The sequence below is a fragment of the Netta rufina genome (assembly GCF_964035555.1).
Source record: "Netta rufina genome assembly, chromosome: 1".
Taxonomy (NCBI): domain Eukaryota; kingdom Metazoa; phylum Chordata; class Aves; order Anseriformes; family Anatidae; genus Netta; species Netta rufina.
In genome coordinates this window covers 17466243-17523897 of record NC_140123.1, presented here as the reverse complement: position 1 = coordinate 17523897, position 57655 = coordinate 17466243, and the positions used below count along the sequence as shown (strand labels likewise).

The window sequence follows — 57655 nt, the reverse complement described above, 5'->3', positions numbered from 1 at the left end:
TTTAGGAATAATGGCAACATGCTATGAAAGCTCTACCTACACAAACTGCCAGCTGGAAAATTACCCTGTGCGCTTGGTCACTCAGAACTACTACTTACTCCACACAAATAATTCTGGTATTTGCATACACCAGAAAGCACAAAACATTACGTTTAACTGGTTCACTTAAAGAAAAAAGGAGTTGAAACGTAAGAAAAAAAATTCCCATTAGAAGACAAAGACAATTGGAGAAGAAAAGCCATTGCAGTAAAAGCACTCCCATGGGCAATCAGCGGTTCCCCCACCTGTTTGCTTTGTGCAGAATCGGGCACCTGCTGGTCCCACAGATCTGGCAACGACAGCAGTAACTTAAAATGAGCATCTCAGAAAGTAACTGCAGAGACCCAAGAACCAAAATATTCGGCAATCCAATTACATCCCAGCAACTTACACAGAGACGTAACCAGTTTTAAAAATGCCCTAAAGTCAGGCACCCCAAGCCCCTTTTGGCAGGGCAGGTGTTGATAAATGTGAATTGCAAGACTTACAGCTCACCTCGAAATAGAATTTGGAAAACTGAAATAACTCTATGCATATCCTCAAGTACTTGAAAATCACAACAAGAAAGGAACCAAGTCTTTAGCCCCCCCCCCCCCCATTTTTTGTTGTTTTAAATTTTAATTTTACTCCGATCAAGACTTTGGGACTTGCAATCTGATTCATTTCATACAACACTATTTTTCAGGAGCAGTATCCGAACTAGACTTAAAAAATTTTGCAGGGGAAAGAGACCAAAATATCTTGCTAAAAGGAGTAGTCTTTTATATTACATTTTTTATTTTGCAAGAAAATAAATTATACAACTTAAAAAATAAAATTCAAAAATTAAGCAGTACATCAAAATAGTTCAGCTGGACTGCCATACAGAAACTACCACCATTCAAAATTGTACAGCATTATTATCTTGGTAGTGGCACACATTCAAAATTGTAAATACCATACGTAGATAGATATTACAACTCAGGAACTCAAGTTTGCTCAACACTCCAGACTACATATAGTGTATATGACAGGAAAGCTTTCATGTATTGTTTATTTCACAAATATGACCTCAAAGAATTACAAAGATAGCATCCCAGTCATTTAGATGAAAATAGAAAACAGTTTGAGTTTAAGATAGCAAATCTTTCTGTAAAACTATCAAATCTTTTTGCCAATTGTATTTTTAAAATTTGCACTTTACAGGACAATGGCATCCCAATGCAAATCAATGCAACATGTGAACATTCAGAACACTTATATCAAGTTTAAAAAGGTGAAAACAAGAAAGTCACATTTTCTCTTGGAAATGTAATTGCATTACAGTCAGAACAAATGAAAGATGAACAAAAATAGGAGCTAGGGACACCAACTGTGGAAAGAGGAAAATGGAAGACTTCAGAATTGAAACTGAGATACTCATCACGTTGTTGGGACAGAGAAAGTGTTAACAGTATTTTTTAATTAAACCCATTAAGAGTGATTTTTCCCCCCTCTCCTACAACAGATTTTTTTTCCCGTAGCTATTCACCGTGGCAGTGTGTGTGGCAACATGTTTTTCAGATGCAGCACCTCTTTAAGCAAGGTCTTTGGACATGTATATTCATAGCTAAAAACTGCAGCCTTAAAAGTGCGTTGTTGCCATATTGCAAGTGAAGAATAGTTCATTTTCATTGAGATCTGAACTCTGCCCTCCCCAAAGAACAGTTTACCCCAGGTATCTCCCTGTGCCCCAGGTGATCCTAGTTTTAAGTGCATATTGGTGAACGTGACCTGATGAAGGATGCTAAATGAGATTCTGCATCTTTAACAAATTTGCTGGTGTGATTCTCAGATTTAATAAAAAAAACCTGACATCCATCTTCGGTATATATTTGAAGAAAAATGACCATGTTATAGGCACATTACCAATTGTATTTCCACATTCCAGGAGTTGAGAAGTATATAGATAGCATTTAGGTTATACTATTCCGTATTTATTAGTTGAGGGAAGATGTAGCTCATTAGCTTTCAGCAACCTGTTGCTTTCTGCATACTCTCTGCCTTCCTGAACAGTTGTATCTGAGATGGAGCCTACCAAATCTTAATCAATGGCTTCTGATTTAGCATTATCCCCTTTGCAGCTCCTTCTGTGTGACAATTTCATACCTGTTCTTCAACGGTTAAGGGCTGGAGTTCCTTATGTTGAAAACAACGTGCTCAGACTGTCATGCTTTAGGGCTCTGGGTTGCCAGTTTCCCTCCAACAATCCCAAGTGAGCGTTTATTACTTGTAATTTAAGTTACAAATACTGAAAGTCTTGCAGCACAAGGTTTTTATTAGAATTTCGTTTTCTAATATTCCAAGAGTTTAAGTGGTTAACTACACAGAGCACCACTTGCTTCTGATTCTCAATAGCAACACCACAGGGGAACATAAGAGATGCAGTATTTTTAAACAGCATCTACTTGGGAGTATCGGTAAAAACATGTAACATAAGCGGTGGCATTTCAATCAATTGCAATTTACCAGGTCTTGATTTCTCCCCATCTCTTCTTGTTCATGAAACCCTCACTACTGCAAACTTCTTAGGCAAACAGATGTCCAAGTACACACTGTTCTCAGGCAGTCCCATTGGCATTTCCACTACTAACAGCACGCAGCCTCTTTCAGGGGGCAAACAGCCATTCTTGTAGTGAGTTCACTTTCAAACCACTCTTATTTTATCCTTTACTGCAACCATGTTAAATAAATCTCTTCCTCTATCTTATTAGAAGGCTTTCCTTTTTGACTAAATTATATCCTCTACCCCCTTTCAACCATCAGAGAAGACAAGACCTTTAGATGTTGTACTTGAACTGGTAAAAAAAAATAAATTGCACACTTGCAATTTGTATAAGAATATTCATACATAACTGAGTAAAGCTCAACTTACCTTTTGTCCCAAGACAGGCACTCTGCTCCAGTGATTCTTATAAATTACAAGTCCAGTACATGCTGGGACATTTCAGAGTAGCAGAGAGGCAGGCATTGCCAAACAACTACTTAAGATGATTGAAAATAGAAGAGGTAACATTACAAAGTTGAAGATCCTGATGTGTATTTGGCACTCTCTCTGCATACGCGAAACAAGGTATTTTTCCTTATTTTTTTTGCCATTTTCACTAGAATTGTATTTCCCATCCTGCCAGTTTCAAAATAAAAAGCAGAGGGTTTGTTTTTTATATAAAGGCCTTGACTTTCAAGGAACAAAACCAGTCAAATTCGATTACATATGTATGTAAGGTTAGAGTTACCAATGAGGAATTAATACAGGGATCTTTGAGTGTTATCCTTTTTCTGGGGGATTTGTGCATCAATTACTATTTAATGCATTCAGATATATGTAGTCATACTTAAACATTTGGAATACAAATATTAAATGTACAAGGAAATACACTTAATATTTCTGTTCACTATAACAGAACCACCCGTGAAAACTGTTTGTAGAGTGAAGTATCATTCAAAAACACTTTGCCTTCTCAAAAAGGATTGTACCAAATCACCTGTCCAAATAATGTAAAGTAACAAATAATGTGTATCCACTTCTTTACAGCAATTTAAAAACAACGATCTCTTGCTTAAGGAAAAATATCACCCATGAGTTGGAATTAGTTTTGTGTCACTAATGTGTCAAATATTAAAATCCAGTTACTAGATTGAAGCACTGCTCTAGCCAACAGATTTTAACTGTAACAAATACATATCAGTTTGTGAGGCATGTGTGTCTCTCAAATGTTATTACATAAAAAGGATCAAAGGTGGACAGTACATTACTCTGTTGATCCAAAACACAAAAGTGAAAGTGCTACTTCTAGTCCTAATCGCATTTAAAAAAAAAAAAAACACAACAAAAACCAAAACAAAACTAATAGCAGTTCCTCAGTGCATGAATATTTGAATATTTTTTCCTTGTGCAAGTACTGGTCATCTAAAAACCCAAACCTGTATTCTTCCCAGTGGGTGTAAATCAAATCTACTTTTAAAAGTTCACAATGGGCTCTTCATGAATGCAAGTTTCCCACAAAACAGCATGCTGTTAAAAGTGTGCAACATGAAGGGAATGCCATCATGCTAGCTGAATGAGATTGGCAAAATATAGTCCTCTTTAAGGTAAGGCAGGGATTTTAATATGTAATGAAAGTCAAAACAAGTCCTTCTGCAGCACAAACTGTTGCAGCTGTCTGTCCAAGCACCCTTCCATTTATGTTTTCAGCATCTCACAGAGTCCTTAAATTATGCCATATATATGAAGGTGTTGATATCCGACTCGTCTCTTCTGATATATTTGTGCTCTATAAGCCATTCAATTTGCTCTTTTATCATTTTCTTTTGTGGCAAGAACATGTTTTTCAATATTTCTACCAGTTCAGTCTGAAGCTGGGCATTAGTAATTTTCTTCCGCATTTTCATTATTTGGATGATAGCCTCCTGGTGGGGAACAAGAGGAAAAAAATTGAAGTATCTGGTGGAAGTGACAAAGTGACCACAGTATTAATAATTAGCTCCTGGTTAAGGCAAGGCAGCAAAGAAATCTATATTCTTCCTAAGACATCAAATATAAAAGTTACTTTGCCATCATAAATACTGCACTCAAGACATGCCTCAGTTAAAACAAGACAGTGCCAACATCTGTTCTGGCTTATATATTTCTTAAGTGAGGGCCAAATCTTAACATACTTGAAAAGAGAGACTCCAAACACAGTGTTTCACCTTAGTGAATTATAACCAGTTGTCCAAGTGGGCCATCATGATTAGACTTTAAACACTAGAATAAAACAGTAGAAAGATCTCCTGGAAGTTTCTATTCCCCTAGTCTTATAAGAGGGAACAAAGTAAAATAAATCCAAGAATGTTGAGAAAAGAATGTAAGAACACTCTTTACTCGCAAGGTCAAACAACAGAGTTCATTACCTTCTAAGTTGTGGCCAAGAACTTGACAAAACTCAAACCAAAGAAGTACACAAAAGGCTCATTTAGGATATATTAAAAACATGTTTAAAGTTACAAATCCCTGAGGCATACAGCTTTGAATTTGCCAGTAATCAAGCACTAAGTGTAAGTCACATACTGCTGTATTCCTTAGCCTAAGTAGATACCAAGCTGTCTTTACAAAGAAGTTGATAGTGTAACAGAATGCAGCACTCAAGATGCATGAGAAGTATGAAAACTCCAATCAAAGGTGAATCTACTGTTACTTTTTATATCTAGAGTGTTAGTCACTAAAACCTGATGTTCATTCACCTGTCCTTCTTTCTCTGAGCAGAAGTCATATTTCCAGGGTGAATACCTTGTGAATACTTTGTGAAATGCACTTTTTGTGTCAAAGTGACATTCACAAGGAGTTCTTATTTGATAAGCACCACTAAGCATTAATCCTCTGGCTGAAAGAACATCCAGGATGTTAGGTCAGGTGACACAGTTTACAACTTGGCTGGTTTGGAGTCTAATCTGCCTGATCAGGAGAAACCTGCAGTTTGGCGGTAAAAGGGGATTTTGAGACTCCATAACAAGTAACGATGGGATGCTCCCCCAAATTAATTGTTGAGAATTGTCAGCTAAAAAGGTTTGATATGATACCTGACTGAGAAAGGACAATCCACCACAAAGCAGGCTGTACAGCCAAGATGCAATTACAAACTTTCCCTCTAGGTCTCTCAGAAACCTATACTACTGTCACAGGAGAGCGATCCCCATCTCTGAGATTATTCTCTCTCTTCACACAGAGTAGCCAAAAAGATCTGAATATCCTTTTCATGTTGCTGGCTCAGTAAGTCAACTTTACCCACCACTACACAGTTACGCCTTTACTGCTTGCTTAATAGCTGCTCTGTCCTGATTAATATCATAATCTGTTACGTTAGAACAGGAGGCCAATAACTACAAGTACACAAGCACACACACACAAACAAGATCTGCTATTCACAAAGTAATAAAACCATACAGCAGAAGTAAGAGCTCGTAGGATCCAGAAGCATTCCTTTCATACATCAAAATTCAAATGTGGACAACATGCAGTAGCAGCAATACAACAAATGAAATAAGATAATTTTATATTCCTCTGACATTTACTAACCTGGGTTCTTAATATTCTTAGCTGGACGATTCCTTCATTTTCCTCTTCTCGCATTCTCTCTGTAGTAAGTTGCAATCGACCGATCAAATTTATCTTGCCCCTTTTCTGAACTTTAGCGTTTTTTCTGAAAAAGTTGTATTGTATAAAAAATAAGGCAAAAATACATTTTCAGTTAAGGAATTCCTATTAAACTTGTATTACAGCAGCAAGGAGTACCATCATATATCAGATATTTATAGGCTATTAGCATTGCAGGAGTGAGATAGCCAGCTGCCATATCAGAATTCAATGCCAACTCCATGAAAAAAAAAGGAAAAAACTAACATGAAAATACTATCATTACCAAAAAAATCATCAGCTGAAACTGACAGAGTCCAAAACTGAAAAGTTACCAGCACTATTTTAAAGAATAGATTTCCAGAGAAATATATTTCATTTTAATTATATAAAACTAGGGTTCTTCAAAGGAGATTTTACAACAGAGTTCAGAAAACGGGACCAGCTCATTTATATCACAAGAACTGTCTGTATGGCATTTAAAAAAAAAAAAAAAAAAAGAAAGAACAGACCATAACAAACATAGCAAAAAAGCTCCTGGTATTCTTCAGCAGTCACCCCCAAAATTTCTGTGCAGCCTGACTCTTCTGTCATGTGCTTGCATCATTTCCCAAAGCTTGTGATCCTGACGACATGAACAAACCATCGTGGCCCTGGGCAAAATGGCAAGAAACTAAGCCCCAAGAGCAGCAGATTTGTCACCTCTCTCTCTTTCCACAGATCCAGATGTCCAGCTGCTACTGAGTACGAGGACCAGAATCTCAAGTTTCTAGCACGGAGCTGGTTCCAATTGTAGTTATTGACAATAAAGAGAAGCAAAAATCAATATAAAAGAGGCTGTATATATTCTCTCTATGCTACTATGTGCTTTGAAGCATTTCAAAGCACCAGTAGAAGAGCACTGCAGTTCTCACTGAAATGAAGACACTCCTCTCCGATGGAAGTCACACCAAAAAGCCCAGCTTTGGACAGCATAGCAGAATATTAAGCAGCCTCCTTTCCTTTAAATTAAAAATATGCTTTTGGAACTGCGTGTGTTTGGGGGTGTTCTGCTTACATGGTGTTCTTTCCATATGAAATCTCGTGGGTTCATTAGTAACAGAAAGGTAGAGCCTCACATTTTGCATCTCTTCCCTAGGTGTTTAAGAAGTTTAACTTCACAGAAATCAGAACCATACAACCGCTTGTCTGGAGGAGCTGCTGGAAGTCATCTGGTTCAACCACCTGTTTGAAGCACGACTACCACTAAAACTGAAGTGAGGACAGGATAGCAAAGCCTGTGCCTAGCTGAATCTTGAAAACTTCCAAGGATGAAGGTTAAGGCGAATTCCCTTAATCATAACATAGCACATTGTTATTTTCATTTTCAAACATCATCTTACATTAAACTGAACTCCTGGTTCACCGAGAAGAGGGTTCCTTCTGTAAAGTCTTTGGGTGAATTGACTTGAGGTTCATACAATAAAACCTGACGTTTCAGCTTTGGAAATGCTACAAGAGACTACAGAGAAAAAGGGGGGAAAAAAAGAATGAAAATAAAACACCAGACTTTCTAAATGGAAACAGTTACTATTTAAGAACATTGTTCACCACTGTGCAGACTGTAATGGAGGAACCACGTAGCCTGGTTTGGAACTGCCAGGGGGGCAACAGGGAGATACCAGTAAAACCAGAAAGGGGCCATACTTCAGAAAGAGATTTGGTAAACTGAGTTAGCATGAGTAAAATAACACCAAGTAAAATGCACAAATTCATGGCTACAGAGTAGCTTGTGGTATTAAGTCTCATTTACATGATTTCTCATTTTATTTGTGAGCTAAATTGTTAAAAGGCTGATAAAGCAAACACTGAAGTTATTTTTAAGTAACATACAGTTATTGAGTGATAGTGAGTTCCTAGAATTAAACCAGTCCTGCTCCATAAACCACAATCATAACTGTGTGCTTTAGGCAGGATACGGTCAGAAAGGTTTTGCTGTTTCCAAAAGCTTAAATTATCTAACTCTGAGAATAGAGAACATGTTAATGTAAAGGCTGTGTGTGCTCAACAGTAGTGCAAGGAGCCAGCATTACAACAGATTAATTAGCAAGGAAGGCGTCCACATTTCAAAGTGTTATCTGATAGCGCTTTAAAAATACTTATCCAGTACTCCAGAGTACAAAAATCAGGAAGAAATCTGTTTCAAGAGAAAGGGAAATACCCATAAAGTCCTCCTAAGTTCTGCATCGGGGAGTTCAGTTGCCAGTTTAAGATTTTCAAAGCTGATCTTCTCTCTGGGTCTTTGGTTCCATGCAAACAGCACAGCTAGCTGAAATGTTGTTACCTCCAAGTCATACTGGCCAACCTCATTCTTAAAAGTTATCTGTGAACAGAATGGCAATTGTGTTTTAATCCTTTCTGAATACCAAGCTTTCCTGCTCTTATAAACACACAGAACATGCAGTCGTTGAGACTGAAGCAACAAAAACTGGACACTTACAATTCCATTGGACATGAGGTGGTGCCAGTGCAGTTTCCTACCACTGTGATTCTTTTTATAGAACTCTTCAACTTCTGGGATGAGATCTTCTAATTCAGTGGGCAGCGAGACAAATACTTTTTCAGAACTACGGGACCAGGCACCAGCATTTAAAATTTTAATATTCACAGAGTCAGCTGTAAGACAATACTGGGTTAGATGAATCTGCAGGTGTAACAGACAAACAGAATGCATTTTTGTCTACTCTTAATACAATTATGAAGGAGTAAATTTTCATAAACTAGCAGGGTCCCTAACTATTTAAACATTAATGTTCTCTATTTATGGACCACTGGCTTTCTGCCAGCAACACTGACTGAAACCTCTGCTTTTCTGGCTTGCCTCTGCAGAGCTCCTTATGCACTGATACAGCTTTATAGCTGATGTTCGTAAGCACTACTTAAGGGTTTTCAGCAGTGACAGGTCCAAACCTGGATGTTCCCCAGCCTCTCATCAGTGAAATTTAATCTCAGAAACATCATCTGAACTCTTAGCAGCGTGCATCCAGCTCTCCTGCCAGCAGGTAAAGGAAGAGCACAGCATGAAGCACTCATGAAGAATGATGAGGACACGAAAGAAGGATGTAGTTAAGGCATTCAGCTGGTTGAAACTGATTCAAATCTTGCTTGGAATTCAGCTACAATTAGCTAGGGAGTCTATATCTGCAAAACTGCTAATAGTGAGAAAACACAGAAACTACCAGAATAACATAGCTCAAGTGTCAACTGTAAGAGAAAGCAGAGCCTACACAGAGTACAGACATTCCAGTCTAGGGGGTAGCAGTGCCCCAAAGGCTATGTGCAACCTGCAGTTGATGCAATTTTTAACTCAAGATTCAACAGAATTATTTTTCCACAAGAGAAATTAAAAACAGCAAATCATTTGAAAAACAATACCTGGTAAAGCAAGTTTATTATTTTTGTGCATTTCTTTGAAGGCCTGGTTCAAGTCTTCAGATACTTTGATATCTTGAAACATTCTAGCCAACTTGTTTACATAGTCTGCTGGCATACCTACTTCCTGTACAAACAAACAGAACACTAAACTATGACATAGACAGCTAAGAACAAAAAGCTTCACTTTTAAAATAACAAACTAAAAGAAATGAATAGCAGTAAAGTACACTGATAGCATCACCTTATTACAACAAGCAGCGATGTAGTATAAAGGTCTTTTTTTGTATGGACTGCAAGCAGTTACCCCTTACAGGCATATGATGAGTCTTTTAAAGAAATCCAGGTGCTTAAGAACATATGCATGCATCGAGGAATCAGTTAATTAAAGCATGCAAATAATATTCAAGTGTACATAAAGTTTCACAATTAGGCCACCAGTCTCAAATAATTTCCATACCTAAACTAGTACACTGCATTTTGCTCATTTACATATGGAAATTACAAATATAATCATATGTGAAATATTTTAAAATCTGTCTTCATCACTATTAGGATCAACATTTCTCTTAGGAAAAAAACTTAAACTGCTTTAATCCCACAAAGTATCAAAATAAAATTGAAGCAGAAGACCAAAGTGACCTGTGATTTAAAATATAACTCACCTAAGCAAGAATGGTATCTCAGTTTAAGAGTAGGAATTAATACAAGCAACAGGAACAACCAAATAAAAGGAAGATATCAGGCTACTTACTCGGAGCCACTCCACCATATTCTCCTCAATTTCACTGTCAGCTGATATATCTAATATCAGGCGGCGTGTTAAGTGAGCTTTGTGATATCGCATGAAAACATCTTTATTCTGTACATATTTAAGTACCAAAAGCTGCCAAGAAAGATTGTAATACACTTATTTGCACTGTCAATCTGAAGACTTTAAAGGCCCACCTAATGCCTTTGTGGACTAAGAAGTAGAAAAAGGCTACCTGAGATTGCCTCAAGAGGACCTGTACTATACTGTATCATATCATAGCCATTGTCTACGAATCTTTTATAACATCACACATCTGATTTCTTCATTTGTCTGCTATCAAGGAACTTCTCTTAAATCAGAGAAGACATTAACAACTGGCATGAAAACCTATCCTGTATTATTTTCTATATTAACATTCGTTACCATAACACTAGTTGGATATGGGCAATAATTTAGCATATTCAATTTTGTGACCTGACAACACAGAGACACAAAACACTGCATGGTTAACAAGTTATAAACACACACACTTCATGATATAAGAACCTCCTTTCCCAACTGTTACACTTCACATAGCTTTTTGAAGATCAAGACCTCCACCCACATGAGGAAATAAAACAACTAAATACATTCAAGACTAATCAAGCAGAAGAAAGCAAGAACGTACCACTTCTTTTAGCTTTGCTTCAATTTCTTCAGAGGTTAGTTTTTTGCTTAGTGGTGTTTTTCTTAGCAACATGTCACAGTAATTAGCAAGAAGCTCGGGGCATTTGGATTCCGGCTGTGTTTTCAATCCAACACTAAATAAAAGAACAACACGTCTTCAGACTGAAGAGAATCCTGCTATTCTGGAGTAGTTGCACTGTTAACAAGACAGACCACTCTTTCCTGATCCCCTTGGCAGGGGACTTGGTGGAGAATTCATACCCTTGTTATGCTAATGAAAAATTCAGGCCAACTCCCTTTTCTTCTTGAAAGAATAAATATTGTTTAACATTTTCAGACAGCTTCTACAGCTTGATCACACCAACTGCTTTTAATTTTAGAACTCTGTCTATGACTACATTCAAACTGTAGTTTTAAACAACTAAATATCGCACAGCAGTGAGTATTCCAGTAAAGAACCAACAAACACCACAGTGAAATGTCTCACTCATCTTGCCCATGTGGTGTGATCTCTTGACAAGTCTCAAGAACAACCTCCTGCACTGCATTTCTCAGGAGGCAAAGCCTGACACACCTAGCACCTAGTAACACGGTCAGACTACACCAGGGAGAAACAACAGGCTAATGACTGGGAGATTAAAAAAGCTGAAGAAGCAGATGCTACAGTAGCAGACTCTCTAGTAGTAGTAGATAGTAGTAGACAGTTCTTCAAAAGGCCTGCAAGCACAAGGTTGCACTCTGAACCCGCATCTAGGCTGTTGACTAAAATAGTGCCAGTGACCAATCCTACTCCCGAAGCCGGGTGGCACCATCTGGTTGCCAGTCTCAAATTGTTAGGGCCAGCACTCTGTAAAAGGTTCTCTAGGAGAAACAAAGGCAGTGAGCAAGATTACAGGTAAGATGCTGTGGGGATGCTCATGAATCCAGTGCTCTTCCTCATTCTCTAACCCTTGCTTATCACCTAGTGTAGATGGCTGTGAAAACTCTTCAGAGAACTCATCCTTTTTAGTTCATACAGCAGCTTGCAGGCTGGTGTCTGCTACTTAAGACCACCTGCAGTAAAAGCAGATCTCTAATCTTTCTTTATTACAAGGCAGAGCCTTACTTAAATCAATGGGTTCTGACATTTTTCTGAATCTTCAAGATTCTGACAACACAAAAAAACCCACAACTAAATACTTAAACTGAATTTAATGGCACAAATTAAGCAGAATGGAATTTAATTTAATTAAAACACGCTGTGTATGTGGACTACTTGAAGGAGCTTGCAAGGAAGAATACTGGACAGAAGACCATTGCCATCATGGTGGTCTTTAAGAGATCGCTAGGCAGGTTTATTTTTAGCAGTGAAAAGCAGTTTTAATGTGGTATTGATTTGCATATTCCCATGGGAAATTTAAACATTAGCAGAGACATAAGCTCCTTTGTCTTGCCTACATCTGTGCAAAGTATGCAAAGCAGGAATCCAGTCCTTTGTAAAGGTGTTCCTCCAGTAACAAAAACAGCAAGGCTAGTCCCTGTCCAGGCATACCATCAGTCCAAAAGCAAACAGTGTAAGAACCGGGTCACCTAGACTTGGTCCTGGGCAAGATACTGCTCTGCGTGTCCCTGCTTGAGCAGGGGTTGGACCAACCGACCTCCAGAGGGCCCTTCTGACCTCAGCCATTCTGTGCTGCTGTGAACACAAACACTGAACAGGTATCTAGCACCTGTGAGCCGAGGGAGGGTGGCTGTAAAATAATTAATTCTCACAGATATAGTTTAATTGTGCCTTTTCCCCAGGAAAAACATAAACTAGGAACTTGTAAGTAAGTTGAATTGATAACAACTTATCCTGGAAAGAGTAATGTGATCAACTGGAATTAAGAAAAATACAGGCTTTACCCATAACTGTAAAAATGTAGAGAATCATTTCAACTGGTATGACTGTCTTGTGATAAAGCAGACTTACTTTATCTATGGCTCTTACAGAACTTAGCTCAGCTTGCCATCGAACATGTCATGTTGTGCACTGTGTTACTATTTCATAAAATAGAGAATGCACCCAGTTTCTAACAGAATCCTAGCAAAAAAAAAATTAAAAGCACCTCTGAATTTCAAAGTGATGTTTCTATTTATTCATTTTCCAGTAAGTGCTCTCTAAACTAGAAACTATATGAAATTATGTCCTAACTAACATCAGAACAATCTGGATCCATGTCTCCTGTTGTCTGGCTTTTCCCAAGTTAAGCACTTCCTCTTTCAGTCTTCTGCTTTCTTTCACATGCTGTGCTCCTACTTTTATGTAATGTACAGAAACTGGAAATGTGCACCCTTCATTCACTTTTCAACGCACCCTAATTTCAACACGATTGGACAAACTAGTTTAGAAGTTAACAGAAAGGGAAGCTGGCAGCCCAGCTACACAAGCTTTGTTTCTGCAGTAAACTGGACTACAAACTATACATACGGAAGCCCAAACACATAACGTATAGATTCCTACGCAGGTGGCACACCACGCGTTAAGTGTTAACATCAATTGACTGACTTCTGCCTCCACTGGGCTGGGTTTGCAGAGTAGCTATCGTAAGCACGCTTCTCAAGTGAAGAGTTACATAGGTCAGCTTAATCTTCTACTGGAAGTTGTTTCAACTAACCTGGTTAACCCTGCGCTCAAACCAAAAAGGAGCAGCTGCACAGGTCCCAGTCCCAGCTGGCACCAGAGAAGGCCATCCAGCTGGCTGCTGGATGGTCACATCTTAACCAGCTACAGTTCTCAAAGATTACAGCCTCAGTTTTCCCCACGACTTTTACTGAAATTTGGGTAGTTATGTAGCTCATTTTTTTGGAAGAAAGAATCCATGAAAGCGTCATTAAATTCAACCACTGAAACAACTCATTACTCTGCTACAAAACAACAGATCCATAATTACAAGAAATAAAGCTCAGTTTAAATCAACTGCTATTCACTGATCTGCCTCCACGTGAGGAGCATCTTAACAGTTTGATAATCAATCTGAAATTCTGTAACACAAAGAATACACAGCACTTTTAAATGCAGCCCTACCTCATAAGGACATTTAAAAAGAGAAGCCCAGTCTTCAACAACTTAAAAACCTTGACTCACATTAAAATTTATATAACTTACCCCTTTTGCTTCAATGGCAATTCAAGTTTAAATATTGTAGCATCATTCACAACTGCTTTGTATGCCTAAGATAAATAATTAGAGATGATTAGCATGTTACTCAGTTTCTCTCTTTAGTGTATGAATCATAAAGATTTTATCTCCCTTTTTAAATTACTGCAAAAAAACAAATTCATCTAATTCTTTTATTAGCTCAAAGTTTACAGATTTGATTTTCAATATGAGTTCAAATCCCATGACTCAGTTTTCCATTAATTGATGTTTTACGTTTTCCTCTTTTCTGTTAACGCACTACCTTAAGCAGCAGCTTAGGAAGGGATTGCATGGAATGGGTTGCATATCTGAAGTCATGGGACTACACCCAGATACAGATTTTAGGTAATTCCTAAACATATCGCTGAGTCAGACGTTAACATTTAATTTGCTCAACACAAAGATCATCTTCTGATCTACAACATTACAAAGCTATACACAAATGCATTATTACACTACAAATTAAAAACTACTCAATTGTCATGTTTCAGTGTTTTAGTGCACATACTTACCAGAATAAGCAAGGGATTTGAGAGGCATAATATGATTTTCAACAATTCTTAAAAAACTGAAAACAAGTGGTGAGTAGAAACACATACCTTATCTCTTGCAGTAAGAAATCTTGGATCATCTTGAAAAGCTTCTTTAACCAACTTACTAAATCGATTAAATAGTGTAAGCAATTGCTCTACGTACTTCTCAGAATCCTAAAGTTAAAGAGGCAAAAATCAAACAAAAAAAAAAAACAGGCTCCACAGAAGTTAGTGTGAGCTTATATATAACACTCTGATCTGCAATAACACAGTATCTTCAAGTCTGAGTGATTATGACTGAACATCTTATTTTTATTCCTTGTACTGAAAGGAGTTTTACAACATGTAAGCCTCACAGATTTTCAGAATAGAGAGACCTATATACGAAAAAAATATAGAGAGAATGCATAAAATTTTTAAATATTGTGTAACAACTTGCCAATGAAAACAGGTTTTCAAGGACCAACAAAAGGCACATCCTAATTGCTGCAAATACTCAGGCCTCCTAGACCCAGAAAAAAAAGATAAAATGCTCAGAAAGAATGGTGAAAATGAAAGCTTTTTAAGTTTCCACACTGAACAACCGCTCTTAGATCAGTGGTTGAAAGTAAAATCCAAATTTTATCAGGGAGTTAGGACTTGGAGAAAAGTGATTAGGTCTTTTTAATCCTAACATGTAAGTATCCTCTGCAATTAACTTATAACATTTTCTTTACTACAAATTGGATTCATGTTTTAAAGCAACAACTGAAAATGTAAGCAATACAGACGTTATTCTAAGGGCATCGCAAATTTTCATAGAGTGAAAGATTTATGATTAAACAAAAAATCTTAAATAATCATTTCAGTTCACATTTGTGTATCTTAAAATTAGGGCATTTAACTTTTTTTTTTCATTCATTTTAAAACAACACACTTACAGTAGTAATAGTTTCAGCAGCTGCTACCATATCTGCAAGTCCAGCACTAACAATATGTTCTTCCAAGTCTTTCAACATGGGCTCTATCCCATTTGGAACTTTATCCATCAGTGAAAACATTAAATGCAACTCTGAAAGATACAAATACTGATAAAGCCACCAGTCAAAGACCTGTTAAAAAAAAAAATAAACATACCACAAAACCAAAACACAAGTGTGCTGCTTGGGATTATCTCAAGTGAGACACTGAATATGTAAGGAACAGATAATCCAATTCATCCCTTAGAAGGAAAAATGCTTTGAAGACTGTATTAGGTCTGAACCCACTAGGATATTCTTCTGAAGGCAACAAAGAAATATCTATTGTCACGTAATAACTTGCTTACACGTGTAAGATCACAAACTTGAATAAAACGCCCTGACCCCAATGGTGATTTAGATCAAATCCAGGCTCTCAGTGTAACTTGCCTTAAAATCCCTGGCAAAAATGGATCTCTTTCAGTCAGTAGTCTACAAGAGTCTGCGTAAGAAATCATATGGTCTCAACATTTCTCTTTCAAAATTAAAGCCAAACAAAGCTCTCTCTATGTGTCTTCCAATATCATCTTCAATGTTTTAAATAAAAGCATGCCAAATTCTAAAGTAACTGGAACTGATCAAGGCAAGTAGCACTTTTTCCTTTATTTTTCCCCAAAGAATTTAGTTCTTACAATTACCATTTCAAAAACTTAAAAAAAAAAAAAATACAGTGTATTTGTCTACTTCTTGTGAAGTTGTTTTTTAAAATTGCTAGAAAAGAGGACTGAAATATCAATAATCCCTTCACAAAGCCGGCAACAAAGAATCACTTGGGCTAAGACCAGCAGATCAATTTAGAGAGACCACAGAGGTTAGGTGAAAAAAAAAAAAGTGGGTGGGATATTAAAGGGTATGATGCCTGTTCATGCAAGATAGTGATGGCATGAATAATCCCCCCAAAAAATAAAAAATAAAATTCAGTGGTCTCTCCTATTAAGCAGTGGCAGAAGAATATTTCAGTCTTCGAAGACTGATTTCCAAGTTAAAAAAAAAAAAAGAAAAAGAAATAAACATTTCAATGAAATGTCTATCAGAATGCAAATGAAAGGTAAAGAAATCCATATTGTAGTTGGTGGGGACATTTAAACAAGCTCTATTTTCACTTTTCATTCACAGAAGACAAGTTTGCTTTTCATTTATGTTATGAAGTATTTCAAGAATAAAATGCAGCCTCCCTCCCCAGTACTGTAAGTAAACAAGAATTCATGAAGCTGATTCTGAAGAGCGTTTGCAAGTCATGGCATCTTTGGTAGTTTTTAGGTGGAGAACATTATGCCTTCCTTCCTTTGCAGGGCATGTAAATATTAAATACTTAACGTGACTGAGTATTTTACAGCAGTGCACAGCTCAGAGCATTAAAAATAACAGCCCTTTTATGTCAGATACTGTTCAATAAAAAAAAAAAAAAAAAAAAGAAGAAGCTGTTGGGGGCAATTAATGTCAGAGAGTCATGAGTAAGTGTAGTACAGCAGAGGATACTGTCAGATGTATATATTTCTATGTATAGCTCTGGTCTTTAAATCTTTAATCATCTGCACCTGCATCCTTCACTAAAGCTTTTTTAACAGTGTAACATAGGCCCAGGAAAGAAAAGATTTGAAAGAGATGCTTGAGTTCTTGTACACCAAATAAAAACAAAAGTATTTTGCAACCCAGCAATATCAAGAGGCAGAGGCAGCCACAAAGAATCAGAGGACAGTACTAATACTTCACCAAATTTCTAAAGGAAAGATGCTTTGGGTGCTACAGACAAGATCTTCTGCAGCTCTTCATTTAAATAAGCCTCCTGTATTCTCCCAGAGGCTGTAACCTATACTCATATAAGTTTGTTGGCTTTCTAGATTTAGCTTTGGACTACTGCCAGAAATCATGCTGCTACACAAACAGATCACTATAACATACTTCTGAGGGCAAATATTTCTAGCTTTAGAAGTATTTCCTACACTATTTTAAGTTATAAAATCCATTTTTCACATTTGCATAGAAGCAAAAACTTCATATAGATATTAATTAATAATCATTGTCTGCAGGATACTGGGCCTTCAAAAAAAGTAATCACCCTCTGATTTCAACTTGATTTATGACATTTTAGTTATTTATCTAGTTTGGTTTATCATATAGGACCAACACACAACTTTTAAACACTAACTTCTCAATTTCTGGCAGCAGAAGAGCCTTCTGAAAATTTTAGTAAGGCACACAGAGCTAACTTTCAGAATTCACAGCCACATACTGGTTATCAAACCAAATAAACAATTTGTAGAGATTTGGTTCATGAACCTATTGGTCCTGCACTAACAACCAGATGATGAGCAATAAAGTGAAACATCTTTTAAAATATCTCTTATCTTTTTTTGGGGAGGGTGGCGGGGGCAGGAGCAGCCAGAGAGGGAACAACACGACAGTATGAACTACTCAAAAAATGGCACACATGCAAAATTTATCACAGTAAAATCAACATGAGGAAAATAAGCTGTCAAAAAAAATAAGGAAAATAATAAGAAATGCTTAATAAATAAAAAGAATAATATAATATTACTTTCATTCAAATAATAAGAGAGCTATTCAGTCATTCAAGTCAGGGTACTGTACATACAGATGTCAGAAACGATATTAAAAAAACACTAACCAATCACGATAATTTTGTGGGATAAAAGTTACATACATGAAGCAACATTTTACCTACAAAACACTGCCGCTATCTATTAAAAGCAGTGATTTGATAAATCTGCCAACAAATCTATTTTTATACAGTCGACGCTGAGTTCATCCTGCACTGTTCTTGAAGCTTCACTTACTTTCTGTTTCATTTCGTTTGATCATGCCTTGGCATTCAGCTAAAATAGTCTCTTTAAAAGATGTCACCAGGGCATTGACGCAGCACTCCATTAGCTGAAACGTATTAAACACAGAATTAGCTCATTTAGTCTCCAAAGTCTGAGCTGTCTCAAGTTTGTTGTGACATAAAATCTGTTCTCAACATGTATATTGTATAAAATAATTAATAAAAATTGATTCACAGAAATAAGTATAGTTTGAAGAAAAATCCCTACATGAAACTGTATCTCCTTAAAATGTGTAGGCTAGTAAATGTAGTAAACCCTCTTCCAAACCAGGAGCCAGCTTAACATTTCTACCACCTTTTTCCTCTCAAGGGAGCCATCACTTCTGGAACACCGACTACCCTACTTAGTTTCCAAGTATACATCCAAGAGCTAAGAATAGTTCTCATTCCAGCATACCCTATTTGGACCAGCCTGGTTGGCTTAAACGAGACACTACAGCCGGATCTAGCACAGAAGCTGTTTGTACAAGTTCGGACCATTTCTCTTTTGTCAGCCTCTTCATACAGGTTACAGTTTATAGCTATGCAAATTGAGTGATTTACAACTTAACACAAGACATAAAATAAATTTTGATCAACTGCAGTAAGTTCAGATTTAAAGGGTACTTATTTAAAATAACCTATTTCCTGAACTGATTCCAACATAGACAATTATGAGCTATTCACTGCAGTTAAATCTTTCTCCTGAGTCTGAACTGTGTAAAATATTGCTCAGCTGGGGGGAAAGAGAGCAGGACAGGAACATACTAAATGGCCATATTTCAGCCTAAGAGGAAATCTAGAACAGATTTAATGAAACTTTCATTTTTCTTTCTGATTGCAATGAACAGTAACACTTTCAGGTGCTCTAAATGAGCATGGAGAAACTGTTCACCTACTACATCGGTGCACTTATTTTCAACCTCATCCACTGTTAAGCATAGGGGGAAAAAAACTGACTCAAAATGAAAGAATAAAAATCAACTTAAATGAAAATCTGCCCTTCCATCTGAACTTTAATCTAGATTTACTAGTAAGATACCTGTAGAAATTGTAAATTGCCAGATTAGAAAGTAACATAGGTTTTTGCAAGGAAAAAATATAACAGATGATTAAAAAAAGATCAACAGTTTCTTAATTTATTGCTACCAAGTACACTAACATACACACAAAAAAATCAACTCACATATAATAACTATATATAAATATAAAATACAGCAATTTTTCTATGCTATACTTACTGCTTCCACAGAGTTACATTCACGCCTTGTTTCTAAATATCGTAGTGCTCTTTTCTCTTCTTCCTTGAGTTTAGCATCTGCCTGTGCAAAAGTAGAACAGCAATCATTTTAAGCACTAACATTTCCAGAACAAATTTACAACAGAATTTTTACTTACATATTTCATATAATTCTGTACACCATTTTGTTGTAAATAAGAAGGAGCCTGTGTTCTATAAAATCTCTCTGTTGAATCCAAATATGCCTTTTCAAAGTTATCCCGATAAATCTGAAGTTTATCTTCAGGATTAGAACAAAGGTTAACTGCAAAGAGAAAGTCCAAACTTAATTCTTGGAAATCTATGTGGCCGATAATAAGCAAATCTCTCTCATTAAAATAAGTTTTGTATTTCAAGATGCCATTGAACAATTTGAAATATCCTACAAAGGCACATTGAATCTAAGGTAATCAGCTGCTCAATCTTTGTTGCAATTAGATTTAGATTACCTGTAGAGACCTAGAGAACAGTGTATACTTATCTCCATTGTTTCAGACATTCTAAGATTGTAACCAGAAAAATACACATACAGCTGCAAAGTTGAAAAGCTAAAAAAAAAAATAAGTAAAACAACAAAGCTCAACATAATGCCCAATGAAGCAAGGACTTCTCTACCTCACTGAGCAAACAGCTTTTATTAGACAATGTTCTTAAGAGTCTCCATGTCTTCGTTTTAGACATTTTTTTCTGTATCACGATTTTTTCCTATTTTAGAAAAATTAGGAGTGGAGACAGCAGGGTTACTCCTAACCAGCACCTTGAGCAAAAGAAGTTTCCACCTTCCTCTCAACTGTTAGGGAAATAAATAAATCAATAAAATAAAACAAGCCCTTAAATGGAATAAGCGTTAAAACATTTAGAATTTAGAATACCTATACATTTAGAGTTCTAAATATTTAGAATATCTATAAAGTCATCTGAGAAAGTATTAGTCACATGTTTACTTCAACATGCTGCAGCAAAAAATGCTTTGAAAAAAAAATGCAGACAATGGTGAAATGTCATAGAAGTTTCTGATAGACCAACCTACATTTTACAAACAAGAGGAAAACTGGGAGTCTTAGATGCAGCCTGCAGATGCAGTATTTCTTTTTCAAACTGTCAGAAAAATCTCAAATGGTATGGAAAATAGCACAGACTTGAGGTTATTGCTGCAAACTTAAAAGATCAAAACATTTGCTCCTTGAAAATACCAATTTTGCAGAAACCAATGCATAGCAAAATCATTTAGAAGTTATAGATACTTGGAACAGAATTTAGTTGGTACCACATAACAACATCTTCAGTACAAAATGAGATAATCATTCCAAAATTACCAACAGATCTGTCAACTTCTATGATGAAAATTCATTTCCTTGGGTAAGGAGGCAAGAGAGATCAGCTTGTGCGAGACATACCATATGATTCTCGAACTCCAATTACAAGTTGAGAGTCAAAAGCTTCTCCTAGTCTTTCAGCATGAACTAGCTTCATTGCACTGTCCTGAAGTCTATTTTTTATATTTGAAAATATGGATTCATTCCACGTATCTAGCATGAGCTGCATATCAGGAAGGAAAAAAAATTCCATCAGAAAGGTATACACAGACCTAAGTTTATACAAAAAAAAAATAAATACAAGAGAGCAGAAACAGAAATCAAAAAGGTTATAATGTAGCTTGCAGGTTATATACCTATTTTAGAACTTGCTCTTGGCTTGTTATAGAAGTAACATGCTATTTATATTTTAAGCTTACTTTATGAAATGGGGCAAGTGGAGAAGCAAAGATCATTTGATTCAGATATTAACTTCTAGCATTCTGTATCACTTCTGTATTCCTTCTACAGCTCTCATCAATTAGCCAAGTACCACTTCCAGCAATAGAATGTGTCAGGAGTTGTAGTACCAGGGGGTACTTCTGAGACAAACAGTTCATCATTTGCAAGCTCAGTCTTAAGCCAAAACTCAAATAACACAACAGTTACATAAAGAAAAATCAGTTTTTGGATTTCATTTCCCTAACACAAAAGTTCAATATGCAGAGCAAAGCATATTCATCAGGTATCACCATGTACCTTCACACATGGCAGTAACTACCATGCATGCACCCTAAGCACACCACTTATCAGTCTATGCTGGCAGTGGAAAGCAGCTGGAATTGTAAAATTTACCAGTTCAAATTCTGACTCATGATTATGAACAAACTTACAAAAAACAAGTTTCAGAAAAGATGACGCAGCAACACAGCAAAGTTAATGGTAAGACTGCATAGTCTTTCACTATTGCTTTGTACTTTAGATTTTAACACAAAAAGCATCTGATAAAAGCCAGATATCCTTCTGAGAGTTCATTTTACCTTTCTTTATTCTAAGTTTCTCCACAACTGTTTGGCAATTTCAGCTGAATTTCCATTTCTAATGTTAAAGCGTATTGGAAGGGAATTGTTCAAAACATTGCAATGTTCTCTAAAGCAAACCTTTATTTGATTCCTCAATTACTTTTTGATAATTTTAACATTATCAATATGCATATTATGTTTGCACTGTACAATTACAGAATGGGTTTATGAGAGCTGGAATGTGTAACAAATGGAGAAGAAAACAGAGGGAACGTTAACCAACCTCAGATACACATCACAGATTTCTCATGGTCAAGCGGCTTTTAGATATTATAGACAGGGAGTAATTTAATGCAGATATCTGATGAAAATAAACAGATCATTTTGGGTGATTATATGGAGAACTTCCCAAGCATAGGAAAAGTTTTCACAGTGAGTTTGTAATTGCCCCTCCACTAGGACTGAAGTTATAATTTTAAGTAAATAAAAAACAACCACCACTCAAAAAACAACAACAACAAAAAAAAAACTGCTTTAATCATCTGAACAGAACTGTTTATAGCCAAAGCAAACCTAGAAAGTGAAATTGCCATGGAGAGGAAAAAAAAAAAAGGTGCAATTTGTTCTGACCCTCACACTGAAGCAAAATGATACATCGTATTATATGGTTGGTGCGATTTCATCTTTAGACACACAATATCTTCTGTACTATTACCATAGGCAGAACAGTGCACAACAGAACTCTTTAATACCTCTCCCTTACCTTTCGAACAATACTGTCTTCTACATTTGACTTCTTGTTGCTGCCCTGCTTGCCCATTAAAGTAATCTCTAATTGACAAAATGGCTTGGGCAAAATATCACACTGGGTGAAGAACTTGCGCCACTCCACTATATATGCTTTTAGTAAAGCTGTATCATCTTGATGGCTCAGCACTCTCTGGAGGAGGGGGAAGAAGAGGAGGTATTTTATAAACACATTTCTGCATGAAAAACAGATTAACTTTATACTGGAAATATTTTCCCATATAAAATACAAATATATGGATATATCAGAATAAGAATGTCTACGTATTTAAGTGCCATTTACTTTAGAGCAGTGGTCATCAACCTGTGGCATGTGGACCTTTCCTAAATGGAAAAGAAAGGTACCAGCAAAGAAGTTGTTAACATGTTTCCAACTGAATAACTTTTTTAAGCCATCCGCAAGTCAAGAAGCTTAAAATCTTTGGTCTCAGAGGCTTGCACTGGTACAACTATACCTACAAAAAGTACACGCCTGTAAGGATTGTTACATTATATATAGTGGGAAAGTTTTATTTAATGCATCTACTTACCTTTGATTAGGCCCAGGTAGGTAGTTAACATGTATATTTTAGCAATGCTTGGGAACTACAACCACTATCGTAATGCCTAAAAAGATGCCCCTAAACCAGCAGCCAACACAGACCACATTGAAGGCCCCAGTTCAGCACAGCATTTATGCATGTATGCACGATGGAGCTTAAAAGTAAATAAAAATCAACATATATATGCCTGCTTATATAAAGGCCTGAGATACAAGAACTGTATCTTCCTTTGAAGAAAGCCATAGCATTGTAAATTTCTTCACTAGAGAAAGATTGTAATGGTTCATATTCTCCTTTGCAAATCTTTGTCATGGAATTTTATTCATTTATTTTTTGAATCTCACAAGAGACCACTTTCAAATCCCTTATTACACGGAACATCTATTACTATACATTTTTAAAAACAAAAGTTGCATTTTGAATTTATTGATGACTATTTGCAGAGAGTCCATAAAACTGGACAGCGAATCTTGCTGAGCCAACAGAACAGATGTTTCTAATATGCCATACATATGACATTTAAAAACCATTAATGAATGTCAGCAAAGCACCGAAGTTAGACAAAAAGTACTTCCCAGACAGTAATTTCTTATAGAAAACTTTGCCTCGAGTAATTTTCAAGAGGAAGAATACTACATAAGTATCGTTGGGTTAACAAAAATAATGCTTAAAAGAAGAAAGTCATTGCTTGCCCCAGTTTCAAGAACTGTGAGAAAACAATGAGACAAAGCAAATGCTCAAGGCTAAGTCTTCTGTTTGTCAATAGAAGTTTACGGGGTAATTACAATCTCTAGAATATCAACATTTCAAACAAAAAGCAATGCATTTCAATCCAAAGAAAGTCAGAACCATTTGGTTATTTTTTCTAATAATATGAATACAAGTTATGAAACGTTAACAACTTACTGCTTGTGCTTGTTTAATAAAATCAAGGATGTCTTCCTTCAGAGCCTGATGGATTTTTGCTGGACCTTTGTCATCCCACAAGCAAACGGCATGTACATCTCTAGAAAACAATTTATTCATCTTTTAGTAGCAACTACTCAGAGTTTAATATATGAGGCTGAAACAGCCATAATTTAAGTACTTGTAAGAAAACAATACATACTTTTTTTTATCATTGTCCAACAATATGTGAGTAGATCACAGTGACACATGCAAGAAAACACATTTGGAGAAGAGACTGAAACTTTAAGGAAGTATGGGAAAGCAGTAACAGCAACCTGGCTAGGAAAATACTATGGTCAAGAAGGAGATTTAAAGAATATGCAGAAGCCGAATTTGTCTTCACCACCTTTTCCGTAATCCTTACTGTGTTAAGGACAGTTTTTTAAAGCTTTTCTTTAACAATGATGGAAATCACTTGCCAACAGAAGTACTGCAACTCAGCCTGTGTCACTCTAAAATACCCTAAGACACAGCCTTCACTCAAACTTTCACAATCCAAGCATTACAAAATCCTTCTGCAAAGGAAACCAGCCTTCCAGGTGAGAAACCTAAGGTCCAGGCATCAGAGAACTTAAAAAGTTTTAAATAGTTTAATAAGATCACTTAAACATTTCATAATCGTGGGAACATTTTGAAGTGCAGCTCTACTGCAGAAAAGCTACCAAAGAGCAACACAACGCTAAATTATATTAATGAGTTTTAATCAGTATTCAAATAAATTCCTGAGTTTCTCAGGTGACAGGCCAGCAAGTGTAACTTAATTCCTATTTCCTTTCCCTGTTAAAGGCTAGATAAAGCAAGTCACACTCCTACCTATAACATCATATTTAGTGTAGACTATCAAGGGTTTTTTTGTTTTGTTTTGTTTTTGGCTCATTACGTTCCCCTGTTTCTTCTTCCTCCTTTCAATAAGGCCAAGTCTTTGCAGGAAAGCAACTACAGAATCTACAGGTATTGCTTTGTTCTTTCTAATTCAGTTATTTCAATACAAAAGCAACTTTTTTTAGTTTAACTGAAAAGACAAAACCTGCAAGATAGAAAGTTCCTTTTACACAGAACAAAGGTGCTGGCCAAGGATTTACAGAGGTCTAACTTAAGAGGCTTATGTAAGTTTCATGGGCAGAAAAGATGTTACTGTGTTCAGAATGCCACCATTTCCCGACAGAAGTTAAAAAGCAATGCTGGAAGATAATACCCAAAGAGCAGGTAGAAGATACCTACAGCTTTCAAATTGTTATTACAAAGTTTAACAAAAAGCATTGTCCAAAAACAGAAACTTGGGAGAGTGGGATACTTTCCCTTGATATACTTAAATTAAAGGTAATTAAGTTCAGTTCAACAATTCAGCTATGAGCAAAATAATATTTAGAAAATTTCAACACCAATGCAGAATTATCAAACTAGTTATTAAAAAAATGAAGGCAATGACTCAGGACTGAATTCGTAACTTAACTACACCACATTTCTGGCAACTACTGCAGCAGTGATATCATAAGATATTAAAATTCATTACATGATAAACTACCTTTCTGTTTGGTTGGCAGAAAAGTGTGACAGGTGCAATCAGATGGCTCTAAAGGGAATTACTGCACTGTGATTCAAAAGGAGCAACAAGACCGCATTTCAAACTAAACTTTTGTGAGTGATTTTAACAATCAGAGAAAGAAACTGCAGATTTAAGCTGCAACTGTATTTAAGAGAAAATAACTCCGTGTCAAGACAAAGATGATTTTAGGTAAACTTTTGATAAGTATGTTGTAACTCACTTCCACATTATGTTGACAAAGGTGACATAATGTATTTTAAGCAAAAAAAATCAGCACCTAACAGGAAGTAACTTCAGGCTTTTTGGAAGGAGGAAAACAGCAGTGTTTTTATCCTGAGAAGGATCTCTACCTCTTAGGTTTTTAGAAAGTACGATAATGCAAACAATGTCTGAAAAATGTTCTATGTATTACTCTTAAGGTAAGCAATTATTCAGCTTAAACCAGTTAATCTGCATTACCCTTTTACTTCAGCAGCATTCTTCAGTTACTTGAGAAGAAGACCATTTAAATCAGAACAATTTAACATTCAAACTGCCTTTAAATGAAATTACTGCCGAAGTAGTAATCAACATTGTGTCTCTAACAAAAGCTTTGTGGGCAGGTAGAAAACTCGTTTACTATGATCAGATGAAGTCAAAGCTCTGCTGTTCTTATTCCACTTTATTTGCAAAGATCTCAGTCCCAGTAAAACACTACTTCTGTGCATTTACTGTGAAAGTAGGCACACTTGGTGAAACCCAACAAACTAGTAGGATAAGTAATACCATAACAGTATTTCTATTGCACAGGAAAACACAAGATACCAAAAAATTACTTACGAAAACAGATCAAACCATTGCTGCTTTGTGACAGACTCCTGACGAAGAAGTTTCAGAACGATAGGGCGCATGAAATCCCATTTGTCTTCAAATTGAAGCGAACCTTTATTCTAAAAGGAACAAAAAAAAAGTGTTGTAAGTAAAATAGCTTATTATTTAGAGTGATCTTTAAGGATTGCAGTTTCTGTGGATAACATAAAAACACCTTCTCAGAGGTGTCTCATATTACCCGGCATTTCAGCAACAGCACCATAGCCAAATCAAGCTTTTTACAAAAAGTATTATTCTAAAGAGTGACAAAGCTATTACTTGTTTCTTAGAGAATCTGCTAGCCAACTTCGTCCTTCACTCACTGCGTTAATACAGCGCAGCAGGTTCCAGCAAATGTTCTCCACCTGTTAATGGAGCTATACACAGACAACACGAATGATACTCCATCAGCTGAACTGCTCCAGCCAAGACACACACAGCAACAGACAGGAGGCAGGGCTGCAAACCTCTTCTGAATGAGTTACCACGACCAAGATGGCAGCTAGGAACCAGGTGTAACCCCTGTGGATGCTGCCATGTACCTTTAGCTCCACATGTGCTTGACATGAGCAGTGAGGAGAGGAAGGAAGCAGAGTAACACAGGAGCAGTATCACAGACTGCCTTCCTGCGGGCTAACTGGCCATCAGCAACTCCACAGCCAAGGTTACAGTTGGTGCAGTTAAGAAGGATTCACACTGTTCCCAAAAATCTAATCCAAGGAGATTTTTTTCAAGCTCGCTGTACAAATGAAGAGGAAAGTTAAAGAAACCAAGTGCTCCCATATTTTTCTGATTAGGCAGACTTCCATTATTAAACAAAACCAAACCAAACCACTTTAAGAGAGAAACAACTTTTACTCTTGTAATCCTATTTGCTTGCAGTTCCACATTTTAAAAAGAAAAATCTGCAATTAAAGAAACAGTTGAACGGAAGTTGTGGCGGAACAACTATTGGTTATCTCCAGCATTATGTTCCAATACACTGTTTACTTCTGAACAGCTCATTGTCTTGGCTAGTAATGCAAATTTGACACAATTCACTTCAACTACAGCAAATAACACGGTCTAACTACTTGAAATTCTGACAAGTGCACTGTTCTGCCACCAGCATCTCTTCAGATAAATAAGCAGAGCAGCATGCCATGTTCTCTAAACCACCTTCTTCTGATTAGTTTGTACATGGAAACTTACAAACACATTTGTTATTTAATATTCAGAATAAGCACAGTTTGGAACCTGTATCCCCTGCTGCTCTTACGTCTCAGCTTTAAGTTATAAAGATGCAACAGGCATCGCAGGGACTATTTTTATAGCAACAGCACCGGGAGACCTTACAGCATTATCAAATCGTTGTGGTAGGCACTGAGTATGGGCCTCATGGAAGCAGCCCCTGTCCAAGGAAGTTCAGAATGTTTGCATCATGTAAGAAAATACTTTGAATTGCTTGTCAAATTCAGAGAAAGGGACATTTGCTTGTTATCTTCCCCTGTAAAATAATAATAATAATAATTTGAATGCTGCATCTTTGAAAATTCTCAAATACATTCTTCCCCCAAACAGGCCTGGCTTTACAATTACTTCCCAAACTTTGATGACTTTCTCACATCTCTTCTGTTCCTGTGAAAATGATTAGCCTCTACTTGCAGACGTTTCTGTTCCCAGTCCCTCTTTGCAGGATAATGAACTTGAAAGACTAGCTGCTGAGTTAGAAGTTCCAGCAAAAGCATTACAAGGTAAGTAAAACCAATGTCTTTAAAAGTTTTCCTTTGGAGTGAAACTTCAGAGTAGATCTAAGTTTTCTGGTAAAGGCGAGATGCCTGTTCTGCAATTCAGCCCTTTGCTGAACGCAGATGAAGATAAAAATAAATAAAAATGAACGCTCCATCTTTGTGAGTAAGCCTTGTTTCACTGTAAAACACAGAGGAAGTAAAATAGTATTTGCAAGTAGTAGTGTTTATGCAATTGACATCGTGATTTCCCGGTACACGCTAAGAAGCACACAAACTCCACTTCAGTTGTAAAAACCACACGCCCAGTTGCAACAAACATGCACCTAATTAAAAAGAATTTCCTAAATAAAGCTTGGCAGAAAACACAACAAAGGAAGTTTAGAACTTTGTTTCCTATACCTAAGACTTTTTTTTACACTTCCTCCTCCATTCCTAAATTAAGCAGATGAGGGAACGTGATTATTGGGATTAAAAATCCCACTCAGCTAAACTACTCTTTAATCTCAATTAACAATTCAACATTTCGCAGATGGAGTCACACTTTTGTGGCCGCTCATCTCACGCTCTTGTACTGAAGCTACAACAAGAAAGGGTGCACAACACAGCGTACTGTGCATCGGTCACGTTCAATAACCCTGCCCCTCTTAGCGCGTAAGAATAATTCAAAAACAGTTTTACGGTAGAAGACGTCAAACAGTGGTAATTCTTCGTTGTTACCAAAGTCACATAGCCACCAGTGACCCAGACAAAACGAAGGACCTGTTCCCACTTCCTCAAGCACCTGTGCACCCCGCTGACTACTGACTGGTATTTCCTGGAGATTTTTCTTTCTCAGCTCATTTCCTCAAAGCACAGCTAGAAGGGAAGGCAAGCAGGAAGGTAAGTCACACCTCCGACTAGAGTTACTGCACTTACCACGTCTCCTCTGACAACATGGATTAGGCTTGATGGCCATCCCCTGGCTAAGTAACCACTCTAGGAGTTTAAAATTTAACACTTTGGAAAATAACTCCGCTTATGAAATACTCTGTTTCAAAAGTCACTTTACTAGATGTGCTCAGAGATTTAAAGTTCCATTTTAACACTAAACTTCATTTGAAATGCGTACTGCTTGGCTATTATATTGAAATATACGCTACAGCTTTCCTTTCTTCTACAACCAAACACCTAAACACACTATTTTATGCTATGACATAGAAAACCTCCCAGCCTATGTTGGTGGATATTATGCAGAATTAGTACAAGAACGCAATCTGAATTGTTGCACTAACAGTATTCCTGATTTGGGTACTACCACGTAACATGAAATTCTTCTCCATCGCTACAAGCAAGTTTCAGAGAAGCACAGCAGAAGCAGGCACAGAATATGGTACAAAAGCCTCAATACATGTGGAATTCAACGGGAACTAGACTAGAAATCAGAGGAGAAAGGCTCTGTTCCCAGACCTCCCTGCTGTTGCCCCTCTGTACTTTGAAGTGTCCACTCGGCCATTCAGCAGCACTCTTTACCGTGTACTCTCAACATTTTAGGTGCACACAACTGCAGTCCCGATCTGTCAGATGCTTGAAACAACACTGAAAAAGCAACACCCTCTATTATAAAGCACATTTCAATAACATCTTTGCTTTTACTACTGAACTGTTTTCAGACAATGAAAGGCTAGTTCACAGAGGTATGAAGTGGGAAATAGGAGCTCCTAGACTGCAATAAGCGTGAAGATTCACAATCTGATTGATCTCTCCCCCCAGCAGCTCTAAAAATCAGTATAATGGTAGTAGTGAAGTTGCTACACAAAGCAGAGAAGTAGCCACAGGGAATGTTCTGCTGTGTAACTAACCAATGTGCAACATTCATGAGCTTCTTAAAGCTACTCTAATTAGAAATAAGCAGGAAGAAACTGATGAACCTAAAATACAAATCTGGATATATTTCCTTTAAGCTGAAGAATTAAAAAAAAATCAGATGTTGCCAGCTGTAAGTGACAGAGGCATAAGATCCAAAAATACAGAAAATGGAAGGGTAAATCGTGGTTCTTGTTTCACTTAAATCCACGGAGCATCTGCTACTTCCCTTGCTGCTTCCTCCTAATACCAGGCTCACACTGCAATTCATCCTGCATGTGTGGAGTCCTGCACTTGCTGCCACCTCCAACAGCTCCAGTAAGCTCTACAAGAGTGTCAAGACCTGCTAGCATGGATACAGCTTCAGGTTTTCTTTGTGCTGCGATAAACTGAGCTGCTTTCTATTCCAGGAGCTGCAGAAAATCTCGTGTACCTTCATGTCAGGAGAGAACTGGCTTACAATATCTTGCCACCAACAAAGTGAACGGGTTACAAATCCAACACGTCCCCTGAAACAAAGTACCCCATGCTGAAAGTGCCAGCCTCACATGCAGTTTAAGAGAAAAGACTTCTATGGTACTCATGAGCCACCTGAAAAAAAAAAACAAAAAAACTCAACACTGCTACAGGTTGGTACAAACTAGCTTACCAGGCAATGCCCAGCTCTTCCTGAGTGCTTTGCTAGTCTGGTCGCATTACAATTCCCTGTGTGGCATCAGTTCGCATTGGTCACTCTAGTTCTGCATTTGAAGAAGGCTCTTTCAGAACACGCTTCTCACGAAAAAACTGTTTACATTGCAGAGTTATGACAACTGGATTAGTGAAGTTTCAGTGATGCCCTTTAAAGTGATGAGCGGCAGTCCCATTTTGGTTCTGCTAGGATCCATTAGTAGAGTAAGAAACGAGCATTTCACTTCATTTTCTCAGCCGTGGAAACCAGGACAGAAGGTCAAGAGACGATGGGGGAAAACCAGAGAAAATTCTTTGTTCTTGTTCATCCTAACAAAAACAAGACCCACTTAAACCTGACTTGGATTTGATTGCATGGGCTTTTTGGGAAAAAAAATACAGAAAAAAAAAATACAGATTTTAACACCTTTCTTTTCTTACTCAAGGATTTTTACTGTACAGGGGACATTGCTTTTTTTGCCCTGAACATGAAAGCAGAAGTACATCCCCAAACCTCCATCAGAACAAGGCGCTGCAAATCGACAGCAACCTGGGACTGACAGCTTGCTTCTCTGAGAGCACTCCGAGAATCAAAAGTGGGGAACAGAAGACCTTCTCTAGCTCCAATTTTCCTACTGGTTTAGTATGTCATTATAAACAAAGTCAAATCACTGAACAATATTCCCTTTTGTAACACAGCACTCATAGATTATTGTCTTTAGGAAACTAAGATATATTGCTTAAAAAAACCCCCACAGTGTCAAAAAGGCCTGCTCTAAGTACATACGTAGCATTTTTTCCTGAAACACATTGTGCATACATACAACTTGTTGTCAATTTAAAATGCTCATGATTTAAAAGCCAATTGCAAAGACATCACTAAGCCAACAACGAGGCTTCAGACCAGAAAGAGCCATCTCACAAAATCAAGGCCTGTGACTATTTTCACTTACTGTACACCTATTTTTCTTTCAAAACAGCTGAAGTGGAATGCTGACAAATCTCACAGGCCTGTTTCTTCTGTCTGCTATGGGCTACACAACCAGGTCTCCTCAAAGCACACAGCAGCCTTTCCAGAGATCCTTAGACACACTGCAAAGTGAAGGACTGAAACAATAACTAGTAGACAAACTGAGTTTGTTCACTCTAAAATCATCCTCTTCCCCCAAAAAAATCACATTATGCCTAATGAGTTCTGGGTGAAACATGAAGTTTCTCCTCCAGCAGTCTAGAGTTTTTTAATTTAATGTTTTTATTTGAGCCTTATTTCCTTTAAAATCTAGCTACCCACTTAGGCAAAAAGAAAGGAATTAATGATAATTCATTTTAGGTGCACTTAAATTTCAATAAAATTATTATTATTTTATAGGTATTTTCAGGCAGTTAAACCTTTCTGTTTCGGACACCAGGCAGAAAGAAGGCTATCAAGTATTTCTCATTTTCTCACTGAGCATCCCAGAGCAGTACAACCAGCACTCTGAGCGCAAACCTATACATCCAAAATAGGTCAGGTTGCTCAAACGCGGGCAGCACTTCTTCAGAATAGTATTTAAGTGTCGCGCAGAGTGCTGGACACATGAACTTCACATTTATGTGTGTTTTACACTGCTAACTGATGGAAGGAGCCTCTTTGGGGCCTTCCACCCGAAGTAGCCTGGCATTCCTGAAGCGTATGCTGGCGGCTCCGGGAGCAGTTGTCCGAGGTAGGCCTGCTGCGTGCTGGCATGGCCTCTGGGGCCACACGCGTGCCGCAAGGCTCAGGACGGGCAGTCCCGGGCTCCGACACCGGCCTGCGATGGCGAAAACTTGCGTTAAAACTTGGGGCAGCTCGGGGTGGCTGACGCCTGTCACCCAGCGCCAACGCCTGCCTCCAGGAGCCGAGCTGCTGAACGTAACCGGGAGGCCTCGCGGAGTTTTCCTTTGCGGAAAAAAACACGGTTAGGAAATAATACTACTAATAATAAACAAAAAAAAAAAAAAAAAAAAAAAGGGAGAAAGCGGTGGCAACCCAGCACCTGCTCCCCGCGGAAGGCCTTTTCCCAACTCTTTTGTTCAGCTCGCCCTCCGCACGCCCGGGCTCCCCCAAACGAACAAAGGGGCCGACCCCAAGCCCCCGCCGCTGTCAGGAGCCCCCCAGCGGGGAAGGGCGAGCGGCGGCCTCCGCCAGGAGCCCCCCGGCCCCGCGCCCTCCGCCCCAAGCCGCCCCGCAGAGCTCCGAGCCCGGGGCCTGCCCCGGCCCCCGGCCCCCCGCCCGCAGGCCCGGCCGCCGGGGCCGCCTCCCGCAGGGCCGCGCGGGGCCCCGCGCTCACCTTCAGGAGATTGGACGTCGCCATGATCCCTGCCCGCCCGGCGGCGGCCGCTGCTCCTCTCCCCGGGCTCCGCTCGGCTCCCCCCCTCCCCGGCCGCTGCCGCTTTACATGGCCGCGGGCCGCCCGCCCGCCCGCCCGGCCCCGCGGCGGCGGCGGCGGCAGCAGGAGGAGCAGGAGGAGGAGGAGGAGGAGCGGCGGCTGCAGCTCCGGGCTGCCCTTGCCGGGGGAGCTGCCGGCGGCGCGCTGCGGGCGCTCGGCGGGGCTGGCGGCTGGCTCCCGGGCACGCAGCCGCCCCTCAGAGCCTCATGGCGGCGGCCGCCCAGGAGGCGCTCGGCAGCAGCCCCGGCTCCATGGAAGGGGCCGGCCCACATGATGCGGCGCCGCCGAGCCGGCCCCGCCGACAAGCGCGGACTCCCGGGCGGCCAGCGCCGCCTGCAGCGCCCCCTGCCGGCCCGCCGCCTCCCCACAGCGCCTCGGCGTTCACCGGAGGGCCTGGGTGCCGGGCAGGGTGGGGGCTGATCCCCCAGAGGGGATCCGGGCCATGGGGGCGAGTCCCGGGTCCTTGTGAGGGGATGGGGAAGGCGGGCGGCATGGCGGCCCCACGGCCAGGGGCTCTCCGCGGGTACAGGCACGGCCCCCGGTGTCGCTTCCCGACGTCCCGATCCCACCCTAACTGGCCGTTTTGCTTCACAAACCCTTTAGGCTCCACGGGTTTTCTGTGTAGTAAGAAGAGTGTGGGGTTTAGGCACCCTTAGGGTGAGATTTTTTAGTGTATAGCTATAGAAAACACAGTCTTACGTTTCTATTAAAACACATAGCCTTCATCTAAAACGTGTCTTGAATAAAACATTTCAACTTTCAGCTTTTTATTTTACCTCAGAATTCCTGCCACCCATGCCCCTGTCACCTGCGCACTGTGTGATGTCCCCCCAAGTGATTTTGCCATGGCTCCCAGGCAGGGAACCTGAGCAGTGGAAACACCGCCATGGAAGAGCACGGCTTGTCTCAGTCATCTCCGCCTGGTTTGCTAAAGAAGGTGGAAAGAAGTGAGGGAGTGAGAGGGAACCATGGAAAGAGACAGACTTGCCCTGAAATTGTCAGCTAGGGCCACTCCTAAGAAAAGGACAGAATAGGATAGCACAGCACAGCATAGCAGAGAATAGTTCACTTGGAAGGGACTGTCAAAGATCATCAAGTCCAGCTGCCTGACCTCTTCAGGGCTAGCTGAAAGTTAAAGCAGATCACTGAGGGCATTGTCCAAACGCTTCTTGAACACTGACAGACACGAGGCATCAACCACCTCACAAGGAAGTCTGTTCCAGTGTTTGACCACCTTCATAGTAAATAAATTTTTCTTTATGTCCAGTCTGAACCTCCACTGGCTAATTCCTTCATGTCCTGTCATCTGCTAGCAGGGAGCAGAGACCTGCTGCGCCTCCCCCCTCAGGAAGCTGCAGAGAGCATTGCAGTTGCCTCTCAGCCTCCTTTCCTGCAAACCAAACAAACCCAAGTGTCCTCAGCCCCTCCTCACAGGACATGCCTTCCAGCCCTTTTACCAACTTTGTTGCCTCCTCTGGACACTTTCAAGGACCTTGACATCCTTTTTGTACCGTGGGGCCCAGAACTGCACACAGTGTTCAATGTGAGGCCACACCAACACTAAATATAGCAGAGGATCACCTTTTTTGACCTGCATTTAATGCACCCCAAAATGCAGTTTGCCCTCTTGGCTGCCAGAGTACACTGCTGGCTCATGTTGAACTTCATGCTGTTGAGGATTGCCCAATGCTCCAACATATGTAGATCCCTCTGCAAGGCCTCTCATCCCTCCAGGGAGTCAACAGCACCTCCCAGTTTAGTATCTTTAGACTTGCTGAGGATGCGTTCCACTCCTGCATCCAGATCACTGATAAAAGTGCTGAACAGGACTGGCCTTAGAAGTGAGCTATGGGGAACACTGCTAGTGACACCAGCCAGATGTAGCCCCATTCACTGCAAGCTGAGTGGTGCAGCTGGTACATGAGAAGGAAGGGATGACGTCTAAAGGGCCCACTAAAAGCTTGAGAAGTGGGCCCATGTGAGCCTCATGAGGTTCAACAAAGCTGAGTGCAAGGTGCTGCATCTGGGTTGGGGCAATCCCAGGCAGTACAGATGGGGTGGAGAACCTATTGAGAGCAGCCCTGGAGAGAAGGACTTGGGGGTTCTGGTGGATGAAAAGCTTGACATGAATGAGCCAGCAATGCGTGCCTGCAGCCCAGAAGGCCAACTGCGTCCTGGGCTGCATCAACAGAGGGGTGGGCAGCAGGTGGAGGGAGGGGATTGTGCCCCTCTGCTCTGCCCTGGTGAGGCCCCACCTGGAGTGTCGCGTCCAGGTTTGGGGCCCTCAGCACAAGAAGGATGTGGGGCTGTTAGAGCAGGCCCAGAGGAGTACAGCCTTTCAGTACTTAAAGGGTGCTTGTAAAAAGATGGAGACCAACCTTTTACTCGGGCATACAATATTAGGTCAAGGGCAAATGGTTTTAAACTAAAAGATGGGAGATTTAGATTAGATGTTAGGAGGAAATTCTTCATTCAGGAGGTGGTGAGGCACTGGACCAGGTTGTCTAGAGAGGTTGTGAAGAGGTTGTGGAGGTGTTCAAGACCAGGCTGGATGAGGACCTGAGCAACCTGGTCTAGTAGGAGGTGTCCCTGCCCATGGCAGGGGGTTGGAACTGGATGGGCTTTAAGGTCCCTTCCAACCCAAGCCATTCTGTGATTCTATGATTCTATAATTCTACATGAACCCTTTGAGGTCTGGAGTCATGAAAGGCTCACCTGACATAAGTCATTGCCGTCATATTTTTTCCCAGCTGCCAGGAAAACAACAAGTGACTTTCTGGTTGCCCATCTGGCAGGGCAGTGGCATTACTGACAAAAGTGTCAAGTACTCACAGTTGCCACTCAGGTCAATGGGAGCTGTATGCAAAGCAAAAAGGTGCCTCAGGTACCACCTGAGACATCAAGCCTGGAGAAAGGGGAGGGGAGGGGAGGGGAGGGGAGAGGAGGGGAGGATAGGGGAGGGGAAGAGGTTGTTTCTCTAAGGAGATTTAGACTCAGCCTAGGTGGGTGTCTAGATGAAAAATTGCAGTGGAGTGTGAGAGCTCAGGAATGTGGCTTGGGCTTGGGTTTGGGCATGAGCAGAGGCATGGAAACCTGTTCTTACAGAAAAATGTAAGAATACATGTGATGCAACAGCATTTGAGTACCTTCCATGGTCTTATCTATTCCCAGCAACCTTAGAAATTTAGTACCCATTACTGTGACATTCATGCAGCTGGCCTGGAAGGAGCAGCGATATGCTCCTGCCCTGGCATGCTCCCATGCTGTACTTGTGAACAGTCCAGTCAAGGAATAAAGAAAACGAATAACTGAGAAGCCTCTGAGACAAGGAGTGAATAGTACTTTTACTGATATTAAAAATAAAGTTCATTTCATTTTGCATGGCTTACATAATGACTGTGATTTTTTTTATTATTATTATTTTTTTTTTTTCTAAATATCTGTGCATTATTTTTCTGGGAAGTAAAGACATCTCTGAGCTTCAAGGCTTTGTGGTATTTTAGTACCACTTCAGGGCACTTCGAAAGTACAAAGTGTTTCATAATCTTGTTTTATTTGCTATATTTCTATTGCAAATGGACTATTACTAAATTCTGATGGTAATTAAGATATTAATTATTGATTAGTATATGGTGCTACATTGCTCTACAGTTTTATATCCTTTGCATGGACTGTAAAAGACAGAGTGAATGACACTTAATCCCGGAGCTGTCCGAAGTGATTTGCAAGTAGCAGCTCATGAAGATTTGGATGATCAGTGAAATGAATACCCTGCGTAATATCCTAGATGGCTGGAGTGAATTGAGTCCAGGGGCAAATCTGTTGGCTTTGAGTTGCATCAGAGAGAGACGTACGCACTTCTATGCACCTAATTCCCTGAAACACATGGTATGAGTAAGACATACATGGTTGCTTCTAATTTTTACTTAGTCCATGATGGAAAATAAGAAAAAAATGGTGAGTGATTAGTCAGTTTTAGACTCCTTTCCAGTCAAACTAGATAAATTTAGTAGAAATTTAGTAGAGATTCCCCTCGAAAGGAAACCTCGTTCATCACTGCAGTACTGTCCCTTGCATGACCTGTGCTATGACGGTCTGTGAAGATTCTTTAAAGGGGCAAGGAGACACAGAAACCTACACCTGCAGCTGAAAACAGAAGCACCATCGGTGACCAAACTTTTAATGTGAAACTTCTGTGTTTGTTTCTATTTCTGCAAGAAAAAAACAACTTTTTTTTTTTTTCCTTTTTTTTTTTCTGTTTACTATCTGGGCTTCAGCTCACCATTTCAGCTAATGACAAGAGTATCCTGGAAAATTTGCCTGCATGTAGGAGTGGAGATTATTGTTGCTTTCACATAAAATTGTGTAAGATTTTTGTATCTTAGCATTACCAGAAATGCCCATCCTGCTTGTTATGCCAACATTGTCCTTTAGATTAGATAACTCTTCTCCCTCCCTGATGTTTATTCCCCTCTGATATGTTTTTAGACAACAGTGCTATTCCCTTGCAGTTTGCCTGGTGGAAAAGTTTGCTTTTTGCCCTGAGTTATGCTGAAGATGATGCGTAGCGGTGCAGTGCTACTGTTTGCAGGCAGAACCTGCAGGGTTTTTGCCCAGGCTGAATTCCTCCTGGGACATGGAGAAGCACATGGCGTGCGATAGACAAAATGTGGCCATTGTTCCGTGCCCAGTCACGGAGCTGCAGAGAACCGCTGCAGGGAATTGAATCTGATCTAATTTTTCCTCTCCTAGCCTTTTTTGGACAGCTAGAAATTTACTGTTCCATTCACTCAGTGTACTCAGGGAGCTGTACTTTGTGGAGCGTGGTGGAGTGCAAGAGGATTTAACATGAAAAGTTATAATTTTGTATGCTGCTTTTCTGACACTTGCTCACAAATTCAGCTCCTTTTTGCTGCTCAATGAGCTTTGTCTCTGCTTTGTTTTAAAAGCTCTCTGAGAATCAGACACTTTTCCACAGAGAAGTGGGCAGAGAAAAAAGTCCCAGCGAAATGAACGGTGTTGCTGTTTCAATGCTCTGACTGACAAGAGTCGAGGCTTCTGAGCTTATGCCCTGGCATAGGTTGCTCTTTTATTGCATGTTACACTGGCTGTACATCAGGGAAATGACAAACATGATCTGCAGAGACAAGACTTTTTTTTTTTTTTTTTTTTTTTTTCCCCCGAATAATACACAGTTATTATTTTTACATAGCAAATTAATGTAAAATATGACTAAATAGCTAAACTATCTGCCTGTCGTAGAAAACTTAAGCAATCCTGAGAATTCTCTAAAGCGCTGCCGAGCAGTGCCAGCCCTGCCAGTTTTTTATTACTAGGATTATGACTGAAATATTTTCCGTATTTCTTCCCTTTAGTCTTAGGACCTTCATACTTGAAAAATACTAGTGGTTGTTGCTATCGCCCTGCTCCCTGTGATGCCTTAGTGCCAACTGTAGCTTCTGGCAGTGCTTCCCTGTAAAGCAGACATGCAGGGGGGGAGAGTGAGATGGGAAGAAGTCTGCAAGGTGGGTGCAGTGTCCACACAGATTTATACCCAACTGTTCCTCTCCTGTGGCTGCCCACAGCATTAACTGATCCTTAGGGAGCAGCTGGAGTGGTGGATGCAGCAGCCTGTAGATCTTTGTCAGCTCCAGGTCTTTGGCACTTTCCTTCATCCCACCCGCAGTCCCACAGCAATTATGGCAATTCCTGCAGTGCGTTAAGGGCTCTGACAATGTTCAGTCTCATTGCTCTCTCTGGGCAGGGCAGGGGTGGAGGAGGTGATCTGTGTCCTCCTTTCCGTCCTGACCTGATGCATTCATTTCCCAGGCAACCGAGTTCTGTCCTGGCCAGTTTATTGCTACAGGAGACTTTGTCCATCCCTCCACAATTTTCATAGAAAAGGAAAAATCAGTTTTTACACAAGCAGATTTGAAGCCACAGCAATGAAGAATCCCAGTGATTTAGCTGAAATTTCAGTTCTCTTACCTAGGCATTGATTTTATTTACAGTGCATGCAACTTCTTGTTTCTGCTCCTAGGTTTCTTTAGAAGCTTTGGCTGCAAGGTGGGACTTGAGCAGCCTGTGGAGGTAAGCAGGGTTATTCTTAGTTCGATCTGCCCTTGCGGGCTGACACTGCTGAAGGCTGGTGTCAGCTGTTGCACAGCTCTGCTCCCACTCCCAGCAGGTGACACGCTGAGTGTCAGTCCCCAAGTAGCCCAGGCCTCGCCTAAAACGGGACCTTCTCTGCAAAATGAGTACAGGGGATACCTTCAAAGATGCCGATCCATTCTAGCAGCTCTGGATCTGGATTTTGGATCCTTCAGGTGTGAGTTTAAATTAAAATTTACCTGCCCCTCCATAAAAAGCTCCTACTCCCTGTTCCTGTCCACCCTTCAAGGGCAAGGGGCAGTCAGGGTGGATGATGCCATTCAGGTGCTGCAGTGGCGTTTGCTACTGAGCAGCTATTCCCAGGGAAAAAGCCCACCGTGTGCATATTGTGCTATTCTGGTATGTTATCACAGTTTGGTATTTGTCAGTGAGTCCTTTTCCTGGACACACTTGAGTCTCGTGTTCGCTGTTCCAGGCGTTGCTTGTGGGAGCAGCAGCTCCAAGAAGAAAGATAATGGCTCAGTGCAGGTCTGGGTTTCCAGAGCCGGCTCTTCCATGGCAGAATTGCTGCTCAGTGAAATATTTTTGGGCTCTCAGAACCAACTTTGTTTTCTTCACACGTAGGCTACACTCCCACTAATTAAGTATTATGCAAGGCAAATCGTCTTCAGGAACCTGCACAACTTCATAGTCTTCACGTTACGCTGGACTGGCACGTCTTCAATCGCATTACGTTCGTCAGATGTGCACATTCACTGGAACGTGATCAACAACCCGCCGTGCTCGAGAGTAAAAATCAGTTTTTCCACAGCTGCATTCGCCTCACAGAGGAGGGAATTTTGCTGAGTACAATGGCACCGCCTGCAGGTAGTCGGATTTCAGCTGAAAGCCTCAAGCAACCTAATGCTACGCGCAGGCCTTGAATTACTGCTAGAAGCAGGCTGGGAAATATGTGTACATGCATTCATGAGATTCATCTTTCTCTCTAAAGATCAGGAAGATGAATTTTTTGGTCAACTTTTTCCCATTCTAAATACATTCTATGATACTCTTATTATCCTGAAGAAACTAACTTAGGCATTGTAAGTGGTGCTGCATACAGCTGCATACTGTGACAACGCATCGTTAGAGGAATCATTAGAGAACAGCAAATGTTAGCTATAGACAATTGTGTTTTGACGCTTAACCATTTCCCAAACAGCCCAGCACGTCTGCAGTAGGCTGTCATGCCCCTTCCAGGCCGGCACAGAGAACAAGCCCTGGGCCCTCCTTGCTCTCTGAGGCTGAACAAAGGCTGCTGAGACTGCTGGGCCAGCTCTGGGCAAAAGGCAAGGGTGGAGGTTTGGAGAAGCTGCTGTTACGTGCTCGGGTCTCCAGCTGGGGGAAAATTGCTCTCCCGGATGTTAATTATGTAAAGAGAGCAAGGAGGTGTGTGCTGTGTGAGGGAGCTGGAACACAGTGCCTGACATACCTGTGAGGTTTGGGCATCCACCCATCCTTGCTCTAAGTAAGCAGCCCGGGTACCAGTGCCAGGTTGGCTGGAGCAGGGGGATCTCAGCACCGAGCAACTCGAGTGCACGTGGGCACCCCGTTAAGCAGTATTATTTTCTGTGAGCACAGGGCAGCCACCAGGAATCCAACCATCTAGCACAGAGTTAGCTCAGTAGGCCTATTCCATAACGACGGCAGAAATGAATGCTATGAATGTGTGTTACCTCAGGTTTTTTCCTTGGCTCCCTGACACGACTCCTGAGGTGTGTAGCTATGCTCTGTTTCTTGCACAGGACAAATTCAGATATAAGCAAGCCAAAATATCTGAAGAAATCATGTGTAAAACACTTAAATGAGTACAGAAAGACTATTTTTTTCTTTATCAAACTTAAAGCAATTCAAGTTAAAAAACTGTAGGAAATCAAAAACAGTTTCTCATATCCATTCATTCGCTGGACCTGCGAACCCAAATACAAACAGGTTTTATTTTAACTGTTTTTTCCTTTTCCTATCTGGGATTTACCAAACTTTAATTTGCAACTGGTTTTTGTTCTTGTTTATTCATTTTTAATCTTTTCTACTTTTCTAATTAGGTTGCCAAATTTATGGAAATTTCATTTTGGTATCAATAGTAAGCATCGCATTTGTCCTTTCTTGGAGAAAAAAAAGGAATATACATGCACTGAACTATAATCTGCTCTACAGCATGTTCAACCTGTTACTTATACACTCAGTGCAAAGCATCTGAAAGCAAACTGACATATTTCAGCACGTAATCTATTTATCAGACGTTTCCATTAACTGCAAGCATGTAGTGAGAAGGTACGGTATTGGTTTAATATATCGTCAGGATAGACAATGTTTGAATGTACACGTTAATCTACATTTTTAGGAGTTACAAATAAGACAACGATGTGCACAGTACTTGAAAATGCAGTGAATTTCTCTTCTCGTTGCATTGACAACACCAGTTCCTCACACAGTTGAATCTGGTTCAAAGCTCTACTCCCACTGTAATAAATGTGACAGACACTTACAGGTACAACGTTCGCAGCAGAGGTCGTTAAGGCTCTGTTCTGACGAGTGTTTATTTCTCTGTGCACACCTCCCCTCCCTCCCCTCTTCTCCCAGCCCCTTCCCTGCTGCACACACGCAGATTTCTTCATACAGAAGGAAAAGCTCATTGGTTCCAGAGTATTCAGGAAGAAAAGTTTAAGGGAAAAGATTTTAACCTGAAGGTAATGTGTAGTGAAAAGTAGATTTATAATAACAGCAATACCTGGTACTTATATAGCTGTTTTAATCTTTTAAATAATTTTTGGTATGATAGGAGAATGCAGCATCCACATCCCATGGATACTGCATCCGCTAAACGCCCTACAACAGATAGCACACACAGAGAGTCCAGACCAGAGATCCTTCAGTCAGACTGGGTCTCAAAGGACTTTGTGAATGCCAGGAAGAACGATCAGCTCCATTTCTGAGATACAGGTGAGGCACAGAAAACTTAAATGCCTTGCTCACAAACACACAGTGACCCAGTGGCAGACTTCAGGCCTGTTGGCTCCCCAGCCACCGGTTTATTTATTGGTCCATTTTGTCCTCTTAAACAACTAAGAGAAGATCTTTTGAGATACACAACATGGGCCCACTATGATAATCAGTGTCAAATGCACACAACCTGATTTCTGCACTAGCTTTTGGCATCTGTTGTCATGGACGCTTACTTAGAGTGCCTAAAATGCCCTCAAATCAAAATGGAATTGGTAGAAATGACTAAAATGTGTAGTTTAATAGAGAATCAGGCTCACAGCAATTACTTTGTGGCATGCTGAGACTAGAATTAGCTAACTATTTTAATTGCTAACGAATTAAGGCTGATTCCTGTTTATATTAAGGCCTCTGTATCATTCTACGACAGCATAACTGTGCCTCAGTGCAAATGAGACTCAGACTATTGAAAAAATAACCTTTCTGTTCCCTCAGAAGACAATGATTTTTAGTGGCCCTAAATGAAGAAATCGACTGGAACCAACTTGTCTTGACACCATGGAATATTTACAAAAGGCTTGTAAAAGGACCTAAAAGTAATCTGAAGGAAAACCAATTGCACAACTGTTGAAGAAAAAAGTTAAGATTAGATGGACCTGTTCCTTGACCATGAAAATGGAGAATTGTAACCTGAAAACACGTCTTTATATGAAAGTAATTGGCTTGATGTTCAGAGGTTATGAGTATGCTCAGGTAAACTGTAGATGCTTATCAACTCTGGAGATCAAGCCACCTTGTTACACTACTAGAGATAAAATAGACAAAGACTCATTTGTTATTTAAGTGCTAGACATACAGGGCACAGTTTGCATAAAGCTAGTGTGTGTTATATTCGGAGTAGTAGTAGTAGGATGACCTCAAGCTCAGTAAAATGCTACATGATCACAGATTTCTCCTATTATTATTGTTATTAAAAGCTATCGTGTGTTGCTTTCTTAGAATAGGGCTTCTCCAACTTTGCTGCCTGTAGCCAAGAATTATTTTAGAAATTCTTTTTTCTCCAAACACTGTACTTGTAACAGTTTTGGTTTTAAAACCTTTATTTTTTGGGCAACCAATTAACATTTGTTGGCTGAGATTAAACCAATCCTTATTCTCTTCAAATGCAAGGTCTGGGTCCCCATGGGTTGCAGCACTTTTAAATTCCTTTTTACATCTAGCTAGAAGTAGATTTTTATTTTTTTTTAAAGCTGATATGGAAATTGTTTGTGTAAATTAACGCAATTCTTTAGGCATCAGTGTGGCTATGGTAACTGCCCAGCTGAGGATCTGGCCTCCAATATGTAACACAGGCAGTTGGGAAATCTATTTTGTATACAAGTCAAAATAGCTGGATCATACGTGATGTTACATTTAGTTTCATTGGCAATTCAGAAAATATTTAATAGTAAATTTCATTGCTAAATTTCATTGCTTCTATTACCCATTTTCATATACAAATAAATCATCTTTTCTAAAACATTCTTTTTCTTTAGTAAGGCTTGTATTCATAATCATATCAAAAGTGTTTGCTATTGGAGCAATCTTTCAGCTTGCTTTATTTAGAATTATCTTTATTATGAAATTCTACAGTTTACTAAACTTCAATGTTGATGAGCAATGCTGCACTTGAGTAAAGAATCACATTAAAAAAGTATAAGGTATGGTATTTTCTTGTCCAAAACTAAGGCAGGATGAACAAAAGTAATAAGCTCATCTCATCCTCATCTAGCAGGGCTTGATTTTAAACTGTATTCAAAGTACAGAGCCCAAGAGAGGATGTTGTCACGGTGATTATTGCGCTTGCACAGCGTCTTGCTATAGGATTAATTTTTCCTTTAGCAATCTATAATTTCTTTTCCTGAAGACCACACAAAGATATTGTACTCTGTAAAAGAAAAAAAAAAAAAAAAGAAAGCACTTAAAGCTTTATGAAGTTATGAATTAGACAAAAGGACACAAAACCAAGTTATTATCCTATGATTCAGCTATGCCATGATCTCATATTGTTTCAGAATTATTATTCTGTTATTTAGGTTGGAGTCGTCTTCTGAACACCTGATGTGCTCTTTGGCATGCTACACATTCAGCAGATGCACTGTCTTCTGGGCTTTACGGCTTCCTCTGATGAATGCACAACGTTTGGAACAAAGCCACTCTTAACACCTTCCCATCCATCTTGTATTGTGATTTCTCCTTTTTTTACAAGTTCATAGATGTCTCGCGTAAGAATTGTAAAGGACTCTTCAACATTTGTGGCATCTTTTGCTGAGGTTTCTATGTATTTCATACCACAGGCAGATGACAGTTTTTCAGCTTCTTCCCTTGTAACCTCACGCTGTGATACTAAGTCACATTTATGTCCCACTAACAGGAAAACAATCTGAAAGGGCTGTACATGCATTTTTGCTTCTTCTAGCCAGTCTTTCACGTGTTCAAAAGATCGCCGATTTGTGATGTCAAACACTAGCAAGCCACCGACAGAATTGCGATAGTAAGATCGTGTTATTGATCTGTGAAGAAAAACACAAAAAATAAAATTAAAATATTTTTTCACTTTATTTGTAAACAAGATACGTTTCCATGTGATAATGTTCCTTTTTGACCCACTGTAAGTTTTATGAACTAACTGCTTTTTCGAAATTAACTGGAATTTATTAATTTACCTTTTCCACAAAAAAAAAAAAAAGATCGTTTTTCTTTTTTCCTACTTCAGAAATCATATTCTAAATGTTCTTGAAGTCAACATTTCTATTGCCAATTTTGAACGCTGAATTTTTCTGCAAAGTACTCTTTATTAGCAAACTGTTGCACATGTTCACAGGACAATATTTATATATATATATTGACAGCATTTGTTAAAGTCTGAGTCCTTCAGTTTTATACGAATATTCACTTCACTTTGTTCTAATCAGTCATTTTAAAATGAAACAGGTAAACTGTATCCTTTTGTATTCCTTACAGACAAATGGTTTGATAGAAAATATTGTACAGATAATCCCGAGTTATTTGTGCTTGTAGAGGTCAATTGACCAAGGAAGGAAGCTCCCTCAACAACACTGTATAATATTAACTGAGCTGGGCAAACACACACTTGTTACAGCACTGACAAAGAACACTTCTACTTCCAGCATATCATTCATGTGGAGGTTCACAAGCTCTTCATTAATTACGTTTATTATTTTTTGGCACTTCCAGGATTGGTGGACATGTTTTCTGCTTTTCAGCCCTCTATGTTCCAGGCCATTCGCTGGAAGTAATTTTGGAAGAAGGAGACCCTTCCTCCAGAAAGATTTTTAATATGCTCTAGAATAATAATAACATATTAAAAAAAAAAAAAAAAAGTTAATTAGAATGTAGAGAAAGATATGGGGACTAAAAAATGATTTTAAGTCTGCAATCATGTGCAATAGGGCAGGATGGAGAAGGCGAGAAGCGACATTTTAAAGGAAGGGATGGCCTACCTAGAAGTGGAGGCAAGCACTATAGTAGTAGCGTAAACATATAGCAAGAGTGTATATGTAAGTATTCTCCAGATGAAATGAGACATAAAATCTATATTAACTGTCATATATTAAGGAATTAACTATATTTTATCTTAAGATTATGGGGAGAATGGAGCTTCAAAACATTTGAATCAGGATGAATGGCACACAGCTGCATCTTGCCATAAGAGGAGCTCCCTTTGATTTTCACTTAATCACATTTCAGATAGTGTTTTCTAACAATTTGAACACCGAGGCATAATTAGGAGCAGCAGTCATATTGCAGATAGGTAAGTGCAGTTAGATAAGGCTTAGATTACTTGGCATAACTAAATTAATGTAGTCACAGCAAACTGCATTTGAATGGGTTTTATTTAGATAAAGGGGGGGGTGGTTGTTTGTCTTAATGTTTTAGAAAGATCTTTCCTATGTTTCCAGCAACAGAGTACTCCATGGAGTACATCTCTGAGCAGTTTAAATCTGCAGACAATAGGGTCTCACCCTCAACTTACTCACATAGCCTGGGTATGAAAAATGACCATAAATAAAGGCTGTTGTATTTTGTGAAGTACTAAATAAAGATATCACAACGATCTGCTTCAGGTTTTCTTTTTTTTTTCTTTCAGTAAAACAGTTGCAAAGACAGATGAATACATCAAAACAATTCAGGTTGTTCCAGACAGAGCTGAAGTGTGTGACAAAAACGGGATTTGGTTTCGAAAAGTGATAGCTAATACAACCGATTTTCGAGAAAAAGAACCTGTCCTGAAAGCAGTTATGCCAAAGCAATATATTAGCAGCTGAAAAAAAAGGTTAGTACTGAAAAAGCATGGCATCATTTGCTTAGCATTTTTATGTAGAATAATGTTGTATCGTGTGTCTGTGAAGTGGAGCACTGAAGAGCAGTATTTATTGCCTTACTGCGTGCTTACACATGGAATTGTGTACCCTTGTTGGCTGTAACTCAGTTCCGCAGAGCTATGCCAACTGGCACTAGCTGGCGATCTAGGCCATTATATTTAATTTTCTGTATATGTTGCCTGTAACAAAGATGATTAAAAAGCATCTGTAACTCTGGGCTGCGCATCGCAAAAACTGGGAAAAACATCTGGGCACACGAACATAGTGGGTTGTTCAACAGTATCTGAAACATCCCACAGATGCAAAATATTTGACTTAAATACGACAATTAGAGTAGAGTAAGTATAGACAAATGTATCAGTGGATGTCAGAGTTACTTGGAAAATGAACTGTGTAAAGTGGGTGTACTTCATGGTCTGGTAAGTCTCTGCTTCTTTTTTTCTCTCACCCTATGAAACTAAGTACAAGAGCAAATTTTACCTCATTAATGTTATGCCTAAAGGTTATAGGACTTTTAGGTGCCTTCAGCAAGGCTTAGGCAGAGCTAAAAGACCAACATCTCTAGCTGTGCTCCACTCAGCTGCATGGAAAGGAAGTTGTGGGGAGCTGGGGTCAGCCTCTTCTCACAGATAACTAGTGACAGGACTAGAGGGAATGCCCTCAAGTTGCACCAGGGGAGGTTCAGGTTGGAAATGAGGAGACATTTCTGCTCAGAAAGAGCAGTCAGGCACTGGGACGGGTTGCCCAGGGAGGTGGTGGCATCACCGTCCCTGGGGGTGTTCAAGGAGAGGTTGGACGTGGTGCTTGGGGACATGGGTTAGTGGGTGACACTGGTGGCAGGGGATGGTTGGACCAGATGATCTTAGAGGGCTTTTTCAGCCTTAATGACAGTGATTCTATGATTCTGTATCTAACCGTGGTGCCCAGACGAGCTCTGCAGGGCCTGTGTGCTCTGCCTCTGCGCGGGCTGGGAGCAGCTCATGGGGCAGCGCCTGCCTTCCCTCGGCTCCTGTCACAGCCGGAAACCAACCCGAGTGTCCCAGGAGCAGCTCCTCGGAAACACACCAAACACCTTCAGATGGATTCCAGCTCCTCAGGAAATGCAGGTGAGCTTTCTGTGTACTGTGTTCAGTTTTGGGCCCCTTGCTACAAGAAGGACATCGAGGTGCTTGAGCGGGTGCAGAGAAGGGTGACGAAGCTGGTGAGGGGCCTGGAGAACAAGTCCTACGAGGAGCGGCTGAGGGAGCTGGGCTTGTTCAGCCTGGAGAAGAGGAGGCTCAGGGGTGACCTTATCGCTCTTTTTAGGTACCTCAAGGGAGGCTGTAGCGAGGTGGGGGTTGGCCTGTTCTCCCACGTGCCTGGTGACAGGACGAGGGGGAATGGGCTTAAGTTGAGCCAGGGGAGTTTTAGGTTAGATGTTAGGAAGAACTTCTTCACTGAAAGGGTTGTGAGGCATTGGAACAGGCTGCCCAGGGAAGTGGTGGAGTCACCATCCCTGGAAGTCTTCAAAAGACGTTTAGATGTAGAGCTTAGGGATATGGTTTAGTGGAGGGCTGTTAGCGTTAGGTTGGAGGTTGGACTCGATGACCTTGAGGTCTCTTCCAACCTAGAAATTCTGTGATTCTCTTAGTGACAGCACCTACCTCTCACACAGCTCCCTATGCATCGCTTCACCAGGCACAGGGCCTTGTGCACAGGGCCCACACTACAGAGGCCACCCCAAGTGTTCTGCTCAGAGCACTTCCACCTTTAGAGATGGTGCAGACCATGTCAATACACTGTGTAGGTCTTCACCGAAAAGCCTGATGATGAGTGTGCAAGGTGGCCAGCAATAGATAAGGAGGGCTGAGAGTCATCTGGAAAGCTTGGAGGCCACTGGCCATAGGCCCGCAGGGGAAGAGGAGGTGCTGGGTTCATCTAAGCAAACGCAGAAGTTGAGTGAAGGGAGGAATACTCTCTTCTTTTGTTGGATCTGTGCATGAGAGACAAGTTCATAGGGATTTTTCAAGGTGCACTTCTTAAGTTCTGAACCCAGGAGCACTCAGATATTTCATCCCTTAGCCAGGTAATGTAAAATGCACAAAGGACTTACAACACTGGTCAGACTCTGCAGTGCTGCTGTTCAGAGCAAAGCCCTTACTCACCAGTCTAGAGTTGTACTCCTGCTTCTGGCTCAAAAAGCCTGTACTCCTCTCTGTGCAGTGCCACCATCAGGAGTGAGAAACACTGACCCAGACCCCTGAATGGCCTTCTTGGTAAGATGCACTCCGAGATTAGGAAAGATGTGTCCAAGCACACTTTTCCTGCTTCCTGCAGGAATGTTTTGTGTTGTTATTGTAAAGAAACAGCAAGAACTGGCTGGACGCCAAGCAGCCAGGCCCCTGGTAAAGCAAGAGGTTGCAGACTGTTGATGTGCTCAGAACCCTAAGAGCTGCATTTTATAGGAGCTACAGGCACCTGTACTTCACGAACAGGGAGGGCATTCTTTGTTCTCTTCCTACCTTTGCTCCCAGGAGGTGACTCCAGGCTGTGCACTTCACGTGGCAGAAGCTTCTCAAAGCAGGGTTGGTTTTGGTCCCTTTCCCACCCCCATCACTTCCCCTTTGCTGTCCCTGGGACACGTCCCACTTGAGGCTGTGCTCGGTCTGATGCTTCAGGCATTGTGCAAGGAACCTTCCTAATACAAGGCTCTGGATCTCACCCCAGCAACCAGGCAACTAAGTGATATCTAGCCCTAGATCTTCTAATAGCTTTTAAAGTGGTATTTCTCAGCAGCCTTCAGCTGATACAACTGAAGGAAAAAGCCTTCAACACACGACATTGCCCTTCTACAGCAGCACCATCTCAACAAAGCAAGCAATCCCAAGCTGGCGAGGACACTGCAGCCTAAAAAGAGACAATGTGGTGCAAATACGACAGAGGTCTACAAAACCACGAGTGCCACAGGCAGAGCAGATAAAGATTCAAAGTTAACCTCTTCAAGTACAAAAGCTCAAGGCTGCCAAGTATAGCAGGGAGCCAGACTCAAAAGAAACAAACTGAAAAATTGGCTCTTCGTGCAGCAGCTGGTAGACTTGTGGATCTCCTTGGGAAAGATGTTATGAATGCAGAAAGGTTGTCTGTGTTGCACAGCAGACCAAACAAGAGACTGATTGAGGTTTAGTAAATAGATAAACCACATCAGTCTCAGGAAATCCCTCAAATTGAAAGTACTGGCTAGCAGAGTACCCTGGAGAATTCAGAGACTCTATCAGAGACAAGATACCTGAGTACGGACCCTAGACAAAACCAGACCAGCCCTCCTTGGATTCTTTGATGAGCAGAGAATTCACTGACAGGATTACACACGCTTTGGTAAGCGTTGCAGGATCAGACTCCAAAAGCAAAATGTTTTTAACTCCTTTATGAAGAAAACTCCTTTTTGAAGAGAAGAAGAAAACCTTAGGGTCAGGATGAGGAGCGGATGGTGGGTAAGGTTTAACGTTGTCCAGCTTATACGTAAAGGATGTTCAGATTCCAATTGCTCCAGTTACCCCCATGTAGATCCTAAATTCCCGAAATGTCTTCCTATGTAGACAGATAATTCTGGTTCAGCTAATTAATTGCCATAAAACTAGCATTATGGAAGGGAATGAGTCACTTGCAGCACCATGATTCATTTTCTGTGGGGAAGGAGGGAGAGGAGAGTATTTCCTTTGGCAGTGGGAGAGCCTTCAGCCAAGGACAGGGTGGGATTAGGATGAAAAAATAATGGCCAAAGACCAGCCTTTCTTCTAAAGGCTTCCCTCATTCTTCCCCCATTCTAAAATGAGGGAGATGGCAGGCAATGAAGTCTGCTTTCCTGAAAAGCCTTCAGACTACGTGTTGGAAGTGGGAAGCACATCTTATTTTGGATTTAGAATCTGGCAAATCTGCCTGTGGCTTTGAATGAAAGGGGACTGAACTCTCCGATCCATCCCCGCACCTACCTTTCACGTGTCTTATCATTCTGCCTACGACACTTCGTTTTTCTTCTGTTCCTTTGTGCCTGATACTTCTTTGCTGCCTCCTCTCCTCCTCTCTCCACTTCTCTTTCACAGGAGACTCTGAACCCTTCTCGAAGCAATAGGTAATGGAAATGTCCTAACAATGCCTTTGCATGTGCCTTGTTGGAGGCGCAAGCTGATAATGTTTCAGGAGGGAGTTTGGCTGCTTCAAGTGGAAGTAGGCACTAAAGGAAGGAAAAAGCACTAAGGAAGCAGCACTAAGGAAAGGGAAACAACCCTCCTACCTACAGAGGTGAGTACAACCCCTTCTGCCTGGGGTCTCGGGGCTGTGCAGCTCCTCGCAGTGCATGGCCATTGACAGTGGGTATGCTGCAGTCTCTGGCCAGTATAACATGTAACACATTATACCATCTTTGTCTGGAAGTTACAAAAATTGATGTAAGCGTTATTGAAAAGGTAATTCTTATTTTCTCCCCCACTCCATGCAAACAAAATCTAGGTTACAAAGCTCCTTAACTATGCTGCTGTTAAATATGGACTGTCCTAGCATCCTCTAGACTGTCCTTAATCCTGATTTTCAGCAAAAATACTTGTATGAATAATATTTTTGCTCCTTTTGGAAAATGATTGGCATTTGTAATAAAGGAAAGGTAAATACAGATAAAAGGCTGGAGAAAATCACTTTTCCCCCGACCAGAACCTGTTAAAAGGTAAGACTACAAGGACAAAAAGGGAACCACAACACCTTGATATTGAATGCTGTAAGGTTCCTCCAGATTGATCTACACTTGGAACTGCTGGAGGTGAGACTACTCCTCAAGAAGGCATATGTTATGATGTACAGTAATGATCTGTTAGATTTTTTTTTTTACAAAGGATAACTTTAAAGTCTTTAGTTTTAATAGGAGTAGTTGTTAAATGCAGATTGTAAATTCTTTTTGAAATGATAACTTCCCACGTAGAGCATGTGTTCATTCCACTCATTTATTCTGATTACGGTAGCATAATGGCAGGGGAAAGTACAGGCTCAAAAAGAAGTCATCTTCTTACCTTGATCTAAATATTAGGCTAAAGATGTAAGACCCTAATTAACACGCTCAAGGAAAGTCTTGGTAAGATGACAGCCACTGAACAATTGTTTTTGAAAATGAATTAGAAGATGTATTAATCACATCAGTCCATGGCTTTAGGATGACTTTAAATCAGTCATAGTGTTTCTTTCTCATTATGATTTCACTGATGCTTACCAGATGAACCAAACCTTCACTGAAAGCTTTATCTAGTTTTGAGGAGTTATTTTATACTAGGACTAAAGACTACATTATAATGACAGCAATTTTGAAAATACATACTGCTTGCTCAGAAAGAAGAGTAAGGGTAGTGTTTTATTTTCAAGATGTGTTGGAAACAGAACGTACCTAGTTAATATCATAGTCTGCTATATTATCGGGGTTAACATAACTGAGGCATTCCCATAGTATTATGTGCCTAACTTCTTGAAATCAGTTCTCTGTCTTAGCAGCATTGCTTCATAGCCTTGGAAGTTCCATGATTAAAATTCATTTTTGTTGGTTTTAAATACAGGAAAAATAAACCAAACGAATCACAGCGAAGTAGACCATGTGAAACAAACAGCCAGAGCAGCAGACTGCTGTAAATGACAACTAACCCCAAGTTAAGAAGAAAGGGAGAATCCCTTCTTTTCCTTAGTCTGCGTTATGGACCTGAGTCTACGCTAAGCAGGTCTGTAGGTTCTTTTTCTAGTGACCCACTTGAGGCACTGACACGAGGCACGTTGTCTGTATGGCAGCCCGCACCATGGGAGATCCTGCTTACTGGTGCCCCACTGGTGTCCCCACAGATACAGTAAGTAACCGCACTGGCTGAGCTCATAACAAGTAAACTGTGCTCGCAGCTTGCCTGCGGAAGCGTTAAGAGTGACTTTTCCTCTGAGCAGTAACACAAACGAGGCGTGTTACGGATGATTTCTAAGAACGTGCAAGAAACCCAGTTCAAATACAGAGGCATCAATGAACTAGGCACAGGTAAGCAATTTCTCTGAGAAAATAAGTGCTCTCGTTCAAGATGGTGTGATGGCAGGTGGGTCCCACCTGTCCCCGGGCAACGTCCCTAATGGCTGGGACCAAGAGAAGGGGGTGATTATACAGCCAGCATTTGTCCTGCACACGGGAACTCCCCGAGGAGCTTTTAAACCTGGTTTTACCTCCTGTAAAGTACCAAAGCAAGTGAATTAGAGCACAACTGGGAATGTTAACTGCAAACTGCTCGGCATTCTGCAAAATTGGATTATTTCTCAGAATAATTAGTTCTTCCCCAAGACTATCCTTGCTTGTGTAGACTTCTCCAGTAGCAGAGAGCAGAACATGCAAGTTTTTAACCTGTGGTGTATAATTTAGTAAAATATTTATAATTTACTTGAGTACATGCAAAACAGACTATGCAATAAATGCTGCGATATTTGGTACAACAAGAAACTTCTAGCAGAAAAACAACCACAGATGTTTAAAACTACTTCCCCCAGCTTGTATCTGCTGGGCATTGGAAAAAACACAGATGTATACTCCTGGTAAATTTTAAAGCAGCTGAATGCATGACTCATCACTGAATATCCCCTGAGCATCCCCTTGTAAACGATGGCTATCACTGGAGTTAGGATGTATGCAAAACTCTGTATTTGCATTCCTTTCAGTCAAGTGCCTTGTCATTGGCCATCCTGGCTATTCGTCAGCAAATTCAAAATAAAGAGATTATACCTCCTTAGTCACTTGTTTACAAGGATTTCTCCTTCTTTGCTGGAAAGCACGAGGAGGATGAAAAATGCTAAGAGCTTGCCATTATCACTGGTAATTTCTTTCCTAACCCTTCAGAGGCCTGCCTGCGAAAATATATATAAGCCTGTGACTCATGCATGCCCAGGAAAGTTTTTTTTTGTTGTTTCACTGTGGTGCTTGTTATGGAACGAGGCTTCACCTCCCCTGGTAAGATGCTGAAACCCCACCTCTTCAGCCGAGTGCCAGGCTCTGCACAACTGTTGCAGAGGAAGCCAGGCAGCAGAAAGGGCTCTGCTGTTGTCGGTGTGGGGACCCATCGCAACCCCACTGCTGGACCCAGTGATGGGTGAAGCAGCACAGAGTACAGCAGGCAGATGGGCTGCGTGATAGCGCCCTGCTCACACCTACCTGGCTCCAAACCAACGCTGTATGCAAACTGTTTGTGACAGAGAGGGGATGGGAGAGGGCTGAGCACTCGGTGCAGCATTGGAACTGGCTGGGCTGCGCTCTCGCTGCCCTGGTGGATAGCGGGGCAGGTGCCCGAGGCAGGTGTAACACCCCAGCGGGTGCCAGGGCCTGCGGTGCTGCGGGGACGGAGGGCAGGGAGCTGGCGGGCAGCGCTGCGGGGGAGGCGATGACAAAGTCAGAAGCGGGGAGGGCTGCGGGGCCCTCCGGCCACCAAGCTGCGGGCTCGGCACCCCCAGGCAGGGCGCAGGGAGGGCAGGAGGCCACTTGGCGGCTGGGGCTGGGCGGCGAAGGGCTGCCGGGGAGCCGGGGGGCCCCTTACCTGAAGCGCTCCTGGCCGGCCGTGTCCCAGAGCTGCAGCTTGACCCTCTTGCCGGGCTCGATCTCCACCAGGCGGGAGAAGAAGTCCACCCCCACGGTGGGGTCGGAGTGCAGCGGCCCGGGGAAGCGCCCCTCGGTGAAGCGGTGCAGGAGGCAGGACTTGCCCACGGTGGAGTCCCCCAGCACGATCAGGCGGAACTGGTAGATCCAAATCGCCGCGTCCATGGCGGCCCCGGCCGGGCCCGGCTCCTCCTCGGGGCTCTCTCGGGGGCTCTCCCGCGGCCGGGGCCGGGGCCGGGGCCGGTGGCGGTAGCGGTGCCCGCACCGCGCTCCGATCGCCCCAACGCCCGGCATGGGCGCGGCGGCGGGCGGGGGGGGGGCCGAGCGGGGCGGGAGGGGGGGCGGCAGCACGGGCGGGCGGAGGGACGGGAGCCCCGAGCCGGCCGCTTCCCCCCCCGCCCCGCTCCCGGGGGGCTCCCTGCGGCCGCCCGGGGCGGGACGGGGCGGGCAGGGGCGGCCGCTGTCCCTTCAGCACCGGCTGCCCGCCGGGGCCGCCCTCCCCTCGGCTGCGCTGCGGCGGCGCGGCAGAGCCCTCCCGCTTGGGCCGCCTCCTCCTCGTCTTCCTCCTCAGCCGCCTCCTCCTCCTCCTCCTCTGTCCTCTCCTCCTCCTCCTCCTCCTCCTCTTGGAGGTGCTGGGGTCGTGGAGAGGAAGCCCCCGGGGTGGGGATGGGGGGAGCCTGAGGGAAAGGCGGGAGGGAGCCCGCAGGAAATGGCGGGCACGGAGCGGGGAGAGGGGGAGGTGGGCGAGGAGCTGGTGTGTGGTGACGGGGGAACATTTAAAATCATGGAAACACAGGGTCATTAGGGCTGGAGGAGACCTCCAAGATCATCTGGTCCAACCATCACCCTGCCACCAACACCACCATGTCCCCAAGCACCACGTCCAAACTTTCACTGAACATCCCCAGGGACGGTGACTCCACCACCTCCCTGGGCAACCCGTCCCAGTGCCTGGCTGCTCTTTCTGAGAAGAAATGGCTCCTCATTTTCAACCTGAACCTCCCCTGCTGCAACTTGAGGCCATTCCCTCTGGTCTTATCACTGGTTATCTGTGAGCAGAGGCCAACCCCCAGCTCCCCACAGCTTCCTTTCAGGCAGTTGCAGAGAGCAATGAGGTCTCCCCTGAGCCTCCTCCAGACCAAACAACCCCAGTTCCCTCAGCTGCTCCTCATAGGAATTGTGTCCCTTCACCAGCTTTGGCACCCTTCTATTCCTCCTATTCTCCCTAAGATACAACCAAAGGAATAATAATCATCGTGACTTTACTATGATGTGTCTGAGGAGAGTGTGCTGTCTGCTGTCTTGGGAAGAGGCGTAATACAGGGAAGGAGAAGGGAACAGGGGAGGCAATGGGTGCACAGTCCTCATTTCCATGTGGTACAAACCGCTTTTTGGGTACCTTGCTGAAATAACCTTACCCTGGCAATGAAACGATTCTGTCAGTGTGGATGCCCTCCTGAGGAATTCCTTTGTCTCAGGGATCTTCAGCTCAGTATCATGCTATGGTCAGTCTGCTGAGCAGTAGTTTCCTCAGATTTCTTATAAGGCCTGAGGACCACAAAGGACAGCAGATGCCCACAGGTTGCTGGTGAGGGCTTTGGGGACAAATTCACAGAAATCCTAGGAGGCTGTGGGCCTGGGGGCCATGAGGAGGAGGCTGGCAGAGCTGGCAGGTGGGCTGCTGCTGGCAGATCTGCAGCAAGTGGACACTTGTATGGATGCACACTTGGAGAGTGGAAAGGGAGAGAGGAGATGGGTGATGTGTTTCTCGCAGCCTGTTGTAACTCTGGGGGACATCTGTGACCACTTTTCTCATTGCCTCAGTCTGGTTTTGATACTCCAACGTGTTAGGTGGTTACAAGGGTGAGATGAGGTAAGTGTAGCTCCACGTAGGCTCTGGTAGACCTTGCAGCTTAATGGTGTGGAAGAGCATGGCCTGACTAAGGGCAGGTCTTAAGTAGAAGAAGAGGGGTTTGCATGAATCACATAGGAGATCACAGCTTCCAGCCCCAAAATGAGCTGGGGTGGGATGTCCAGGTGGCTGGCCTTGGGACACTCAGCTGGGCCACCCAGAAACTATAAAAGGCAAAGCTGCCACAGGGGCTCACCTTGCTGTGCAGGCTGAGCCAAAGCTGTGGGATGCCGCCTGCTCCAAGAATCCCAGCTCTCCAAGGACCTTTTGGGATGGCCAGTCAGTCCCCAGGACTTCTGTGCCCACGTGCGTCTCTGAGTGTGTTTCTTACCAAACCGTGTGCATTTCTCCCCTCTACTTTCACTAGCTGCTATTGTGAAAAATAAATTGAATGTAGCTTGTACTTGCGTAGTTGTTCCCTTTGAGTAACAATTAAAATAAAACAATGCTAACTTTGATAAATGAACCTTCAGAAGGATGCAATCAATCCAATTCTTGCAGTTGGATACGGGACACGTTTATAGGTTATTTCTATCAATCTTTTCCAACTGTTTTAACAAAAGTGGCGCTTGGGTACAAAAAACATTTGCTTGCAAAATAGAGGTGTGAGATATGTGGTATCAGCAACTCTGATACTTGTCAGAAGTGCTCTTTATGTAGTGCCTGGACCCTGCGTGGATCACTGCCCTGGCTGACACCCCCAGGCCTTCAGAGCCTCAGGTCTGTGCCTTTTGGCTTAGAGGCACAGCAGGTTGTTGTCCTCTGCAATCAGGATTGGAAGAACCTCACGCTAACGAGTTGCACAGCTTGTTTCATTCCTACATGGGACAGAAGGAAATTTGCCTACAGTTGAGCTAAACATGTTCCTAAGTATTGTAGGCTTCAGAGTCTGGTCTGCCTAACTCAGCTTGGCATTGTAGAAAGACAGACAGAAAGTCACATATATCCAAAGCACAGCCTTATACCTTCATTTGGGATCTTTTGAATGCCATGTGTGAGATGCTACCTCAGAAACCTGTGTTTGGCCAAGGTGGGTGAACTTTATCTCCAAGTCATTGAAGATTTTGTTAGTCTGACAGACAGCAGAGGCCCTGACAGCACACAGTCCATTGCAGAGATCTCTGAACAGTGGTTGGAAGAAGAGATCAATCAAAAATTGGTTTGGTTTGAGGAGCTGGAACAGATGAAG

The 57655-nt window shown here is 41.3% G+C and overlaps 2 protein-coding genes across 2 annotated transcripts; both read right to left on the bottom strand.

Moving 5' to 3' along the window:
- Positions 1-799: 799 nt before the first annotated feature.
- Positions 800-33743, bottom strand: CUL5 (cullin 5). The gene is made up of 19 exons (XM_084306487.1): positions 33354-33743; positions 26774-26883; positions 24367-24466; positions 22875-23051; positions 21192-21333; positions 19914-20059; positions 19757-19837; positions 18490-18583; positions 15614-15744; positions 14760-14867; positions 14128-14192; positions 11002-11134; positions 10335-10466; positions 9584-9707; positions 8649-8824; positions 8370-8531; positions 7552-7670; positions 6113-6236; positions 800-4467 (listed from the first exon to the last, which is right to left on the bottom strand). The coding sequence occupies exons 1-19, from the start codon at positions 33375-33377 to the stop codon at positions 4273-4275; spliced, it is 2343 nt and encodes a 780-aa protein (XP_084162613.1). The 5' UTR covers positions 33378-33743; the 3' UTR covers positions 800-4272.
- A 10927-nt stretch (positions 33744-44670) lies between these two features.
- RAB39A (RAB39A, member RAS oncogene family) lies at positions 44671-54848 on the bottom strand (the record flags this gene model as incomplete). The annotated part of the gene is made up of 2 exons (XM_084293219.1): positions 44671-45097; positions 54496-54848. The coding sequence occupies 2 exons, from the start codon at positions 54846-54848 to the stop codon at positions 44671-44673; spliced, it is 780 nt and encodes a 259-aa protein (XP_084149345.1).
- Positions 54849-57655: the final 2807 nt, after the last annotated feature.

Coding starts and splice junctions, on each gene's coding strand:
- CUL5 (XM_084306487.1), bottom strand. CDS start 33,377: ATGGCGACGTCCAATCTCCTGAAG. Junction 18,584..19,756: donor AATGTAACTCTGTGGAAGCA/GTAAGTATAGCA, acceptor AATACGTTTCAG/CTAATGGAGTGCTGCGTCAA. Junction 7,671..8,369: donor AACTTAGGAGGACTTTATGG/GTATTTCCCTTT, acceptor TTTTCTCTGTAG/TCTCTTGTAGCATTTCCAAA.